The following is a 72,089-nucleotide window of genomic DNA, read 5'->3' on the forward strand; positions in this document are numbered from 1 at the left end:
ACAGGGATAGTTTTGTTCTTTGTTTATTTTTCATGTCTTTGCTATCTTCATGCCTTTACTTCTCATATCTTTCTACTATTGATGAAATTTATAGAATTTTATTTAAAATATAGGGGGGAAAGCTATCATTGTTTTACTTATGTATATATTGATGAAATTTCTTCTCTTATTGTATTTGATGTTTTTATTTACACACACTCTTCGAAAGAAAGAGTGAGAGTGAGAAAGATAAAAAAAGAGAGGGAAAGAAAGAGGGAGGGAAAGAGACAGGGAGACAGAGATACAGAAACAGAAAGATACAGAGACAAAGAGAACTAGAAACCAGAGAAAGATAACTCTTTTTTGTCTATAACTTATGATTTTTAGCATGAGTATTTTTACTCCATCAGTAGCTTTTTAAAAAGCAATTGATCTAAAGATACAGTGTAAAATGTTTTTGTTTTTCAATGATAAATTATGATGGTTTTTTGGTTGCTTTGAAGCATCTTTAATCATTGGTATAAATGAAATTTGATAAAATAATATGGAGTAATCTTATTGTAAAGATTTTATTTTTAAATGTTTGAGTCAATATTTAAATTGGCTGATAATTTTCTTTTTTTTAAATTTTATTTAGAATTTTTTTTCACAGTATATATGCATGAGTAATTTTTTTATAATATTATCCCTTGTATTCATTTTTCCAAATTATCCCCCCCCCTTCTACTCCCTCCCCCCGATGACAGGCAATCCCATACATTTTACATATGTTACAATATAACCCAGATACAATATATGTGTGTAAATACCATTTTCTTGTTGCACATTAAGTATTGGATTCCGACGGTATAAGTAACCTGGGTAGATAGACAGTAGTGCTAACAGTTTACATTCACTTCCCAGTGTTCCTTCTCTGGGCGTAGTTGTTTCTGTCCATCATTGATCAAGTGGAAGTGAGTTGGCTCTTCTTTATGTTGAAGATATCCACTTCCATCAGAATACATCCTCATACAGCATTGAAGTGTACAGCGATCTTCTGGTTCTGCTCATTTCACTCAGCATCAGTTGATATAAGTCTCTCCAAGCCTCTCTGTATCATCCTGCTGGTCATTTCTTATAGAGCAATAATATTCCATAACTTTCATATACCATAATTTACCCAACCATTCTCCAATTGATGGACATCCATTCATCTTCCAGTTTCTAGCTACTACAAAAAGAGCTAAATTGCTGATAATTTTCAATGATCATTTTTGTTATTTGTTTTTCCTTTACTATTACTGGAATTGAGACTATTTTCTAACATGATTTATGAATGGAATTTGATAGATTCCTTTCTTTTGCGCTGATTTGTGCAATAATTTGTATAATAAGAATAATATTATTTAAAAATATGTAAAATTTTCCCAAAAATTCCCAGTTCAACTCCTTCTTCAAACTGTTTCAGCTCTTCAATAGCTTTACTCACCTTATGGTAGTTTAGCATTGTTCCTTATCTCTTGATTGTGAAGTCTCAGACTGGGCTTGCTATTTTTTAAGAAGTAACAGAAATAATTGCTTTATTCCCAGAATCCCAGCTTGCCCCAACCCTTTATCAATCTTGATCTTCTATGGGTTTCCTGTTCTCAATACTTTTGGATTTTCCGTTTTTTTTTTTTTCCTTCTATAAAGTTAAACTCTGAGGGTTGTGATAATTTTGTTTTCTTGTATATATAATCCCCATGATTAGTAAACACTTAATAAAAATGTATTTATATCCATCTGATTAGTTTATATATCTAACCATATAATCATAATAATTTTAATGATATATAATTATTATTATTATATTTATATATTTATAATATATTATATATTTCTTATTATAGTAATATATAATTATATATTAAATATAGTAATAATAATAATTTTAAAAGCATAAATCCAAAATCTAAACCTGATTGTTTTTAAGTGGAAAAATATTAGAAGTTTTCCAAAATCATCCAGGGATAAAGCAGGAATTCACTGTCTCACCATTATTTAATAGTCTTAAAAAAGTTATTGACTCACTGATAGAGCAAGACACTTTGAGTATATGGAATTGGGAGAACAATACATGAAAATAACCTTGTTTGGAAATGATTTGATAATGTACTTATAGAATATTGACAACCATCCAAAGAAACAAGAACTTAATTAAAAAAAAAAGTAGAACAAAATAAACAAAGATTATGATGGCTTATATATAGAAATAATATAATGCTAAAGAATAAAGCAGATGGATAAAACTCATCCACAATAATTGCTAAATTTTAAAATTATATAGGATAATAAATTGAAAATGTAATATTATTTTAAAAAATAAAATAAAAATATTTAACTAATAAAAATGTTAATTAAAAAATTGAACTATTATGTTCCTAATTTACTAGGAAGTGATTTTATAAAAATATTTAGTTAATTTTATTTTAAAAAGAAATAATAAAATTGAATTGTTACAATCAAAAATAAAATGTGTTTTTTCAGCATTAAGAAAGAGGAAATTAAAATAATTTAGAGGCTTTTTCCCCATTTATATATCAATAAATTTGAATATTTAAGCAAAATCAACTAATATTTGTAAATATATATATATATATATATATATATATATATATATATATATATATATATATATATATATATATATAATTTTTTCTATATTGACAAAGAGGAAATAAAATACTTAATTAATCTAATTTTAGCAAAGAAATAGAACAAGGCAACAATGAACTCCATAAAAAAATCCCTAGGGTGAGGTGGGCTCCCAAATGAGTCCTACCAAACATATAAAGAATAATTGTTTCCAATACTAAATAAACTATTTGGGGAAAATAGTTGGAAAAGAAGTCTTAAGAAACTCATTTTGTGACACAAATATGGTCCCAAATAAGGAAGAGCTGAAGTAGAGAAGGAAAATTATAGAGTAATTTCTCAAATAAATATAGATTCAAAAAAATGTACAGTTGTTAAAATTTCTTGGATTTGGTAATATTTTATACCAGGAATGCAGCCCTACTTTGATATTAGGAAAACTATAAGGACAATTGTCCAAATAAATAACAAAAACAACAGAAATCGTGTGATTATCTCCCTAGATTCAGAAAAATTAACAAAATGCAGCATCCATTCCTTTTTAAAAGACTAATAAACATAGAAATAAGTTGTATTTTCCTTTAAATGGTATCTGTAATGGATCATAACCAAAGCCTTCTCAATAAAAGCATGGGTGAAATAAGGATATCCATTGTCAATACTATTATTATTTAACATTTTTACTAGTAATATTAGCTATTGTAATGAGAAGAAAAATAAATTGAAAGCATTAGAATAGGTAATGAGGAAACAAAAGAGTCAACAATTCTATATAGTAGAAATATGCTCAGCAGCAAGAGATTAAAAAAAGAGACTTGTTATAAAACTATAGAAACCTGCCAAGACAAATTGAGGAGCTATATGAAAACAACTATAAAATGTTCAGAGAAATAAAGTGAGATAGAAACTATTTTAATATATATTTAAAATGATCATCAATTATTATGAAAATTAATAAATATTGATTTTTCATTGATAAACTGAAACAATATAACAAAACTGACAATTTAACTTAAATTAATTTATTCATTCATTGCCAATGAATCAAGCTATTAAAATTATTTTATAAAGTAGGAAAAGATAATAAATTTCATATTTTAAAAGATCAAAAATATCAAGGCAAATTAATGCAACAAAATTGAAGAAAGTGACCTAGAAATTCCAAATTTCACACTATGTTATATCGTGAAAATAAACAAAACTCTCTCATACTGACTTAAAAATAGAATTGCAGATCAATGGAAGAGATTAGGTACATGATATAATAAACAGTCATGATAATCTGATATTTGATCAATTCAAAGACCCCAGAATCTGGGAAAATAATTCACTATTAAAAAAAAAAAAACTACTAGGAAAACTGAAAAACAGTATGTCAGAAATCAGGTATAGATGAATATTTCACATCCTATACAAGATAAGATCAAAATGGTGTTTTGATATAAAGAATGATACCATAAATTAGGAAAGTGTGAAATCTTTTACTAGTAAGATTTATAGATAAAGAAAGAATTTATAACTCAATAAAATATATATAAAATATTACAGAATGTCAAATTGGTTATTTAAATTATATTAATTAAAAACTTTTTGCACAAACAAAACTAATCCAACAAAGATTAAATGGAAAACAGAAGGATGGGAAAGAATCTTTACAGCAAGTATCTCTGATAAAGGTCTTAATTTCAAATGTACAGAATACTGAGTCAAATTTAGAAGAATATAAGCCATTATTCAACTGATACATGGTCAAAGTATATGAACAGACAGTTTTCAGAAGAAGAAATTAAAGGTATCTATAGGCATATGAAAAATGTTCAAAATAACTTTTGGTAAGAGAAATGCAAATTAAACATCTCTGAAGTACTACCTCATACCTATCAAAATGGCTAACACAACAGAAAAGAAAAATAATAAATGTTGGAGGGTATATGTGAACAATCAGAAGACTAATGCATTGTTGGTGGAGATGTGAATTGATACAATCATTTGGGAGAGTTATTTGGAATTTTGCCTAAAGAGCAACATTCTTACTTATTGACCTAACAATAGCACTACTAGGTCAATAAAGATTAAAAAAAAGCAAAACAAAACAGAGAAACAGACTTATTTGTATAAAACTATTTATTGAGACCCTTTTTGTGGTAACAAAGAATTGGAAATTGAAGGCATGCCCATTAAAAAATAGCTAAATATGTTGTGTTAAATTAATCCAGATGAACACTATTACGCTATAAGCTATATTATGCTTTAAGAAGTGATAGTCTGATTTTAGAAATATCTGAAAAACATCCATGAATTGATGCAAAATGAACTTAGAAAAATCAGAAAAATATTGCACACATTGACAACAAAATTGAATGATTATCAACTATAGATGATAACTATTCTCCACAATAAATTAATCCAAGACAATTCAAAAGTACTCAAGATGAAAATATTATCCCCATTTAAAGAAAGAATTGTTGGAATCTGAATGCAGTTCAAGTATACCCATTTTTTTCCATTTTTTGTCTTATCTTTTTTCATAACATGAGTAATGTAGAAAATGGCTACAACTATGTAACCTATATCAAATTGTTAGCCATATTAGGGATGATGGAAGTATGAGAGGGAGTGAGGGGAAAAAAGCCCTCAAATTTTAAGTTGTGATAATTAAATTTACATATAATTGAAAAACTGTGTTTAATTTACTGTTAAGGCCCATGCCTAAGTGTGAAGGGGGAGGTTGATTCTCCCATAGATGCCCCAATTGTGAATCATAACACACTTTAAAGAATTGCAAATCAGCCTTTACTGATACAGATGTTGCTTGTGAATTGGGAATGAAATAAATCTGAGGCAAGAGGGAAATGGAAAGAGATCAGAGAATGCAACTACCTCTGAAGTCTTTTATTGTTTTCATCCTCTCATATGTAGGGATCTATTCTGCTAGTCAGAATTAGATCTCTTACAGCCATTAGCAGGTGACTCCCATAACAATTTACAGGTAAATTTGCATGTATCAAAAATAAAATATTAGATACATAAGAATTGAAAGATCAAATGCTGTGAAATTTTACATGGTTATACTGCACCAATATATTTTTTTAATTAAGCATATGAAATAAATGAATGAAATGAAATTGGAGAAATTGTCACATAGCAATAAAACTAGTAAGAGAGTATAGACATTGATCAAATTATAGTAAAATTCATTCAGTAGAATAAATTTTGTAGATTGTCAAGGGGAATATTGGAAAAAAAACATTGCGATGAACAGAAAATAATATCTATAGACTTAAGAACTTTATAAAGCATCAATCTTCAAAACATTTTGTATTAGTTAAAGCAATATAAATTAGATAAATGGAATAGACTGGATAAGAATCAGAAAATCATATTTTTTTTTTAATTTGCTTCCCTACCCTCCCAAAAAAATCATAAATTCAGGTCACCACATCAACATAATTAGTGAAAAAAGGCAAAATAAGCAAACAGACAATCAAATAAAGAAAGAAAACCATGGTAAATCCTCTCAGCTGAACAAATAGACTAACAACAAAGTGTCTCTATCTATAAGACCCAAAAAATTGGTAGAGGAATTGTGGTCAACAGGTAACAAGTAGCAGAACAGAGATTCAAAACCAAGTCTTTGAGACATAAAACAAAAGTCTTTTTTTCAATATTCTATATTGATTTCAAATAAAGTTTAATTTTTCAAAACTAGTATCTTATGGGATTAATAACATGTCATAAATGTATTTGCATGCAATATTTTGAAGGTAAAAGTAGTTATTGAGCATGCCTGAAATAAAAGATGGACCATTCTATTATTCATAAAAATATCCTTTGCATTTAAAACTAAATGTATATTTTTCTATCAACTCTACAATTTCAGATATCAGAGAAACAGGGAAATTTAATCAAACTTCTTGTTGTGTGTATGGATTATAGATTCTGAAATATTATAACCCTTTTTTGTCTGTTCATAATTTTATAACATTTTCCTATTTGGAATTTGTCCCAAAAGGTGAATAGAGATAGCATTTAGATTTCACTTAAATAAATTCAAACATATCTCACTGGTAATATAAAAAAAAATACTCTAAATACTTTTCATTCTATATTCCTGCTCTTCCCATAGGAAGGAAACCCTGGCATGTTGCATCTTTATCTTTAGGAAAAGCTTGCTTTGACTTGAAATGAAATATTTTAATTAGTTCAATTAAAAGCCTTTAGATAGTCTGTTTCTATGCTCATGACCCTCAATTTTATGGTTATATCTCTGCTTAAAAATTGATGCTGTTGCTCCATTTACTTTTCCACAAATAGCTCAATCTGTGCTGACTATGAGATCACAAGGGAGGGCTCAGAGGAGAGTAATATGTAGGATGTCACTTCCTAAATTATTATTACCAAGGCCTGATATTGCATGAAAGCAGTCATGTAAGTGACTCTTCTATTGGATTCAAGGCTCTTACCTTGAAACATTTTTCATTATTTTATGCAAAATTGTAATTTTATACTTTCTTTGTCAGTGACAGTGATGGTATTGCAGCTGGGGTGATGATGATTTGTGCTAGTTCTTTGAATATAATAAAAACACTATAGAATATAACAACTAATGGTATGATTACAACAAAAGGATAAAAAAACACAAGGTTAAATAATGCACAAGAAAAAAATACAAAGGATACCAATGAATTAATGCTATAATATTCTTCACCAATGACATTCTCCAACTTTTCATAACCCATTATTAATATGGATATTGAGGTTCAAAGTAGTTATGCTATTTGTCCATAGGTAGTACCAAAGGAGGATAGGAAAACACAAGTCTTCTTCATTCCAAGTTCAACACTCTACTTACTATGTCACCATGAATAATGTATTATAATCAATGAAATATGATCAGTCCAGAGCCATTGATACCTTTTTGGATTTTCCAACTCCTGAACACTGTTTCTATGATACTAAATTCATTTTCCTTTGTAAAATAGCTATATGATAATATTTCTTTTTCTCTCCTAGCTTTGAAATATTCTTCTTTTATTCACATTCCTAGATGATTGAATAGTCTGTTTAAAGGTATAATTTGCTAATGAGTAGCAGAGTCAAGACTACAATTGTTAGTGAGTTCCATTACTGGGGATGTATTAAATCAAGGGAAAAGAGAAACAGATTAATGAATCTAATTGTTCTCTTCAGGAAACAACATTCAGAGATTAACAAAGTAATGAAGGTATTCCCAGAGAGCATGCTACTTTGAATGCACCCCCAAGTATGTTGTTATGTGACAGAGAACAATCCAAGGGCCACTTCCATATACAAGAACACTCCTTCATTTACTATTTTAATTATCTCATAAAACTGATTCTCAGTTTTCACATCTGCCAGCAGTTGATGCCATACTTTTATCTTTCAAGATCTTTAATAACTGTTGCTCTCATTCATTAGCAACTTTATTAAGATGTTTATGCCCATTCTCAAATGGTCTCTAAAGTGGTTGTCAGTTACTAAGAATGTGCTTAAGAAAGAAATTTTAGAGAGGACATTGAATAAGGAGAATTTCCTGGCTAAGGAGCTTGTGCATTGAAAGGAGATGGAAAGCATAGGATAACCTCTGCCTTTTCCTTGCATCATCATTATACTATTCCAGGAATACTGAGACCAAGTGCATGTCTACAATGCATATTTCAGCACGGAGTAACATTTCACTAATTTGCTTCTTGGAATACACCAGTAATTCTGAATAACTTTTTGGTCTGTGCTGGCTGTAGGATAGAAAAAAAAAAAAAAAAAACTAATCATGGGAAATGAATTCAGGGTATCATTGATGCAATACAAACATAAAACTATGTCTAAGGAAATGAGCAACGGACTTTTAAAAAGCAGGATTTCTTTCTGATAGTATATCACCTTGTCTTCTTCATAGACCATTTTCATAGCCAAAAGATACAATTTTATTTCATTTTTTATGTTTAAAAAGAAGTGTTTCAAATTTAAATGGATTAGTGATGTCACCAATGTGGCTTTTCTCTCCATAACAGAGAACTTTCCTCAATAATAGTTCATCTCATCTAACATTTATTGTTTCACCACAAGAAGTATAGCTACAGTGCTTGGGGCTTACCATGCTTTCTCTCAGCATTGTGAGGATAACAATATATAAGTCATAGAATTTACTGATGTTCTGTCCTCAAAACATGAACATTCCAACTTCTGTTTCACCAGATTATTTATTGGATGCCATCTTTTACTCAAGGTCTCTTTCACGATTCCTCATTTGCATTGTATTTTGTCATATATTCATACCTAACATAAGGATTTCTATTGTCCTCTGGTTTATATTGATTTTCAGTTTTTCAGTGACTAAAATGATATATGACTCCCTAACATGGCAAATGTTTAACAACTGGCTTCTAAAAAGAAGTACTTTTAAATTTAATCTGCATCAACAGCATTGTCTTCATAATTTTCTTAACTCTAGTCAATCAACAAACCATGATTTGTTATATTTTTTTAAATTTCTCAAGTTTAAATGCTCATATTGAAAATTTTTAAATTGGCTCCTGGGAAATGAAAGGAGCTGATTCTAGCACACTAGTCTCATTGGACATTCAAATATGAATGTAAAATTACTAATGAACAAATTTTAGAATTTGTTCCACTTCAAAACAAATGATCTATATTGGCAGTTTGATGTTATAACATCATTTACCTTTACAATTTGGAAATTTTAGTCACATCCTGGAATATAGTATTATTATTATTTAAAGGAGACCAGAAAACTTGATTCCATACCCTACTTCAAACATCAAATAGTTAGCTTATATCACTAGACAAATCATATAAATGGTTTGAGCCTCAGTCTTCTCATCGGTAAAAGAAAGAAGTTGAACTAAATAACCTTTATATTTTTTGCAAGCATTCAAAAGTTATGTAAATGTTTACTAGCATCATAATTACATAATGATTTTTAGACTGTATTTGTATCAATGTGTGTATATGTAGATGTTTTATAGAAAATACACTCACAAATATTTGAGACAAAGTAATTATTTATGTTTGAATTATTTAGATAGTTCCTTATCAAAAAACCCGATAATGATCAAACCTTTTCTATCTCACTCTGGGGAAAAATAATTGCAAATGCAAAACATGTATTTCTTAGAGTGTAGTAGACATTTGGACTATTTCTTGAATTAATTGATATGGCACATATCTTATACAAGTGCAACAGTTAAACAATGAGTTCCAAATTGAATGATTGGAACTCTCAATGAAACAAAGTCTACCTCTACTCTGTTGTTCTTTAAAAAAAAAAACAGATGATAGATAGATAGATGATAAATAGATAAACTGTTCTCAAGCAATATCTCTGATACATACTAGCTATGTGGCCTTGGAGAAATCATATTAACTTATGACTAATTTCTTTTATAGAGAACCATGTATGTATTCAAGAAGAGAGATATGAATTGAAATCTAACCTCTGATATTTATTGTATTAATGATCATAAGAAAGTCATTTAATCTCTGTCTTAGTTTCTTCATTCTAAAATATGGCTAATAATAATATTTACCTCTCAGAATTCTTGTGAGGATCACATGAAATAATATTTTAAAGCACTTAAAATAATATGTAAGTTGTTATTTGCTATTGTTATTAGAGATGGTATTGGTGTTGGTGGTGTATTTATTTCTGTGCTACTCCCAGGAAATGCTTTATGGTTAATTGTTTTAATGATAGATATACCTCTTTCGAAAGATTCTCTACAATACTTCCTTAAAACTAAATCAACTAAAATTTAAAATCAACCTCCATAAAAACAGACAAAGATAGCAGCAATAGAGTGTGGGAAAAAGACTCTTCTGGTAATTGTATGCGTGTGAATAAACAATGTACTTTATTCAAGAGACAATGGAAAGAAATTCTCAGGCATTCAAAGAATTGACAAATGGAATTGTAAACATATTCATTGATTTCTGAGAAATAATCAAGAAAGAGAAAAATCACTATAGGAGATGAGATGCAATAATGGTCTGATTTTAAAATGAATAAAATAAAATAATGGGAAGAGAAAGGACTCTGTAAAGTGGAGGCCAATAAGTTTGACATCAATTACTGGAAATATTTAATAAAATATTATAGGAGCTGTGATTTATCACCATTTAGAAATGGACTCAGTATTGTTTACCAAGAAAATGTCAGGATGGCATAAATTCATTACCTTTTTGACAGGGTTAATAGACTAGAATATCAGGAAAATACTGTAAGTACATTTTATCAATATTTCAGTGAAACTTTGACAAACTTTCTGATTCTTGGTGAAGAAGAAGAAATCCAAGGTTGATAATAACATTGTTTTGTAAATGTATAATTGGTTGAAAAGCTAGACTCAAACTATGGTTATAAATCATGCAGTATCAACTTAGAATGTAAGTCTCTAGTGAAATCTGTCTTTGGCTGTGTCCTATTTGAATAATTTTTAATCAATTACTTGAGTGAATGTCTTGCTTAAAAAGCATTGGTGATACCAAGCTGAAAGTTTTATCAATATGATCAATGATAGATTCAACAAAAAGCTATTGACAGACTATAGTGAAAGAAAATTAAATGTTTGAATTTAATTGAGAAGAAAATTTAAAAACAATGTTCTATTTGAATATAAAAACATCAATATGAGAAGAAGAGGAGGAGGAGGAGGAGGAGGAGGAGGAAGAGGAAGAAGAGGAAAGAGAAGAGAAAGAAGAGGCAGAAGAAAAAGAAGAAGCAGAAGAGGAAAGAGAAGAGGCAGAAGAGGAAAGAGAAGAGGCAGAAGAGGAAGAAGAGGGAAGAGAAGAGGAAGAAGAGGAAAGGAAGAGGAGGAGAAAGGAAAACCTATGTAGAAACAAGAGTTATATGGAATAGACTGGAAATAATCTCAAGGAATAGTAGAAGCATTAAGGAAATAATACTTGTCTAAATTCATATATCAATGTATTGACAAGAGTTTGTGGAAAAATATCTAGAAGTTTGTTCTTTTATATTTAAATTCTATATGAATCAGGAATCAGGAAAAGTTTTTTCAAAATGTTATCTTAAAGTACATTAACACATTATAATAGGAATAATGCTAAGAATATGGGAGGCAATAGTTTTCAGATACTTTGGAGAGGCTAGATCACATGTTTACTTTGAATTCCAGTTCTCCAAACCATTTTGAAGACTCTGGGCTCACAGATAGGATACTGGACATTAACCTATACATCAGTGCTGGAAGATAGAATTTGTTGTTGATTAGAATTAGGTAAGGGGTACCTGAATTAAATTAGAGTTAATTGAGGTCTAGTGGCAGGTTTGGGGTACAGGGAGTCAAATAGAGCTCTCCTGCAAACCCTTTGGTTTCAGCACAATGATACAGAGTTAAATGAGGTCTAGTAGCAGGGCAAGAGTTCTCTGTAAAGGAATTTACAGATCTGAAAACCTAGATTAATAAAAATTTATTTTGGGGTTTGGAAGTAAAGTTAAAGGTAGGAAGACACCAAGGCCAGAGCTGGCAGTGGGCAGACAGGAACCCTTGGTGGTGCCAGCGTATGCTATGTTTGGGGCTCCTGCCAAGAGTGGGCTCCAGTTTCCCTCTTTTTTATAATGGGGGGATTGGTAATCTTGAAAGGGGCCCTTGGGTCGAGTCCCATATTGGCTCCTGGCTGGTTTCAGCCAGGGTTAGAATTGAATAGAATTCAATGGGTTTTTAGATAAGGAGAAAGCTGTTTGTGGGTGTTGAGGAAACATGAGCAGATTGGAGGCTGGGACAGCCCAAGTTAGCTCAGATCCAATGGGGGTTTAGAATTAGAAAGGAATCTTAACCCGCATCATTTTCCCCCCTCAACAGTTAAAATAAAAATTCATTAAAAAAAAAAAATGATTTGGGGCAGTGTCCCTCATTTGAGGCAGGGTTGAAGATTTGAAGATTTTCTCCAAGGATCTTCAGAGTAGCGGGGTCCCCTCTTCTTTTTCCCCCCGCAAATAGTCACATTTAGATGCATGTCGGAAAAGGGGTGATGATCCCCTCTTAACTGCTTCGAGCTGACAAGTGTCGTAGAGATTTGGGGTTTCATGCCAGAAGGTGAGGCATGAGGTGTGGGAGATGGCAGCAGGGCATCTGGGGGTGTTCCGGTCATTCATCCCCAGTCAGTTGTCCAGTCAGTGTTCTCCAGGCTGAAGGGCAGCTGAGAACCCAAAGTTTGAAGCCTAGAGAAAAGAGATCTTGGGAACAGATTAAAAGTGGGGTGTCATCCAGGGTGGAGGATGGTGACATTCAGGAATGGGGAAATGTATCAGGTCCCCTCTGTGGGCTGTTTGTGAAATGCTGATGGCCCATCTAACTATCAAAGAGAATTAGGAGAAAATGCTAAGAGAAAAGATTATTTGTCTATAACAAAAGGTGTTAACTAGCCTGGAGTTTAGTTCTTTTCACTCTTAATTTCCAGGAAAGCTAAGTCAGAAGAGGGAAGAGGCCTTAATATCTACTCAAGATAAGAATGCACTTTAAGGTCTTGGAAATTTCTTAACTGTCTGTGCTGCTTTTTAAAATAATAAAGGGTTGGTTCCTCAATCTTTCCAGAAAAATAAGCAAAGATCCTGAATCTTCCTTCCCACTATCCCCACTCTTTATAGGGAGGGGTGGAAGGGATCAGAGGGAGTGCCAAGTATCAGGGTGCCTACCCAGCTTACCAGCCTCTGAGGTGTTCAGATTGTCCTGGGATAAAAGGGGAAACAGGGGCAGACTCCAAATTCCTACCAAGGAGCAGGACCCTGGGGGGGCCAGGTCAACCCCTGTGGTGTTTCGCTGTGGTGGTGAGAAGGCAAATCTTCCTGCTTGAATTCAGGATAGGCACTAGGGTCTCCTTGAATAGTTTTTGGATACCTAAGGCTTAGGTCTGGGAATGATTTGTATTAAAAAAGACTCTGGGTGACTTTTCAGGAGGCAGAAGTTGCCCTGAGAAGAAAAGAGCTGATAGTCTGAGGTTACAGTTAAAGAAAAAATACCAATAGCTGTTTCAAGGGCTGAGGGAGTAGGTGGGTCCCAGGTCTCATTAGGCTGGGGTGTGTCTCAATAGCTGCTTTTTGTCTGAGGGCAGAAGTGTTAAAATGCAAAGGAAGCTCCTTTCAAGGTGGGTGGAATTCCTTTCAGCTAATCTAACCAGTGTTCAAGTTGTGAAGTCCAGGAATTTTTCAATCCAAGTGTGTCTCTACATTAAGAGACAGTGTAAAGGTAGTGGAATAGTCCCCAAGCATCTCAATTCTATAGTTTTTCATTCTCTTTGGGCATCCCCAAGAGAGAGAGATATGACAAAAACTTTCATTTTTGTCAATTCACAGAAGTATTTAATTGATGTCTCAATATAAATACCCAGCTGAGCATTTTGAGCTCCATACAGGTCAGCCAAGTTCTGGGAAGCTGCCTGTCTCACTTTGCTGATAGAAAGGGTGGGGGTTCATGTTACCTCATGAACAGTAAATCAGAAAAACTGAAATAGACACAGGCAAGAGCAGTCCAGAAGACTGGAGTGAGTCTCCAGAGAGAAATGACATGATCAGGGGAAGATGGTATCTTGATAAGACATTGTGATAACTTGGAATGGGAGAGGCATTCTGATATTCTAAACCTAAGTTCTTTTACACTTATCACATCTTCTGATGAGGAGGCCAGGGAGGTTTGGCAGAAGTGAGAAGCAGGAAAACTGAGGTGGGGGCTGAGTCAGGACATTTAGGGAAACTGAGTTAGGACAATAATAAATAAACCAGACTAAAACTATAAAAATAAAATAATTTATGCCAAGGACCAGTTTCTCCCTGATAACCCCAGAATTATTAGCATCAAGCAGCATTCCTCATTCAGGGAGACCCACAAGCCTCCATGTTCGAATCTCTGCATTTGGGGGGCATCTCAGCCATAGATGGACAGTCTTGAGATCTGTGGTCATTTGTGCATTAAACTCAGCCTCTGTTGAGTAGCAGTGCTCAAGGCAGTCCTGCTGCCCTAAGAGGGGCACCCCACATCTGTCTGAGGCTCCAAAAGAGGGAAAAAGTGGAGCTTGGAGTAGCTCCACCTGACCCCTTTTCCTTTGAAATAGGAGTTGCTAGTAGGAGACAGATTTCTGAGAAAATTATGCAGTTAGACCAAGACAGGCCACCCCAAACTATTAGAGTCCTGCTATCGAAATGCTGAAATAGTAATTAAGGAAATAGAAACAGAGAAATAGAAACAGATCAGAGAGACTGCCAGTCTTTGGATAGGTGTCTGATTTCTGCTTGTTTCTAAAGAATAATCCCAAAGACTGAATAAGGGATTTCAAAGTTAAAACATAACCCAGCAAATCATAATCCAGTAAATTTTAAGCAAAGAGTAAAATAATTTCCAATTCAGTCTGAACTTAATGAAATAGAAAGTAGGGCAGAAATACCTAAGAAAAATACATCAGTTTTTTCCCAATTATCTGACCAGCTTTAATCAGTTTCCTTTCTCCCCCTTTTTACATAAATTATCAGATCATACATAACAGACTAGTAAATTTCCTAAAATTCCTCAAACATACAGCAATAGTTAAACAGCTTTAACAAATCCCAGTTTTAACAAGTCTTAAAAAATAGATCAATTAACTTAAAGGCGGGTCTATCTGGGAATCTTTCAACTAAGCCAAGCCTCTGTGAAGGTGGGTGTATGAATTCCACGTGGCCCTTCCCCACTCCATTTCCAAGAGGCAGGGGGAAGGGGAAGGCAGCTAACCTTCATCCCAGGCTAACTAGGTGCTTGCAGAGAGCAGTGGTCAGTTGAAAGACAAAAGATTCTGCCTCACCCAACCTTTAGTGGGTTGAGGGTGGGGGTGTTGGAGCATTTAGAAAAAGTCAGACCCTAATTGGAGATTTGTGACTCCTGAAAAGAAAGTTGAGGGTTGGGTGAGAGAGAGAGAGATTGGAATTCTATCCAGAGTTCAGGTGTCAAGATTAATCTATTTTACTCAAGCCCAGTGTTTGTCTCAGAGACAGCTTAAAGGAGAATATTCTATAACCCCTGGGCTTCGTGGACTGAAATGCCAGAGAAGCTGAGGCAAGATAAAGATCAGTTTAGGGAAACTGAGGCAGTAAAAGAGAATTGTGGCACAACAGAACAGAGAAAAAGAAGTCTAGAGAGGCGCCAAATTGAAAGTAGTTAAGGAGTTTTCAAATAGTTTCAGTCTCTCTTTTTTAACTCATTTCCCACCTGCAGTCAGGGAATGGAAAAAAAGAAAGAGAGAGAGAGAGAGAGAGAGAGAGAGAGAGAGAGAGAGAGAGAGAGAGAGAGAGAGAGAGAGAGAGAGAGAGAGAGAGAGAGAGAGAAGAGAGAGAGACAGAGAGAGAGACAGAGACAGAGAGAGAGACAGAGACAGAGAGAGAGACAGAGAGAGAGAGAGAGACAGAGAGAGAGAGAGAGAGAGAGAGAGAGAGAGAGAGAGAAGAAGAAGAAGAAGAAGAAGAAGAAGAAGAAGAAGAAGAAGAAGAAGAAGAAGAAGAAGAAGAAGAAGAAGAAGAAGAAGAAGAAGAAGAAGAAGAAACTATCTTCACTCTATTAACAATAAATTTAATTTGCCTTGATTCGGAATTTTATTCCCCAGCCATTATTCCAAAGGTCTTTGTTGAAGCTGCAACCTGGCCAGGGTCTAAGCCTAGGAAAGAAATCTTTAATTGTTGGCAGGGGGTATAGAATGCCAATCCAGAAAACTAGGAAAATGCTAGGACCAAAAGGCTCACTTATAAGGTTAGGTAAGAAAGTGAGACAGAGAGAGGCATTATCTCTCCACAAGCAGGTAAGTGCCCTGTGACTAAGGAAAAAAGTGAGCAGTTTAAGTTCTGTCTTTGTAGACCTTGTTTTCCTGAACATGGAAAAGCGTAATTTTAAGGCTGCTACAGTGAAAAGCTGTGATGGGAGACATTGCTCTAATGCAGGATGACCAAATCAGGGAAACCGAGTCCCATTTTAAAATGTATGGGGCAAGCTTTATAATGTACGAAACGAGCTTGTTCTCTGATAGAGCTGAAAGCCTTGGCTCCTTTAAGAGCTAGGTAAAAGGTCTGGGAGGGGCATGTCCCGCTTCTCCAGTTTGCCAGCAAAGTATCATTTTAAGAGTTTTGAATCCCCAATTTCCCACTGTACAGTACCCCAACAAGGGGACAGGATGGGAGCATTTAAATGGCAGGTTGCCAAGCCACATGGGAGAGATTTGAGAGAAGAGAGAGAATGGGGGAGAAAGAGATGCTATCTTACCCAGTGCTTCCCGGATGGCGATGGCAAGGGCTCACGCTGGAACTTGAGGTGGGGTAGCTTGCACCTTTGTTCAGGGAGCAGCAGCTGAGTAGAAACATATCTCCAAGCTCACCTCAAGCCAGTGACCTTTCTCCTAGTGGCTACCATCTGACCATTACAATGGAGTGGGAGAGGGGCTCAAACACAGATTTCTTCCCCAGAACAGATCAAAGAGAATGCTGGCCTGGGACCCCCAAGAGGGGTGGGGTCCTCAGAATGGCCATGTGGTTGTGGGGGAAGGATGAAGAAGACACACTTCCTCCCATGTGTCTCAGAGTTCTGAGCTGGTTTTCTGTCAAGAGAAAAAGGATTAGAAATGCCTTGGAAAAGATCTCATCTCTGGAAGCATTTTTTCATCCAGAGTTCCAGGTTCCTTGGTCCTGCTATCCCTAAAAATAGAGTGTGAGAAAAGGAGGACTTTTTGCCTGAAATTCAAGTAATCGGCACAGGAGAATTTCTCGTAGCCCAGACTAGGTCTGGGTGCCTGCTATGTTTTAGAGATAGGGTGAGGCAAAAGGAGGAACACAGATATTCTTCCTGGAAGAATACTGCACAAACAGCTGAGAACCCAGATTGGTTCTGAGAGCCCTGAAAAGGTTAAGGTTCCATTTGATAGCCAAATTATGTCTAGTTTTCGGGGTTCCAGTTTTTGGGGTTCCTGGTCAGGGAACCACATGATGAAAATTAGGTAAGGGGTATGTGAATGAAATTAGGGTTAATTGAGGTCTAGTAGCAGGTTTAGTGTACAAGGAGTCAGAGCTCTCCTGCAACCCCTCTTTAGATTCAGCACAATGATACAGAGTTAAATGAGGTCTAGTAGTGGTGCAGGAGTTCTCTGTAAAGGAATTTACAGACCCGAAAACCTAAATTAATAAAAGTTTATTTTGGGGTTTGGAAGTAAGGTTAAAGGTAGAATTCTAGACACCAAGGCCAGGGCTGGCACTGGGCAGACAGGAACCCTTGGCATAGCCAGTGTATGCTATGTTTGGGACTCCTGCAAAGAGTGGGCTCCGGTTTCCCTCTTTTTATAATGAGGAGCTTTTGTTAATCTTGAACTGCCCTTGAGTCCCATATTGGCTCCTGGCTGATTTCAGCCAGGGTTAGAATTTGAATAGAATTCAATGGGTTTTTAGATAAGGAGGAAGCTGTTTGTAAGGGTTGGGGAAGCCTGAGCAGGTGGAAGCTGGGACAGCCCAAGTTAGCTCAGATCCAATGGGAGCTGGGAATTAGAAAGGAATCTTAACCCACATCATTTTTGTTGAGTCATTTTCACTCATGTCTGACTCTTTGTGATCCTGTTTGGAAGGTTTGCCATTTCCTTTTCCATCTCATTTTATGGATAAAGAAACTGAGGCAAACAGGATTAAATTACTTGCCCAGAGTCATATAGCTATTAAGTGTCTGAGGCCTGATTTGAATTGAGATCCTACTGACTCTTAAGATTGGTGCTCTATCTACTGCACCAACCTGGCACCTAGAGGTAAGAATAGGAAAAACAATAGAAAGATACTATCTTCTCAAGTTTATTATCAAAGCATCTAGGAGTTATTACTGGAGTACGCATTAAAAAGTAGAGGATTTCTTGATACATTCGCATCTTTAGAAAAACAAAATCTTCAAGGTTTTTTTTTTTTCTCCCAAAGATAATAGAAGACCTGAGACCTAGGAAAATAACTTAAAGAATCTAATGATCATCAGCCTGGAAAAGAAAAGACTTAGGGGAAACCTCATAACGGTCCTTAACTTTTGAAGGGCTCTTCTACAGATGATGAATTAGGCCTAATTATTTCTGACATTTATATAGTTTTATTTTTAATACCCACAATATCTCTGTAAATTAACACTTGTAGTATTATTATGTTTTCCTGTTATTTCCTTTTATTCTCAATTTTAATAAACAACAAATAAATTAAATCAATGAGCACAGTAGAACAAAAAGAGTATTATACATGAAAATGTGAGCCTTTGTAATATACGTTTCAATTTTCTTTTAAAAATATGTCTATATATATACATATATATGTATATATATATACATATACATGTATATATGTATGTATATGTATATATATATATATGTGTGTGTGTGTGTGTATATATATATATATATATATATATATATATATATATATATATATATATATATATATATATATATATATATATATATATATATATGTAAAATCTTCATCCCAAATTCCACTACCCTAATTGTTGAAAGTGATGGACCTGACAAGAAAGAAGGAGAATAGAGTGTTCTTCAGTTCCTTTTTGAACTCTTCAAACTTAAGGCCATCTTCAAGTTTGGAGTTGCTTCAAGAGCTTTTGGATTTCATCTTCCAAAGAAATGATCGAAAAGATTTATTCCACCTCAAATGGAAATGTCTTTTGAAGACAGGGAGGAAGGTGACAGTCTTCATTTTGTCTCAAATTGCTACAGTAAAGACTGAAGGGTAAGATCAAGATCAGTCTTTCTTGCTTGACCTGAATTATGTCACTTTCAATGAGAGAGATGTCTCATTCCACAGTGTACAATGTATGTCTTCTCTGATTTCTGTTTTGCTCTTATTTAGATAAATTGAGTTTCTATGTCTTCACTATGTATGTTAAATGTAGAACAGATATTAGGTAGCAAAAGGGTCAAGCTTTGTATATAAAATTTGAGGTTCCCTCCAATCATTCTGGACAGCAATCTGGAATTATGCCCCCAAAATTATCAAACTGTGCATACCCTTTGATCCAGCAGTGCTACTACTGACTTATATCCCAAGGAAATGCTAAAGAAGGGAAAGGGACCTGTATGTGCCAAAATATTTGTGGCAGCCCTTTTCATAGTGGCTAGAAACTGGAAAATCAACGGATGCCCGTCAAATGGAGAATGGTTGGGTAAATTATGATATATGAATGTTATGGAATATTATTGACCAGCAGGATGAATACTGAAAGGCTTAGAGAGACTTACATGAACTGATGCTAAGTGAAATGAGTAGAAACCAGGAGATCATTATACACTTCAACAATGATACTGTATGAGGATGCATTCTGATGGAAGTGGATATCTTCAACATAGAGAAGATCCAACTCAGATCCAATTGATCAATGATGGACAGAATCAGCTACACCCATAGGAAGAACACTGGGAAATGAGTATAAACTGTTTGCATTTTTGTTTTTCTTCCCAGGTTATTTTTACCTTCTGAATCCAATTCTTCCTGTGCAACACGAAATTCGATTCTGCATATATATATATATGTATATATATATATATATATATATATATATATATATATATATATATATATATATATATATATATACACACATATATATATACACACACATATATATATGTGTATACATATATATATGTATAAAAATATATATATATATATACATATATATATATAAAAATTGAGGTTCCCCTTCAATCCAAATGACAAAGAGATCCAAAGTTGGATTAAATATGATAATATTCTGTAATATTATTTAAAGGAGCAGATAAAAAAATCTAGTCTGGCACCCTACCTCTCTCTCTCTCTTAGGAAAAAATAGGGTTCTTCAAACCTAATTTCTTGTTCTTCTGCTTTGCAGGAATTAAAGCCTTCCTTGGAGAAGAGTTGAGCAATCTGGATTTATGGCTAGAGATGTCTGAACTACCTCCCTTTAAGCTACATAACAGACTTTGCCAAAGATGGGATTCATTTATACGTGAGGTTCTTTGATCACATATATAATAAATTTAGATTTAATTTTCAGAGATACCATAATAGTTTATGATCTTTTCTGGTTTTGCTTTTATTCTTTTGTGTGCATTTTCTTTAAAAAATATTTTCTTTTCTTTTTCTTCCCTTTTTTGTTCCCTTTAGTCCTAGCCATTGTCTCTTTCTAATTACCCTAAAAGGTAAGGAATAAAATAAAAAAACAAAATTGATTAAATAATAATAATGATAAATAAATATAATTTGTATAACATTTATTATGTTCCAGGTACTGAGATAAATACTTTAAAATTATTATCTTATTTGATCCTCACAACTACTATGGAACTTAGGTGTTATCATTACCTCCATTTTAACAGATAAATAACATACTCAGAGTAACAAAACTAGTAAGTCTCTGAGATCAAATTTGAACTGAGGTATTCCTGTCTCTAGACCCAATGTTCTATCAATTGTGTTACCTAACTGTTCCAATTTGTGCAATCAATCAAAATAATATCTAACATTGGTCAAGTCAGAAAATACATGACCGCTGGTATATTTGTAAGTCATCATCTCTCTATTAGCAAATGAGGACCATTCTTTGTCATTAGTCCTCTTCCTCATATCACTCTCTGCTCTCTCAAGGAGCCTGGTATGTAACCCACAAATTCTTTCTTTCAACCTTAACTCCTTCCCTTATACTTAAGCGTTTCACTGGATATGTTGTTAATGTATCCTCTAACATCGCAGCAATTCAGATCATCAATCTTCTTATGTATTGTAACCTCTGCCACCATTCTAATCTCAGCTACCCCCAAGGGTGGTCATTTCTTTGATTTGTTCAACCTGTACAAGCATTTCATTTCCATTATACATACTTCTTAAATTGCTTTGTGTTGTCATCTCTTCATCTCTTGCCATTTACCCTTCTTCTCCACTTTTCTGAAACCCAAGGCCCCATGCTAAAATTTAGTCACTAATTTCTCTCCAAACTTTGTCAGGTTAACAGCCTTTATTTGCTTTCTTTCCTGACATACCCTCAAAGAATTTATATTTGCCCTAAAAAAGCAGACAAAAATAGATCGATTTAGATGCACATGTATGTTATATACATATGTATATATACATATATATATATATATATATGTATATATATACATAAATGCACACATTTAAATATAAAGAAAATATATTTAAAATAAATGCATGTAACATTATGGCTGAAATCACTAGCAACTAAGGGAATCAAGAAAGGCCTTGAACAGGAGATGAGATTTAAGCAGAACTATAAATGAAGTTAGGTATTGTAAGAGCTAAAATTGAAGACACAACATGGTATAAAATAATTTTCCTCATCTCCCCGGCTATCAATGCCCCTTCTCAAAGAAATGAGAATGGAACACATGCAAATAAGAAAGTCTACATCGTTCATAGTAATGCTGATAGGGCACTTTGTATTCCAAATCTGTCTCTTCCTAAAATTTTTCAACATTGGCTCGTTATAAGAAGCATCTCTGTTTTTTGTCATCTTTTGAATTCTTTTTATTATGCTGTTGACAATCTTTGCTACATCTAAGATCTAGATTCTTTTCCTTCTGATGTCATTCAGTTGTTCTGAGAGTCAAGGTACATCTACTTGGTATAATGCATTCAGATCAGTTACAAATTTTCTGCAGTACTTATCTATCTGCACTGTCTTGTCACTAGACATTATTAGGTCAAGATAACCAAAATCACACATATCAGCACAATGAAACTTGGACCAAAGTGTAAGTATATTGTTCAATTCCTATAAATACAATTAATGATTATATTCTCAGATAATAGATGAAAGATTTTAATAGATTTCATTGAAGTAAAAATAATAGCGACTATGAGTACAGAATGTTTATTTATTTTCAGTTTCAACTGTTTTGCAGGCTGACTTATTCTTAAGCATTGATTTATTTTACTAAAAGAAAAGGTTCTGTGAAGTGGAGTAGTATTATCAAAACAATTGTTGTATAAAAATAATAAAATAATAATTAAAATACTAGGTACATCCAAATATTATTACCAAATCAGTATAACAATTCAACTACAATCTTTCACTTTGCATGCTGAAGACAGTTTTTTTTTTTTTAATTTACATTGTCTGTGTGGACATGCTTTTAATATGAAAGTCCTGGAACAACAGATGTGTTTCTAATTGCTTCCTTAAAATGAAATGTTTTTATTCTGCTTTTACAGCAGAGAAATACAAGAAATATCCTTCAGCAAAGGGCACCAGCTGCAAAACAATAAAAAGAGCTTTAAACGTTTATCCTGTGATTGGCGGTTCCCTTGCCCCCTTAGACTTCATAAAGTTCACATTTATTAGTGCAAAATGTAAAAAGGAAGTTTCATCATTTTATGTCCACTTAAAAATAATTTGAACAAACACTTAGGAATTCTACCTTGTTTTCCTGGAAACACTTTTATTTTATTTTTGGTTAATCTTTTCAACCTTGCATTAAAAAGATGAATATATATTCCTTTTCTGAATCCCTAGAATAAGAAGGGCAGATTTTGTCTGCTGTAGAGGAAGGCCCCATCTACTAAAAGAAAATTGAGGCGACAACTTTGAACTCTGGTTTCTTCCAATATCTGTACAACTATCCTTGCAACTCCCATTAGACTTTTGAACATTTATAGTTGTTTCTAGAAGGTTACACACACACATATGCATAAATATGTATATATAAAATTACACACACACATATATATATACATATATATAAATTATATATATACATATATATACATAATATATATACACATATATACATATATATGTATATACATATATACAGTAAATGATTTTGGAATAATGGAAAACAATGTTCAGGTGCTACTGCAACTCAGTCTCATTTCCTTCCTATTACCATCTATTACCCAGCTCATTTTCCCTTTATAATTCCCATACAAACTAGATGTACTGAGATATGAATTCAAGGAGCTGTCCATCTAACTGTATATATGATCAGGTGCTAAGAACATTTCAGCCATTTACATATTGCACTGCAGATGATTTAGTTAATATCTTTTGGGAGATTGTATATCTCACTGATCTAGCTCTGCATAGCTTTGGGAAAGTTGTATTGTCTTTTATGTGAAAAGAAGCATTCAGCCAATATATGTTAAAACAACCGAAAGGGAAAAATGTTAAAGTGGGCAGTTAAGTGGTGTAGTGAATAGAGTGCTGGACTTGGAGTTAGGAAGACCAATTTTCCTGAAACCCAATCTGACCTCAGACATTTATTAGCTGAGCAAGTTACTTAACCTTGACAGCCTCAGTTGCCTCATCCATAAAATGCCAAGATAAAAGAAGTGGAAAACCATTCTGGTATCTTTGCCAAAAAAACACCAAATAGGGTCATGAAAATTTGGACACGACTAAACGACAAGAATTTTCTGAAGTATAGACGAGTGATTTTAATTAACTATATCAATAATTTTTAGAAGTATGGGAGCTAAGTGGGGTGGAGTCAAATCTATTAAAAATGTTCCTTCAGTCTGCTTTCACACACTTACTAGGCAACTCAATTAGCCCTGTTAACCTGTTTCCTTATTTGTAAAATGAAAATAACAATAGCATCTACTTCCCAAGGTTTTTGTGAGGATCAAATTAGATAATAAATATAAAGCTCTTAGCAAAGTATCTGGCAAATAGTAAGTGCTATCATCAACATTTGCTAATTGTTCACCTTAGACAACTACTTAAGGTCTCTCTCAATGCTTGTTTCCCTGTCTTTAAGTGGGAGTGTTAGATTATAGAAACTCATAGATCACTTATATATTCAAATCTGCAACCCTGTTCATCAAAGTGGGTATGGCAAATAGCTGAACAACAGCAACATATATATATATAGACATGTGTAAATATCTATCTATCTATCTATCTATCTATCTATCTATATATATATATATATATATATATCTTTAGAGATATGAATACATAGACCAGTTATATTGGATTTGAGGAAATAAAAGGAAAGGAAAGAGATGAAAATGGGTTCTGTTTTGAGTTTGAGTTTGAAATGTCCTCACTACATCTAGTTCCATCCAATTTATTAAGAAACACTCTCAACAAAAGGGAAATTATCTCCAGTCTCTAGGGAGACAAGCTATTAATGCATATTGTGAAATGATATATTTAATATAGCAACAATAAATTTAATATGCTATTATTATCATCATTATAATTATCACGGGTTTAATAAATATTTAATGAATGAATAAGGCCACGAATCAGGACAATTCAGTTCCTGCACTGGAGGTTCAAACTAATGACTAGCAGGCACTTGGGTAAGCAAAGCATTTCACTCCAGTGCCATGGCTTGTTCCCATTTTGAGGGAACAGGTGTTTTGTTGAACACCTTGTCATCACATCTAATTGCTTTCCAATGAGTCTCTATTGGTACAGAGCAGGTTGTGATTAAAGGAGCTTTCACTGCTCCCATGGAAGCAGGTCACTTCCCTTTATTGCACCATAAACCCGCCTGTTGTAGGATCATTGCCACAAGGTTCATTTTAAAACCCTCTCCTGCTGCGCCCCCCAATAATGGAGAAGGATATTCTTATACTTCAAGTCTCATGGCACTAATTATATACCTTGACTGCTGGAATGATCTATAATCATAATCATAGCTACAGTCTCTGTAATGCTATAGGGTTTCCAACGTGCTTACCTCCCAAAAGCTCCATATAGTAGGTCATCCAAATATTATTAATCTTTCCCTCCAATTTTACACATGAATACTTTAGGTTCAAGAGTAAATGTGAGGACCCTTTGTGTCAGAACCAAAATTTCAGTAAGGTTCTCCTAATTCTGATTCAATTCTCTCTGTCTCCATCTCTTTCTATATATCTCTCATTCTTTGTCTCTCTGAATGTCATTCTTTGTTTCTTTTTCTTTTTCTAGCCCTGTCTCTCTCTTTCTCTCCTACTCTGTATCTGTCAGTCATTCTCTATTCTTCTGTTTCCCTCTATGTGTCTCTATCTCTGTCACTGTCTCCCTGATTCTCTGTCCCCTCTCCTCCTTTTCCCTTTCTCCCCTCCTCTCCCCTCTTTTTCCTCCTCTTCTCTTTCTCAAACACTTGCAATTCGGAGTATTTGGAATCAACACAAAATTGTTGTCAGCATCAGGCTTTCTATGATTACATAAAGACTTAGTTTCATATCTGTTTATTTTATTTTATTTATTTTTATTAGTTGCAGAAACTCATCTGTATTTTTCTTAATTCGACACTTACAAGCAAAATTACCTGAAAGAAAATTATCCTGGATAGAAAGTGGTCTGCCTACTTACACTCCTAAAATTAAAGTGTGTATCCCCTATCTATGTTCTCTCTTTTCATAGCTTGAGGACAAAATTAACTCAAAGTAAAGTCCTTTATTAAAATGACATAATAAGAATAAAATGGTTTCTTTTTGTTTGACCTGTGTTGATATTTTTTTCTATGAAGTAGTTTTTTTCAAAGTACGTGCATAGATAGCTTTCAACATTTACCCTTGTAAAATGTTGTGTTCCCAAATTTCTCTCCCTCTATAGCTACTTTTCCCCTCCCTTAGACACCACTGAATTCAATATAGGTTAAACGTGTAATTCTAAAAAGAAAATCCACATTTATCATGCTGTACAAGAAAAAATCAGATCAAAAGGGAAAATGAGAAAGAAAAAAACAAACATGCAAACAAAAACAATAAAAGTGAAAATACTATGTTGTGGTCTATATTAGGTTCCCATAAATCCTATATCTGAATGCAATGTCACTATCACAAGACTATTGGTATTGGCCTGAATCACCTCATTATTAAAAAGAGACAAGTCCATCACAATTGACCATCACATAATCTTGTTATTGCCGTGTCACAAATGTACCTTTCTTCTTATGAACTGTTTGTGAGTATTCTTTTTCTTTTATTGCTAGGTATATTTATTGGAAAGTGAATGCTAGTTTTACAGAGAAAATATTTTGTTCTTGATGGTAAGTGAAGTGAGTAGAATCAAGAGAACACTGTAGACACAGTATTTTTTCTCTAAGTCCTAATATGTGAACAATATTTAAACCCTAGAGAGACAAAAGTTAGGATATTGAATATTTCCTTTGTGTTCTTTAATCTGTTCAAAAGCTTTGTAAACCTTCTTTTCAACATGGGTTTACTCTACTCTTGTATTTTTCTTACCTAGGACCATTCCCCTTTTATAATCTCTAAGGGACTATAGAATATTCCAAATTACAAAGACTTTTATATTGAATGTGCCTTGAAAAATTAAACTTACCTAAAAGTTTACTATTTTACATAGAAATTGATTATCTCATGACTACTTTTGTCAAAATAACTGAGTCTGGGCTGGCCTAAACCAGTCAATACTCTGAATTAAGTCTTTGACCTTCTGAGGGTAGCGATTGTGTCAGTAGTACTATTTATCTGAGCTAGATACTTACAAATACTGTCCCTAATATGTAAACTAGGAAGCAGCATTTTAAAATAAAACAATACTGATTTTATGCACTAAGTCTGAATTTTAAATTTTCATTTTGTTTGCAGTGTCAAGAAATTATAAGGGTTTGAATGTTTTTTAATATTAAGTATTTTATATATATATATATATATATATATATATATATATACATATATGTACAATTTAAAGACAGATGTGATCTAAATAATGTGATTATATCACAAAACAAATAATTATTTTTCATAAATATTAGATTTTAAAGTCAGAAATAATATCAGAAATATTTTATTTTTTAATTAAAGAGTTTCACAAATTATGAAAAACATTAGATTTTGAGTGAGTTGGATAGCAAAAGAGATAAAATCATCTTGTATAAATTGCATGGATTTCAGAGTCTCTAGGTGGTATGTTATATTAATCATTTTTTTAAACTCTCAATCTCAAAAGAAATCTCTAAGATTTCTAAAATATGGTTGGACAAGATGATCTTCCATTCTCTTCCTATTCTAAAATGATCACTTCTATGTAACATGGTCTTTCATTTCCACCTATTGCATTGAGTGCTTTTATAATTCTGTAATTATAATCTCTCTCTGTCTCTCTATCTCTGTTTCTTTGTCTCTTTCTCTCTGTCTCTCTCTATCATCTTCTGGTATATAATAATGTTATTTTTAGTTATGCCATCCTATATTCTTTGCTCAAAAGTCCATTTTGCTCTGATATTCTATGTTCTAGGGTCCCTTACTATTTTTGTTTTGTTTTGTTCTATGAATCATGCTCTAAGTTTCCTTCCAATTCTGATGTTATATATTGTCTGTTCACTTTGTGCTCTGATATTCTGTATTCTACATTGCAAAGTTGCCTGTAGGTCTGACATTCCACATTCTATATCATCATCTAGCTCTGGCATTCTGTGATTTTATATTCAACATTTTCTTTTACAACTAAAGTTAATATCATTCTCCACTCGCTTTTAGGAACTATGATATATGTATTTCAAAAAATGGATCATACACCTCCACCAGCACTTTTGTTGATTCAAAAAGAGAATAAAAATTAGCACTTAACTAACTTCATTCCTCTGTCTTTATCTCTCTGTCTCTGTCTCTCTCTCTCCCTTTGTTAATCTATCTCGGTTGCTTTTTCAGTTTTAGCACTACTTTGGGATGAAATCTTTCCATTACCAAAAAAGGAATGTAGTAAGGGAAAATCCTATAATTAGAGTAGGATGGAAAACAACAACATCTACAAATCATGTGGATTTGAAATTAGCCAAAAGCTAAATGAATCAACCTTGTGTCCTGTTCCTTATGATTGCTGCATGGGTGCTTTTGTGCCTTTGTACAAATCTGTGCACTCAGGGTACCCCCTAGTGGTCATATTTAGAAATCATAACACTATAGGTGACATTAGAACCCACAGTTTTTTTATTCTTTTCTTTTTAGTGAAAAACCCTGAACTTTTCACAATGGATAACGGATGTGTCAATGAGAAATTAATGATTCAGCAAATCTACAAGTTTAGTTATAGCATTTAACTGAACAATTGAGGCTGTCTGTTCATTTCTTGACTCCAAAGTTCAGTAGAAGCAAGTTTTTTCTTGTTTGCACACTAGTTTCAATATCATGAAAAATGAAATGAAATTCAAGAACTATCAAATGTCTTGTCCTTTGACATATCCATTTACTCTGTCTCCCTGTCTCTCTCTCTCTCTCTCTCTCTCTCTCTCTCTCTCTCTCTCTCTCTCTCTCTCTCTCTCTCTCTCTCTCTCTCTCTCTTTGCCTCCTTCTCTCTCTCTGTCTCTCTCTCTCTCTCTCTCTCTTTGCCTCCTTCTCTCTCTCTGTCTCTCTCTCTCTTCATATCATGATTAGAAAAGTGTGTCTGTGTGTGTCTGTGAATGTGAGAGAGAGAAAGAGACAGAGATACGGAGAAACAGTGACAGAAACACAGAGATTTTCATGCCTTATTGTTAAAGAAGGGAAACAAGAAACAAAATCCTACAATGATTCATCCCACTTGGACCTAGTGAGATGACTTTAAAGATCTTCTAAAAAGGATAAACACTACATTCTTTCTGTCCCTAACCCATTTATCATCAACTTTCTCCTTTTTTTCCCTGGCAATCCAATATACCTTTTTTTCCACTCAAAATGCTTTACTATATCTCCCCAAACACACAGCAATTGCTATGTAAAATCCTAGGGATGCAAAACTAAAATGAAATACTGCCCCTCCCCTCAAGGACCTTATATTACACTTAGATAATACATAGTTTATCAGATACATGGTTATTTGAGAGAAGACTTCTAACCCTCAGGGGAACAAGAGGAGAAAAAAAGTACCCATGTTAAAAGACATACAAAAAGCAAAGGTGCCCACATAAGACATTCCAGATATGAGAGACCACTAATGAAAAAAGCATGAAGGTGAGAAAGTTTTGTCAAGATTGAAGAAAAGCAGATAGGCTAGTCTGATCAAAAGTAGAGTATCTGAAAAGGAATAATGTGTAGTGCATCTGGAAATATATTATGGACCCTGGTTATAAAAAGCTTTGGATGTCACATAAGGAGTTTGTTATATCTTTGAAGCAACTGGAAGCGACTGGAGCTTTTTTAAGACGGGATGTGACATCATTGGACTTATTTTTTGAGAAGCTTCTTGAGAAGCTACGTGGGAAATCAACTGGAGTGAGTGAAGACTGGAAGACATTGTCCAAAGTGAAAGTTATTGCAAAAGAAATCAAGGCCTGAACTAGAGAAATGACTTGAGAATGGAGGAAAGGACAAAAGTTGCCATAATTGTTACTAAATCTTAAGATCAAAATCTAGAGTAATGCATTAGGAACATTCCTTTTAAAGTGTTAAACAATTTGGCAGAAGGACTAGTAAGCCGTATTTTATACAAATTATACAAACTTAGCTTAGCCAATGATTTCTTTTTTTAAATTTTTATTAATTTTATAATTATAACATTTTTTGACAGTACATATGCAAAGGTAATTTTTTTACAACATTATCCCTTGTACTCCCTTCTGTTCCAAATTTTTCCCCTCCTTCCCTCCACCCCCTCCCCTAGATTTTGCCAATGATTTCAAAGATCACCCAATCCTATATTCTCACCCAAGTTTTGCTATCATTCTTTTGATTTCAAATATGCAAATGTTATGGATGTTTGAGAGGAATGTCTTAAAGTCAAGTATCTCATAAAGTATACAGCAATTTTGTATAAAGAAATAAGTATAAAGCATTCATTTTCAAAGCTCCTTTGTCCTCAACCTATATTTGGTGATCACATAAAATTGACTTGACCCCCAGTGCTTAATTTATGGCTATGAATAATCTTCTCTTTTGTGTGTTTATGAAAGAGAAAGCAATATATCAATGTAAGTAATAGAATCAACACTGAGTTTGCTCATGGAACTGATCAGTCTAATTTATGAAATAATAAAGAATGAGATTTACATTTCTATTCTTTTCTTTAGTTTGGTTTTAGCAATGCTGGTAGTCCCATCATTCCTTCTTCCTGACATATTCTAGTAGATCCACCTGCTGAAGTCCTATACATCTTTTTAAATGGTATTCAAATATATTGTAATTTATTTGTATTGGATCACCCTTTTAGACACTATCTCTGTAACCAGGGTTCAATCATGTAAACTTTCTGAGACTTAGTTTCATCATTTTTGAAACAAAGGCAATAGTATTTGTACTTTGTGACCCTGAAAGGGATATATGAATATAGTTTGTCATTAGAAGTAGATAGAGAAATGAATGAATTAATGGGACTTAAAAGTAGTAAATACTTGAGTTCAAATTCTATATCGCATCTTTAATAGCTGTATGAAACCAATCAAACCATTCAATATCTTTAAAAACTCTGTTTCTTCATCAGTAAAATAAATAATACTGATGATGATGATGATGATGATGATGATGATGATGATGATAATGATGATGATGATGATGATGATGATGATGATGATGATAAAAACCTTGAGGTAGGTCAATGGTGTTGTAGATGGAGTGTTTGCCCAGGTAGCAGGAAGTTTTGAATTTAAAGCCAGTCATAACATTTGCTGTATCATTGGAGACAAGTCTCTAATAAGTCTCTTGTAACCTCAGTTTCCTCAACTATAAAATGGAAATAAGAACAAAAGGTAGAAATAACTATGTAGTGCAATGGATAAAGCACTGGGTAAGGAGTCAAGAAAAGAAGATAGAAGTTTAAATCTAGATTCAAACACTTAGCATGTGAACTTGAATAAGTCACTTCACTTCAGTCTGTTTCCTCAAGTGCAAATTTAAGGTAATAATGGGAACTTCTTGGAGTTGTGAGGATCAAACAAGATAGGTGAAAGTGCACATTTGTATATGCATAATGCCTTGCATATAGTTGGCACTTAATAAATGTTTGTTTCTTTCTCTCTTCCCTTATATCACACCCTTATAAGGATGGCATGAGATTTTACATATGGCACTTTGTACATTTTGAAACTCAATATTGATTCTATTAATATTTAGAAGAATATTAAGAGGCACTGACACAAGTGTTACAGAAGGAACAGAGAACATAGATTTTATAGAAGTAGGGATATAAGTAGTATGTTCATTTTGACTACACAATTTTGTATATTTAAGAGATTAGTAGAAGATAATGGAAAGCAGTACGGACATTTATCATGGTAACTATGAAAGAGATACAACATTTGGTGCTAGAAAGAGAGCATGGGGATACATTATTGAACTCCTTGTTGCATGCTGGGTCCAGCAAGAACCTGCTTAAGATATTTGAGTGTAGAAGTGCCAAAATCAGAAGATTAATGTGGCAATGGTAAATGACTGAAAAGAAGAGAACTTTGATGCTTTACATTATATATAATATAGGATCTGATATTATATAGCTTGTTCTAAAAGATTTAGTGCATTCTCAAGCTACTAAAAAGTATCTTAAAACTACACTCTGACTTTTGGGACATCCATCATTAATTCTTTAGTATATATCTAAAATGAATTCTCCAAGTATGTATGTCCTGTAATCAAATTATATATTAATAGATATATCTTCTGCAATACCTTAAAAGGCACCGTGGGTATCTAGGCAGTCTCTAATGACTCCAGCACGTGATAGTACTCCTCCAGTTATAGAGGGATTCTCTGAACCCTAGTTTAATTTGACAGTTGCATTATCTTTTCACCAAGGATTATGTATTTCAAATACAAATATGCAATTTACTCCTCAAACAGTTTAAACTTACTTGTGTCTCTCAATCCAACTCAATCTTTTAAGATTTGGACAGAGATTAGTTTCACAGTTTAGCTCAGTTTTTATAGAGCACAGTCCCAAATTCCGAGTCCAAACCTTCCTTGGGCTCCAGTCCCAGGATACTCTGGCTTCTTCAGGTTTCACTACTAGTCTGACTGTCTTCAATATCTTGCTAAATTCCTGGCTTCAATTTAGTTAGTGTTCAAACTCCTGAGTCCAGTGTTTTATCACTGCTGCCAGAATTTAAAAGAAATAGAAACAAACACTCCAGCTTACTTTTTGGAACGGGCTTAAGAGGATATTGCTGTGAATGGGAAGAAGTGTTCTCTCTCCTGATTCAATTCCTGTCACCTCTGTTATAGGTGAACTATAATCTTTATCCTCTGGACACAGCATGAAAAGTATAATAGAGCCTGTTTGAACTATGAAGTCAATGAAAGTGTTCCTTCTCCCACATGCGAGAAAGAAATAGAGAAGTATACTATCTCCATGTTAGGCTATCTGGGAATGTTCGGACATTTTAAATTTATTATGTGCCAAACACTATTCTAAGTGTTGAGATTACAAAACCAAAATGATTCCTGCCCTCCTAAAAGTCAGGGAAGATAGAAGATAAAGAGAAGTTTGAAAGGGGAAAAAGAAATGAGAAGGGAAAGGCTCTCATTAGTAAGCTAGAAAAGCAATGTAGATGTGAAGAAGACCAAAGTATAGCTGGAGTGGAGAGTGTGTGGGGTTCACCATCAATGGTACAGTCTCAGTTTAGATCAATGCCCAAGGGCCAGTGAATTGGGATGGAGATGGAACCCAAGAGAGCTAAAAGTAGAGCACTGTTTTTTCCTCAATGAAATTGTTTGTGGGGAAAAAAACACACAGAAATCTTATATACAAAAATGAAATGTGTTTCTTGCTTCTAAATGTGACATACTAATTTCAAAATAATCGTTCTGATTGTATCATTCTAATACTCAATAACTTTGGACAGTTCCCAATTAATTGCCAAATGGAATTTAAGTTCTTTCTTTCTTTCTTTCTTTCTTTCTTTCTTTCTTTCTTTCTTTCTTTCTTTCTTTCTTTCTTTCTTTCTTTCTTTCTTTCTTTCTTTCTTTCTTTCTTTCTTTCTTTCTTCCTTTCTTTCTTTCTTCTTTTTCTTTCTTTCTTCCTTTCTCTTTCTTTCTTTCTTTCTTTCTTTCTTTCTTTCTTTCTTTCTTTCTTTCTTTCTTTCTTTCTTTCTTTCTTTCTTTCTTTCTTTCTTTCTTCTTCCTTTCTTTCTTTCTTCCTTTTTCTTTCTTTCTTCCTTTCTCTTTCTTTCTTTCTTTCTTTCTTTCTTTCTTTCTTTCTTTCTTTCTTTCTTTCTTTCTTTCTTTCTTTCTTTCTTTCTTTCTTTCTTTCTTTCTTTCTTCTTTCTTTCTTTCTTTCTTTCTTTCTTTCTTTCTTTCTTTCTTTCTTTTCTTTCTTTCTTCCTTTCTTCCTTTCTTCCTTCCTTCCTCCCTCCCTCCCTCCCTCCCTTCCTTCCTTCTTCCTTCCTTCCTTCCTTCCTTCCTTGCTTCCTCCCTTCCTCCCTCCCTCCCTCCCTTCCCCTCCCTTCCTTCCTTCCTTCCTCCCTCCCTCCCTCCCTCCCTCCCTCCCTCCCTCCCTTCCTTCCTTCCTTCCTTCCTTCCTTCCTTCCTTCCTTCCTTTCCTTTCTTAATCAAGTAGTTTTTTTTTTTTTTTTTCCCAGTATATAATGACCACATTAGTACCCTGGACACCTTAGAATCAGCCAGAGTCAGGATAAGCCAAAGTCTTTATTCCTGGTGGGTCACTGTCAGGGGAATAGATATAGGAATCTCCATACCTCCTTTCTCTCTCTCTCCATCTTCAAAGAATGATCCCACTTGTCTTACTCCACCCTTTCAATTCTCACACTTGTCTGTCTACACCCATAGATCCAGCCAGCACAGAATAGTTGGGCAGGGTCATTCTCCAAGCATATGTTAACAGAGTTTTGACCAACTGGTAATTAGCTTTAAGTGCTCAGTTATATAAGTGCATCTGCTTAGTTCTAGCCCTTTACACCAGTATACTCCCAATTCTTCTTTTCCTCTCAATCACAGTATCTTGCATATGGTAGGTGCCTAATAAATGTTGATTTTGCTTTTCTCTTTTGCTTATTGAGTCCAATATTTTATTTTCTCAGATAAGAAGTTTCACATTGTCTTATCATTAATCCCTTTGAAGACAGAGAAATTGTCCAATATATTGTTCCTCAGTCCAACATGCCATTCATCTTCTGTGATGTCCCATTAATGTCCAATCATATATATATATATATATATATATATATATATATATATATATATATATATATATATATATATATATATATATATATATATATATGTATATATATAATTTAGTCCCTTAATGTATCAGAATATTAGGGTTTAGAATAAAATTTCTCACAAAAAGTAGACAGATTCTAATATTTATTCTCACAGAAAACAATTTTTGCTTCCAAAAATATATTTATTATAGGTACATTTCTTTCATATGCAGGACTAGAACTAAGATATTCTTGATTCTCAGTCTATAGCCACTATACTGTATCTAATGTCTCTACTTTATAAAGGGTTATCTGTTACTTCACTTATCTCTGCTATTCCTTTAAAAACATTTTGAGAGTGAAAATATTGATCTTATATTGAGTATTTTAATCTTACATTCTAGAATGAATGCTCATTACATTTTCCTTTGGTCTTTGGTACTTCTAAGAAATTATAAGTATCTCTTTTCTTATACTATTGGCTCTAGCTCCCAATTGTGTATCTTTAATCTTGTATCTGCCATGCTATGAGTTCCATTTAACCTATTAACATAGATAGAAAAATAGATAGACAAACAGATAAGATAGATAGATGGATAGACAAATAAGTAGATAGATAGATAGATATATAGATAGATAGATAGATAGATAGATAGATAGATAGATAGATAGACAGACAGATAGGCAAATATACAGGATAATAAATAGGCATCTATACAAATACGTATATATAGAATAGGCACACATATGTATTTATTATACTATCTAGGTATATAGACATACACATAATATTTAAATGAATATTTAAAATATTAATGGTCTCTATATCACGTAAGCCCAGAAATGAACAAAATAATTGAAGCTTTGATTTGTAGCATTTGTTGATTTCTGAGGTATAAACACCCACTGTGAAAATATGAAAGGTTCTATACCAAGCCAGTTCAATCCTGTTTTCTAACAAGATTGTCTCTTTTGTCTCACTATATTACCTACACAGGAGGAAGTCAGATGAAGAGATAGATAAAATTATGTTAGTCTAGTGCCTGTAGAATGCATCCCCTGTTAGGAGTCCAAAACCAATCAAATACATTAATTGGCAGACAGGGTTAAGTGTTGGGCAGTGTCTGTGCATTCTCTGATTATCTAAAGCACTTCTATTATATATCTTCATGCCTCTTTTAGAATCTGCTTAGCTTTTTTCAAGAGAGCAGCTGCATCAGCTAAGCCTATGGATACCTATCTGCAAGTGCCCATTGCATACTTTCCATTTCTTCGTATCCTTTTCACTTCAGTATTCCAATTTGTCTGTACATAGATCTCAATGAATTTTTGCTAAATAAATTGGGTAATTGAATAAATAAACCCGATTGGATAGTCAGAAGATCTTGATTCTAGTTTTTGTTGTTGTTTGTTTTTGTACTTTCTTTGTTATTTGTTTTTTGTTTTTTTGTTTGTTTGTTTGTTTGTTTGTTTTATCTCTAAATTAGATGGGCGGCTTTGGATAAATCATTTCTCCTTTCTGAGATTCAGATTCCTCATCAGTCAATGAAAGTTTTGGACTGAATCTTGTCTACTGTCCCTCTAATTCTATGACACTTAGATTAAATCAGTTGGTCTTTTTACTTCCCTATTCAGTTGGCACAGTTGAACAACTTACACTTCCTCTCTGTCTTCTTACACAAGGGGATTATTTGCTTTCTGCTCCATGCAGCTCAGTCCGGAAGAGAAAAGAGATCACAAGCACCTTAGGTGTGGATGGCCCCAGAATGAATCCTTTGCAATGCTACTTTTCCAATCAGAAGGGAATAATTTCCTACACTTGAATACTTCTCCTTAGAGCCCCCTGCCTTTATAAACCTAGACTCAAAATTGATATATAATTGGTTTCTTCCTTAAACTTGTTATTTTTTCCTCCTCATGTCTACAACAATTTTGCTTACCCAGACTGCTTCTTTCTTAAAAGGTCCATGTCCCTTATCTCTAGGATGTCTGAAGCCTCATTTGAATCAAATATATGAATATGTTATTTATTTTAATTATTAATTTTATTGATACCTTATATTTTTAACTTTAGTTTCATTTCCAAATACTTCCCTCAGTCTCCCCTATGCCATTTGAGGAAATATATATTTGTATAAAGAGGAAAAATGTTTACAAAACCAAACAAAATGTCAATTATACTTAATAATACATGCAATTTTCCATTTTCATAATTCTCTATATTTCCATTGTTTCACATTTCTTCTTTAGGTTCCTATTCAGCTATTGTTGTTAGCCATTATTCAGTTCCTTTTTTGTTAATCTTTTCTTGAACTTGCATTCTTGTTAAGATGTCTTCATTTCTCTCCAGATTGATTTCCTCTGAACTTTTCTTTCTGTCACAGAAACATCTTCATCCTTTAGATTACTTCCTTTCTGTGATGCACACCTAGGAAGTGGGCTCTGTCTCCAGGACCTTTTCTTCTTGGACAACATCTTCCAGAAGGGAAATTCATCTCTGTTTCTGTTTGTCTCTTGTGTCTCTGTGTCTATTTCTCTAACTCTGTGTTTCTGTCTCTGTCTCTATTTCTGTCTGACTGTCTGTTTCTGTATATCTTTCTGTCTTTGTCTCTGAATCTCTAATTATCTCTCTGCCTCTGTTGGTACATGTTTCTTTCCCTCTCTCTATCACTTTGTCTCTCTTCCTCTATGTCCCCCTGTCTCTGTCTGTCTCTCTAAATCCTTCTGTCTGAATCTGTCATTGTCTGACAGTATCTTTGTCTTTCTGCCTGTCTATATCTGTCTGTCTGTCTGCCTGTTTCTGAATTTGTCTGTCTGTCTCTCTCTCTTATTTGTCTATTTGTCTATCTGTTTCTGTCTGTTTACCACCAGGTTGCATTCCTCCAGATTTTGTCCTTATCTTCCAGACCTGAGTAGCTGTCTTCTTCCCTTTTGTATTTATTTTTATGTATTGTCTTTCCAATTATACTTTGAGAGCAGGGAGTATCTTTTTTTCCCCATTTGTATCTTTATCTCTAACACTTAACACAGTGCCTGGAATATAATATGTGCTTACTAAATCCTAGTTGACTAATGTAAATTGATTCCAAAAAAAGAACAACCACCCAAACATATTAGAGTACAGTGACTTCTTCAAACAGCAAATAGTATAAGCCAACAAAATTAAAACACACCTTTTTAATGGGTTTTCAAATGAATATTATACTTTCCTGTGTATTATTACATTATGACAGATTAACTACCCTACCCTTCCCTCCAAATAGTTCCTACATCCATCACCAATTCCTCAAAACAGAAAGAATGAGTTCATTTTTAAGCCAACTATCTTTTTTCCTTCCATATATCTAATCTGTCACAAAAAACTTGTCATTTTTATATTCACATCATTTCCTAAATCTTCCCCTTCTTCACCCCATAGTGATATAAACTTCCTGCAACTGTATAAGTGGGCATAGAAAGCTGTCCTTCACTCTGGAAAATGATGCCAGTGACAAGCAATTATATATATATATATATATATATATATATATATATATATATATATATTTATATATATATTTATATATATATATGTGTGTGTGTGTGTGTGTGTGTGTATATGTGTGTGTGTGTGTGTGTGTGTGTGTGTGAGAGAGAGAGAGAGAGAGAGAGAGAGAGAGAGAGAGAGAGAGAGAGAGAGAGAGAGAATTTGACAAGAAAGTATGCCCCTAAAGAAAGACTTGCTAAAGAGAGGACAGATTTCTCTCTGTTCCTCAGGAGCTGGAGCATATTTTAAAAATAATAACTTTGATATTCCTAGGAGCTAAATGTCAAATTGATCAGTCTGAAACAGTTCATATAGGATTGCATTTTTGCTGCATTAAAAAAATTAATGTCTCTTGTATTTTGGATGAAATACTTTTGATGTCATTCTCTTGGGACCATTCTTTTTCTCCTCAGTCCTATTTTTAAGTATCTTCTATATGGCAAGCACTGAACTAGAGAATGGAGATTCAAAGACAAATTTGAGAGGGTCAGCTCTGGACTGAATATTAGGGAAACTTTCTAAGGAAGGGTCTTGTCATCTACCCACTGAGAGCAGACCAGGATAAATCAGTGTACCATTTTCAAAGAAAATATGGCATTTCTGTTTGCCAGAAATTCTCTACCCTCTTCCCTGCATAGGTTTTTATTTATATATGTGTATGTGTATGCATGCATGAATGCATATATATATATATATACATATATATGTATGTATTTGTGTGATCTGTGTTTATAGATATTAATATTAGAAGCCTCTTTTTAAATAAATAAAATTAGTCAAGGAAAATGGTTGATAAAGTAATTGTGGCTGACCTGTTTCATGTAATTGATATCTCCCTTCTTTTCATCTTTTCTATAGATCTAAAATACAGATGTTTTTCCATTTTTTGCTCTGGAATAAATATTGCTCATTGGCTTTCATCTCAGTTCAGCTGTCTTTTTAGAATTGTTTTCATTTCTATTGTTGTAATCAAGTCAAGTTCACACTTAATACAGTGGCTGCCACATATAAGGTACTTAATAAATGTTTGTTGAATCAAATTGAAGTCAAGAAGCATTATCAAGAAGCATTACTACTTGCAAAGCTCTGGGAATTCAAAGGCAAGTTGAATAGTAAGATCTCTAATCCCAGAGGGTTTGTATTCTATTAATGGAAGACAGCAAACTGAAAAGTCTCGGTAAGGGGTAAGATATTCATGTAGAGCATGATTGAGAAAGAATTTCAGAGAGTTAGTAACAAAGCCCAGACAAAAATAAAGAAGTGAACACAGCTTAAAATGGAATTTCCAAGGCAAAAAAAATATGACAAATCAAAAGGAGATTTGATAGCAGAGTAAAGTTCTAGAGTGAGAAGGCTACATGGATGTAGTAAAGTTCCATAGGAGAAAGCTTCTGTAACATGGTGGTGAAAGAAATCCAGTGAGTGTGGGTTCAAGCACAGAGAAAAATAAAGGAGGGAATTGCCATAATTTATAGTATTTATATATTTTTCCTCTCTGCATATATTTGAAACTTGAGCAATAGAAACTATTTCCAGGAATGTTAACAAGATCCACACTGGGAGAATGTTCAGCTAGTTGAACAACCTATCAAATCAGTCCATCAGTGTATGTATCCTGGATAAGCATTGGATCATCCAATAAGTTTGATTCAGAATCAAGTAGAAGGAGAGAGATTAGCACAGATCGAATATGGGGAGTTTTGTGTATTTTCAATGACTCTAAGGACTTTTCTGTATAAAATTCATCTTTTTTTTTAAACACTAAAATTTTGAGAGCATTCTGAGCAGCCAGGAATTATGGAATGTCATATTTTCATAAGAAATGAAAATGGCAATAGCCAAAATGGCAGTGGAAAGAAACAGGGTGGATGTCAGCAGGCTTCAAAATGTAATTGATCATGTTTAGAGCATATAAAACTCTCTGTATCAACAAAGAAAAGAGCAAAGATAAATATTTATATAGTCATAAACATAATACTTAATTTTATAAATATCTCATTTGATTCTCAAAACAACTCTGCAATGCAGATGTTATTAGTATCCTCCATTTTCAGTTAAGGAAATTAAACAGACAGAGCTTAAATGACTTTTACATGCTACATAGCCAGTAACTATCTGAGGCTGGACTTGAACTCAGATCTTTTAGACCCCAGACCCAGCATTTTGTCCTCTGTACCACCTTGCTGTTTGAGGTTATCCAAAGACCCATCAAACTAATCCATAGATATTTGGATCCTATGGGCTGTGTATGAAAAAATAACTCAAAAAGACATCAAAGCGGTTATGGGAGTGAAGGATGTAGACTGAGCATATTCAACAAAAGATATAGGAGACACATGATTTGGGGGGAATCATACTAATATGCATAAAATCCTAAAGAAGAAAGAAATATATCAGGTCATGGGCTTTCCAATGAACTCTTACTCCTGACTCAAGACTATACATTAGATACCACCCACCTCAGGCCAATGGTGTCTTCAACAACTTGCCTTTTTGTTCCTTCCAAGAATATATTCATGTCCAAAAAGAGGGGGGAATCACCCAGTACTTAAGACATGGGAAAGAGAAAAGGCAGCTATTGAAAGAGATTACAGGAGATGAGATTCTTATTATTTATCATGATATGTCCAGAAATTCTGAAAAGAGGAATCTTACTCAAGTAGGTCATGATAGATATTTTCAAATTTTTCAAATATTTTCAAAGAATAATATATTGTACTTTTTTTGTCTTTGTTTCCCCTTCTTCTCTGTTTTCCTCTTACCATTAAGGGAAAAATTGGTAGCAAAGAATGAAAGGAAATTATAGCAAGGCAGATTTTGTTTAGCCATTAGAAGAAAATTCCTAATGATTGAGGCAATCCAAAAGAGTTACAGGCTGCATTTGAGATCAATGAGTTGTCCATCACTAGAGGTCTTCGATAAGGGGCTAAATTGACTATTTTGGTAATGGGGGAAGGTATCATAAATCAAACTCTTGTTCAAATATGTGGCAGGCTAAATGACCCATAAAGTCCTTTCTCAATTTGATGTTTTTTGTTTCTCTCAGAGGGGAGGATCAGACTTCTGACTGTCTACAGCACAACACAAATAAGTCAAACATGCTTATATCGAAACCACAAAGAAGGGAGAATAGGTCATAAGGAAAGAAAATAACCTATTCCAAAGGAGGAGTGAAAAAAGCCAGTGTCTTTACATTTACTTTTGGAGGCTTTTACTTATGGGTGGTAAAATGTGTCTGATTTTTTTTTTGATAAATATATATTAACTTTGGTACACATAGCAAATAAAAAATGCAGTGAATTGTGAACACAGATACAGTATAGGAGAGCTGCAAAGTGACTAGTAATACTTTAAGTTCTCATTTTTGAAAATAAATTAATCTGTAGCTATATTAAGTTTCTCACTAAGGAAAAAAAGTTTCAGAGTATCCTCAAACCAAATGAAAGAGAAATGGAGGCAGAAAATCTCAGTTCAAATCTTGTCTCTGGTGATTACTACCCATATGACAAGGTATATGTCACTTCGTTCCACTGGGCCTCCATTTCTCCACCTATAAAATGGAACTCCTGAAATAAATGATTTCTGAGACCACTTTGAAATCTAGATCACATAATTCTAAAAAGATGGAGGATAAAATGGTGAGAAGTACAACCTTCCAACTTGAGAAGCAGCTTGCTATGTTTTAGATCTATTTATTTGATTTTAACATGGTTGTAGCTACTGCTGTTTTTTTTTCTCTTCCTTCCTTCCTTCCTTCCTTCCTTCCTTCCTTCCTTCCTTCCTTCCTTCCTTCCTTCCTTCCTTCCTTCCTTCCTTCCTTCCTTTCTTCCTTCCTTCCTTCCTTCCTTCCTTCTTTCCTTCCTTCCTTCCTTTTTTCCTTCTTTCCTTCCTTCCTTCCTTCTTTCCTTCCTTCCTTCCTTTTTTCCTTCTTTCCTTCCTTCCTTCCTTGCTTCCTTCCTTCCTTCCTTCTTTCCTTCCTACTTTCTTTCCTTCCTCCCTTCCTCTTTTCCTCTTTTCATTCCTTCCTTTATTTCTTCCTTCCTTTCTTGCTTCCTTCCTTTCATTTTTTCTTTCATTCTTCCTTTCTTTTCTTTTCTTTCTTTTATTCCTTTCTCCCTTTTGTCCCTTCCAAATCTGTGACTTCCTTCCTATATAACATGCTTCAGTTACAGAAAAGTTAAGTGATTTGGTAGAATTACCCAGTGAGTATTTCAATATTATGTCTTAAATTCAATTCTTGATTCTAGAGCTAGCTCCCTATATACTATTCCAGAGAAGTTTCTCTAATTTTAGTTTCTCAATTGGACCTTAAGAAAATTATTTCACAATTTTAGTTACATCGATTGGATCATATATATAACTGAATTGATTTTAATAATCATTCTAATGCTCTCCATAAGGTTCCAATCACAGGACAGTCTTAGAGGGAAGGTCAAAGTAGTCTTCCCCTATAATATAACCATCACAACATAGAGGATAGGTAAGAATGGGTCTCCTTTTTCAATCTAGCACTGTATAATTTGGAACACTAACTAGCAAGTGATAAACAAAATTTTGCCCAGCATATATTTAATTATTATTTCCAGAACAAGAGCAGGAGATAAAAAAGGGTTGATGGCAGTGGTAGGATGAGAGACATACCCCAAATAAGTCCACATTTCTAACTGGATTGCTGTGTGGAATAATGATTTATAATTTCTCCTTCATACGTTTTATTTATACATAGTTATTTGTGATATTGTCTCTACCATTAGAATATAAAGTTATTTAGACCTGTGTTTTACCTTTCTTTGTATCTCCAGAGCTTAGCACAGTGCCTGTAACAGCTGCCTAAAAAAATCTTGATTGACTATTGACTAACTTCTATATAAAACTTTAAAGATATCTTGTGGGTAACTAGGTGGTACAATGGATAGAGTGCTGGTCCTCAGAGAAGCTCAAACACTTGTTCACTGGACAAATCACTTAACCTTGTTTGCCTCAGTTTCTTCATATGTATAATTAGCTGAAATTAGAAGAAAATGGTAAATCATTATAGTATCTTTGGAAAACTCCAAATAGGCTCATGAAGCCTGAAAGGACTGAACAGCAGCAAGAAATGCCTTATAACAAATCTGAAAAGTCAATGGGATCATAGGCAGGACTGTAGGGGTCAGCAAATCCAAACTTCTCATTTTACCCCTGAGAACACTAAGGTCTAGCACTGGGAAACAATTTGCCCCAAGAACATAGTAAGTAGAAGAGGTGAGAATTGAACCTTGGTCTTCTGACTTCATTCTTTTTGCTCTTTTCACTATTTGATTATTTTTGTTCTCATTCACGTTCAACTTTTCATGTCCCTTTTTGGGGTTTTCTTGGCAGAGATGTTGAAGTGGTTTGCCATTTCTTTCTCCAACTCATTTTAAGATGAGGAAACTGAGGCAAAGAGGGTAAAGTAACTTGGCTAAGGCCACATAGCTAATAACAGTTTGAAGCCTGATTTGAACTCAGGAAGATAAATTTTCCTGATTCCAGACCTAGCACTCTATCAACTGTGCTACTTAGCTGACCCACTTTCCACTACATCATGCTGCTTCTCAGATAGTGAAAGTGTTATTATCTCTATTTTATAGACAAAGAAACCGAGGGATAGAGTAAGGTAAACTGGGAAAACTCTGATCCTGAAATCAAAGTATCTTGTTTCAAAGCCCACTACACTTCTATGGGACCCTGGAAATAGTTAACCTCTTAACAACCATGAAGTTCAGTTGAGAAGATTAGACTAGATGGCCTATAAGGTTCCCTGAATCTCCATTTCTATGATACTAAGCATTGGAGGCAGAATTATAAGTCTAACTCTATTCTTTCTCTACCAGTTACAAACATCTCACCATAGCTCATCTTGGACCTCAAAATGTAACCAAGCAAACCTATTAGGTGAGAAGCAATGGTTCCACAGAATGAGCCTACTGATTTCAGGGAATGATCCCTATGTTGAAGGATATAGATTTCAATGCTCTCTCTGCCTTTAGTGCCTTAATGATCCTAGATAATAAATAATTATTCTTCAGATTCCTCATCTTAAAGAAGAGAGGATTATGTGATTCCAGAGTACTGATGATCATTGCTAACAAAGGGGTGCAGAAAGAGCCATCAGTTTTAGAAATGACCAATGTGAAACATTATTTTGCTTACCTATGTATGTTTTATATGTTATATTTTTTTCTGTTTTCTGTTGGGGGGAAGTGTATGTGTTTAGGTGGAGATGGGTTGAAATTTGATAAGGAATGATATTTCTTTCCAGAATAAACTCTGAATTCAATAATTATAATAAAAGTAATGCAAGAAGGAATCATGTGGGGCAGTTTTGAAAGTTACATGTTGAAGATATATAGATGTCTGTGTTTGTAGATGTATATATGTATATATGCATGTGTGTATATATGCATGTGTTCTTATATATATGTATATATATATGATATATATATGTGTGTGTGTGTATTTAAAGCAGGCTTTATATCATAGATTCAGTTTCATGTAGAATTCTGTCCTTCTATTATAACATGTCTTAGAATCCATTAGTATTTGAAAAGCAGAGAAATTCTAAAAAGGAAAAACAATGGGTTGGTTGGACAAGTTGAGCTCAACGGACCCTTTGTCCTTTATCTATGATAGACTAGATTTAAGAGACTCTAAAAGAAAATCTTGTCCATTTTCTCACCTGCCCCCCCTATAAAAAAAACCTCCTTTATTTCAAGGGAAACTAAATCTTGTCAAAATCTTGGAGACTGTATGTTATAGGATAATATATATATATATATATATATACAGAGAGAGAGAGAGAGAGAGAGAGAGAGAGAGAGAGAGAGAGAGAGAGAGAGAGAGAGAGAGAGAGAGAGAGAGAGGGAGGGAGGGAGGGAGGGAGGGGGGGAAGTCAAGAAGTGGGTAAGCACATGGAGATGAGCTATACAAACTTTTTTTTTTTCCTTTAGGGTCCAGAACTTAATCTTATGCCACTAAAAATTAACATCTCTAATAGCACAGTGCTTGCTAATGACACTCAAGGGAGATCTAGAAAAGTACCTTCAAACTAAGAAGTCCAGCATCTCAGGGACTGCAGAGGGAACATGCTAATGAGTCTTTCCTCCTGTGCATCTCTTTTATTGTTTACTATACACTTTTAATTAAATGTGCCAGGTAATGGAGCTTCTATCAATGTCCTTGACAGTGAACTCAGTTAGTTGAAGCTTGGTGCTAATGAAACCAGTGTCACAAGTTTTAGCCCCAAAGGAGTCCAGTAACTTCAGTCAGTTCCATGGCCATAAGCTACTTGCCTGAGCTGGACCACTGGCACATGTCAATGAGCATAAGACCCTATTCACCTCTGAGAAAATAATCAACCATGAGCCCCATTAAATGTGGAAAAAGGATGTTTTCTTCAGATACCAAGGGCAGAACTGCCTTTCTGATTCCCAGAAACTTGCATGGTTTGAAAACACTCTGTTGGTATTCTATAAACATAACCCTCTGATTTGTTTTATCCCATTAGTCCTAATTGCATCATTTTTTGAAGGTTAAATGATCTTCCCTCTCCTTGGTGTTTACTTTCCCATGTTAAGCAATTAAAACAATATTTCATTCTTTATGATATGAATACATTTTTGCCTCCATGAATTTATTCAGCATTAAATTCATGTACTTCTTTATTTATCAGTGAAAATTTAGTAGACTTTTACTGTTATGAAAAATGATCATTCAGTAATCTTATCCTTCTCATAGGTTTTATTCTTATAATATTTAGGACTTCTTTCTCTGAAATAAGTTTTAGTTTGGTTTCAAAATTCTTTGCTTAATGGTCAACATTATCTAGCAAAGTACCTGACACACAGTAGGAGTTTAGTTTTGTATATTAGTCTTTTCTGATTTAACCACTAATATTTCATTGATTCTCCAAGATATAGTTCTAATACAGCCTTCTCAAGGAAGCTGCCCATATTTCCCATACCGGGAAGTGTTTTGGCTTTTCACTTGTATTATAGATCTATGAATACATTTTTGTGCATCTAAAATAGTCTAAATTATATTGTTTTTATTTGTGTACATTCTCCTTCTCCTAATTGTCCTTCCCTCAAAAAATATTTCTTATTTTTCTTTGTACCAGTCTTTCTCACAGAGTGGAGGTGTCAAACACATATTCCATAGGATGCATGTGACTCATAGATTGTGGTCTGAAACACCCAACTTCAGCCACACATAGAAATATTATTATCAAACAACATCAATATTATCATTACTCCATCTCTACTTTTCCCCAAAACTTAGGTTTTATTGTTCAGTTTATTCAGTCCTGTCCAATTCTTTTTACTAGATTTGAGGTTTTCTTGGGAAAGATCCTGGATATGCTATATTATGCTACCTATTTCTTCCCAAAGCAAAGCAAAATATGCAACAAAACAAATTATACTTAAGCTTTCAATATTGTAATAAACTTTTAGCTAGTATCTTTGTCTCAAGTCCATTCCCACTTCAGTCCATCATCAAATCATGTCAAAATGATCTATCAAAGGTGAAAGTATAACCTTGCAATTCCTATTCAATCAATTTCAGTGCCTCCTTTTTGTCTCCAGAATAAAGTAGAACATATTTCTTTGAATGATAAAGTTCACATATTCTGGCTTTTTCTTTCATTCCCTACTTTTTTTCATTTTAGTCCTATCTTAGTCCTGATATGTAATCTGTATTTCAGTGACACTGGTCTTATTGCTCCGCATTGTACATGACACTCTATCTACTCATTTGGGGCATTAAAACCATCATTCAAGACATCTGAAACTCTCTTCTTCATCTCTGGCACTTAACTTCCCTGGGTTTCTTTCAGATAAATTCTTACTTTCTATCAGAATTTTTTTCAAATTCTCTTTAATGTTAGGCCCTTCCCTCTGAAATATTCTCCTACTTAGTTCACATATGTCCCTTTTGTCTATGGTTGTTTGCCCGTGATCTTCCATCATTAGACTTTGAGCTTCTTAAGAACAGGGACTTTTTTCATTACTTTGCCTGGTATATAGTGGGTAGATATTTAATAAATGTTTTTGACTGACTGACTGATTATATGAGATACAAAGTCATTGAATAATCCAGAAGCTCTTGAAAGGATTGTATGAAATTGAATCACTTTGAAAAGGAATTGTAGAGGCAGAAATGAGATGGGAGAATAGATGTAGCAACCCATAGGAACTCTCAGTACATTCCCGCCCAAAAAAACCTTTAAAATAAAATCTCAAATCAGGTTCTGAAGTGGCAGAGCCAACAAAGCAGCAGAGCTAGACATTTTTTTAAGTCTATGATAATTTAGAAGGTCAGCAAAAGAGTTTTGTGACACTAAGATGGGATGGTCCCAGGTACACGTGGGTGCAATACCAGCAGTGGATCTTGGAAGTGGATGTGACAATGACAGTAAGCTTCAGGAGCTTTCAGCCCAGAGATGGTGAAAAAGGTTAAACAATTGGTCAGAAAGTCATTATAGGAACCCTTTGCTGGCACTGGAAGCAGGGTCTAATGCTGTTTGGTAACTCTATTGATAACATACAGTTTTGGGTTAAAGTTTCAGGGCAGAGAGGAGTACTGAGGGGAGCAGGCTCCCTAATCATAGTTTTAGTGCTAAAAGGAGGGCTAGTACTTCAGCTATCACCTGTTATTTAGAAATGACTAATACTGGAGGAAATGGGTTTAAATAGGTATATTAATGCATTGCTAATGAAATTGCAAATTGGTATAACCATCCTGGGGAATAATTTGGAAGCATGCCAAAGGTCTATGATACTGTTTATGTCTTTTGAACCAGCAATATTAGTACTATGTTTGTATCCCAAAGAGATAAAAAAGGCCACAAATCTAGATAAATATTTATAGTAGCTATTTTTGTGGTGGCAATGAGTTGGAATCTGAGGGGATAGTCATCACATATGGAATTGCTGAACAAAGTACAATTGTATGGTTGAGTATTGGGCTAAACGAAAGGAATAGCATAATGCTTTCAGATAAACTGGGGAAGATATATGAACTGAAGCAAATGGAAGTAAACAGAACCAAAGATTGTATAGAGTAATAGTAACAGCAATGCTGAACAACTTTGAAAGATTTAGGCATTCTCAAAAAAACAGTTCAGAAGAATTTATCATGAAAAATTGCTCTCCAATTCCAGAGAAAGAACTGATGAACTGTGAGTACAAATGAAAGCATAATTTTCAGATTTTTTTTTTCTTAAAAAGGCAAATCTCATGAAGAGAAAGTCATTTAATGTCCACTTCATATGTCATATCGACAATGATGGAATATTAACTATATTACCTGAGGAAAATTGAAAATTATCAAGTTGAGAATATGACCAAAAGACTTAGGTTGATGTAAATATATCAACCTTTACAATAATACTTAAAATCAATTGAAAATGTCTTAGGAAAATATGGCAATATAATAGCATTTAATATCTATCATGGACAAATTGAATTTTTCTTCATACTAGAATTAAGTGGACTTCTTAAAAGAAGAAAAACATATAATGTACAATGATAAATTGATATGTATATATACATAGACTTATCTACACATGTATAACTATGTCTATGTTAATATAGATATAGATTTATATACATACGTATAGTATATGATATGACTGGCTGGCAAATCAACCCATAAAGAAATCAAGGATGCCATATTTTCTATGCTACAATGGAAAGAATACTAGACAAAAGAATCTCCAATTCCTCTTATATTGATTTAATGGCCATCTGGTTAGGGGAGACAGCAAGGTAAAGAAAAATTCTCTTTAACAAGATCCTCTGTTTTGCAGTCTTATCTAATTCTGCTGTTTAAATCGTGGTGTTTGTTTGTTTCTATGATTCAAGGCTTCACCTGAGTTCATCTTTTGAGGGTATTATCATCCAACAAATACATTCTAAGGTCTCTTAAATTTGAAGGTAAATGTTTCTCTCTTAAAATAAAACAAGGGAGATTAAAGTGAAAATCACAACAGTATACACACACACACACACACACACACACATATATATATATATATATATATATATATATATATATATATAATCACCTTTTGTTGAATAATCAATGACCTTTTGTGGTTCATTTTTTGCATTCACAAGATCCAAATTTAGAAGAGATGGGTTATTCTTTATTCCCCTTATCAAATTTCTTACAAGTTAAGCCAAGTTATCAAACATTTATTAAACACTTATTATGTGCCAGGATCTAGGATAAGCACTGGTTGATATAAGCAAAGGGAAAAAAATATTTTATCTGTCATCAAAAACTTCACAGTCTAATGGGTGAGAAAACATGCAAATATCTACATATGTTCAAGATATTTAGTCTATAAATGGGAGATAATTATTAAGTATTATATTTCTAAGAATGACTGAACTGAGAAATTCCCTCCAATAAGTTCCTCTCACTTCCAAATCAGACATATTCATATTCTCATAATCTATAAGGGCTATGAACATGAAGAGAACATATAGTTCACTTCGGCACCATATTTTTCATGTATTTTCTGGTCCTGCAGCTGATAATTTTCTTTTTACAAAAGGCCCTGTTTTGTTCAGAATAGGAATTATTTACTTTCCTATGATTCTCTGGGGATGCATTTATAGTCTGCCTGATTACTGGTATTAATACCAATCGCTTCTTTATGGTAGTCATCCCTTTTGTGTCCCTTTATCTATCATATTATTCAACAGTTTAGCCAATTATGCACAGAAATTTCACTTAAAGATGTTTCAGGTTCCATAGATATTCCAAATTGTCCAGGTCTTGAATTGTTGAACTTAACCATCCACTGCCAACACTCGAACACTCTGCATATGCCGCTTGCTCATATGTGTCAACTTTTACTGAGTTTGCCATCTGCATCTCAACTTTCTAAATGATATCTTACTTACTTTAGGGAGGATTTGATGCAAGCCCAAGTTTCTGGGCCTTCTGGCACTGAATGCAATTCACATTGTCAAGTGCTGGCCAGTTTCCACCAACTATTTCACGAAGGTTTTGAAAGGAGGAACTCATAAATTTCACTTGGCCCATATTCCATCACTTTCTTTTATTATGTTGTGTCACTGCATAATTCAGTAAGTGATGAATCTCAGAAAAGTTCAAGATTTGGGATTGAGGTACATAAAATTGTTTCCTCTGGTCTACTATAGGCTTCTCTCAGACACTTATCTCCTAAAATTCTGTTTTAAGATTACCAACAGCAACAATAGCCAACGTGGAGACACCTTGCTATCTTGGGACTTATGTTTCCATTTGATTTTTAAAACTCCCAGTTAACATTCCAAGTTAAACCATCAGTACTAAAAACAAAATAACAGTAACAGCAACAACAACCAAGCAAATCCAATCTTATCCAGCCAAATACTTCTGCTTTTAAGAAAATAATTTTATCTGAATCCACACTGAAGATGATTAAAATTTCATGTAATAAGAAGGTTTTTGATTTTTTTTCCTTGAATATTTCATCCTCTCCCTCCCTAATCAACATTTTCTGAAGATCCAATGTAGTGAATAATATTTATAACATTTTCCAGTCTTTTAAACAGCACATACTGAAAAAAAAAATGTATCGGATTAACATAGCCTTATGCTTCCTTTGTTTGTACTTTTAAAAAATGAGCTACTGTTTGGATGTGATGAAAACAGCTATACCCAGATGGTGTGACTAAATGTGCCCAGTATTTTTTTAACCAGAAAAATGGAAATGTCCTAGAACACTTTTATTATTCTCTTCCTTTCTCTCACTTTAACTGGGTTTTATAAACCTTTGCTTATATAAAGGAATTTCTATGCAATAATAGTACGTCAGGCAACTAGATGAAACTGTAACTGGAATACTGCACTAGAGTCAGGAAGACCTGAGGTCAAATGTGACCTCAGATACTCATTAGTCATGTATGCTTGGAAAAGTCACAACATTTTGTTTTTATCTTCTTCAGTTTCTTCAACTGTAACATGAGGATAACAATAGTACACCCCTCCCCTTAAAGATTAGTGTAGAAAGCATCTAATAAATTATAGCTTTATTTCCCCTTTCTCCTTTTGTGAAAAGGAATCTATATCAATAGCTATCTATATCTATATATGTGTATATATACATTATATATCTATATCTATAGAGAGATATGTATATATATGTATATATATATGTATATATCTATATCTATATCTATATTTATATATATATATATATGTATATATATGGATCAGTAATCCCAGGTTTTTAATATTCTCAGTGAGGTCACTCCATGTATCAGAGTAGAAAGTAATTCTTCCATAACTCACTTAATCTTTTTTGACATGTGTTTTGTGGAACAACAACAAAAACAAAATACCTCTCAGCACTCTGCAGTTAACACCATGATGAGCCACTCTGCACTTACCTAGAATAGTCCTTAAATAACAAAAATACTATATCACTATCAAGCTTTTCAAACTCTGTGGAATTTCCCAGAACTCATGTAATAACTCATGTTATATCATAAGCTTGATACCATCATCTCTGATTTCCTTCCTGATTCAGCTCAGATGCTATATTCGACATGAGGATGACTTGATCTTTTATTTTTCTTTCACTCATTCATTAATTTATATATTCATTAATGTATTTATTTTAATTATTTTAATTAATTAATTAAATCATTTTAAACATTAATATTTAATTATTTATTTTATTTTTCAACATTCATTTACAAACAATAGTTTTTTTTTAATTTTTCCAAATAAAAAGATAATTTTCAACATTCATCTTTGCAAAATTTTTGTTTTTTATTTTTCTTCCTCTTTTACTCCCTCGCCAAGACAATAAGCAATACAAGTTAAATATCAGCATTTGCTTTTATAAGATTTTGTTTTCTTTTCATTTTCTCCCTCTCCTCTCCCCTTCTGAAGATGGTAAACATTCTTATATAGGTTATACACATATAAACATATATATATATATATGTATATATATATATACATATATATATATATATATATCTCCACATTAGTCATGTGAAAGAAGAATCAGGGGAAAAAGAGAAGAAAGAAAAACAAATGAAAATACTATACTTCAGTCTGCATTCGGACTCCATAGTTCTTTCTCTGGAAATGGATAGCATTTTCCATCAAGTTTTTTTGATTTATTTTAGATCATTAACACTGAGCAGAAAAATTATGTCTATCAAAATTGACAACTGAATAACGTTATTACTGTTTAGAATGTTTTCCTGGTTCTGCTCAGTCCACTATCAGGTCACATAAGTCTTCCAGGTTGTTTTAAAGTCTGTCTGCTACATCATTTCTTATGGAATAGGATTGCATTACATTCATATACCATAACTTGTTTAGCCATTCCCCAATTGATGGGCATTTCTTCAATTTCCAATTCCTTTTTACCATAAAGAGAGCTGCTATAAACATTTTTTGCATGTTGATTTTCCCCTTTTTTATGATTTCTTTAAGATATATCTACTCCCCTTGATCTGAATGCCCTCCCCTACAAAGTTATCTTTGACAGGCACAGTATAAATATCCCTCCAAACATCAAGTCAATGACTGGATCAGAGATTACAGCACCTGGGCCACAAAGTAAAAAGAAGAAGAAATAGGACAGATTTAGCATTATCCAACAAAGAATAGAATGACAGGGACTGGATGTTGTGTATTAGGGCAGAGTGTATTATATTGTGTATTAGGGCATATATATATATATATATATATATATATATATATATATATATATATATATATATATATATATATATATATATATATATATATATATATATATATATATATATATATATATATATATATATATATATATATATATATATATATATATATATATATATATACATATATATATATATATGAAGATATTGGAGATGATAGAGTAATTGCTCCAGCTGGGCCTATATTTGGCTTTATTTTTCTGTCATTTTCAGCTGTGTCTGATTATTTGTGACTGTCCCCCCCATTTTTGTATGTCAAAGATACAGATGTTTGCCTTTTCCTTCTCCAGCTCATTTTACAGTTGAGGGAACTGCGTCAAATAGGCTTAAGTGACTTGTTCAGGACCACACAAGTAATAAGTGTTTTAAGCCATATTTGAATTCAAGACTCCAGGTCTGTCACTCTATCTGTCCACTATACTGTCTAGCTAGTTCTGATTCTTGATAGTAGGTGCTTTATAAATGACAAAGGGATTTACTTCCTATAGAAAATTAGAAATGCGGAAGCAAAATGAGCTTAGGGCAACGAATTAAAAACAAAAATACTAATAATAATATCCTTTCATCCTTACTTTATGCCTAATAATTAAGTACTAAGCTGTCATTATGCCCATTTCACATACAAGAAAATTGAAGTTCAGAAAAGATAAGCAAAATATCCACAGTTGCACAATTAGCATCAAATGTGGAATTCCTGATTTTTTTCACATATCAATGTACCTTATCAAGTTATCTTCTCAAAATATGAATAAAACACGATTAATAATGATAATTTCCTAGAAGACGAAAAAATCCATACAATACAGAAATCAGGGTGAAAGGGAACTAATCATGATTTTCTCTTTTTTGGGGGGGAACCCATTTATGGAAGAATTATAGATCAAGGACATGTTATAGATATTTGTGTGGGGTAGAGAAAAAAAAAAAACTCATCCAATCTTCATTGGTTGTGATATTTAGTCTCTAGTGGCTTCTATTCAAAATTATTTGATTTCTAAGTGTGTTTTTAAGCAAAGGCGAGAAGGAGGTTGATAACAACTATTGTTGGAGGAAAGTTAGGTAATTTCTTAATTTCTACCTGAAGGTGGAAAATGAAATCAGTAAAGTGAAAGAAAACCAATCTGTAACTAGGAATGAAACGAGAGTTAGACTTACAATTCTTATCAGATAGCTTTTGGTCCATCTCATTCACAGAGAAAATGAAGACATTTAAAGATCAAAACATTCCATCATAGTGATTAAGTATTAATTAATACCCATAGACCACATTCCATTTACATGTATTTTCTTTTACTTGATCTTACCTTAATGAGACCTAAGTTAGAGAAATATTATAGTATCAGAACCAAAGTACTAAAAGGTATTTATGTGGGAATAAATTTTTCATTAACTTAATTAAAATGCTGATTCCTAACTGTCAAGATCCTCCTTTCCTCTTACCTGTCTAGAAAAAGAGAACCTAGAACAGTGCAGAGATAGTTTCTAATTCACTGTAAATGCTTAGTTCATACAAAATGACTTAAGGACTTAGAACTTTTAGAAGATTAATAATATGTTTGGTACAACATTGTTGATTTCTGGACAGAGACATTGACACTAACCATATATCCAGCCAAGGAGGGTAACAATATGCTTTGTTATAATTAATCTTGCTTTGTGTAATTAATCTGATATGCTTTGTGTAATTAATCTTGGAGACATACAGTTGGAGAAGCAAATAGGATTCTGAATGGTTACTACATGATATGACCTATTTATTTCCAAAACAAAAATCAGAATTTCATTTTTAGAATATATAATCACAGGAAATTATGTAAAGCAGAATAATTATAGTTATCCTAATATAATTAAAAGAATTAATCATAATTCAAGTTTATCTTTAACTTCCATAATCCTAACATCAGTATGATCTTACTAAAAAATTAAAACTGTTGAAAATAAGATAATCATGACAATAATAAAATAATAATAAAACATATTTGATATGCAGGTTTCATAGAGAAAATAGATTTTCTCTAGATTGGACTCAATAAGTCCAATGACTTGGCTCTAATAGTTCAGTGAATGGGAGATTTCACAAAAATGGATATTCTCTTCAACGATGCAGCTCAACATACATGCATATATGCCTTGTCACACCAGTCCCTATCTCAATAATTACTTAATTGATTGCTTAGGGTGCATTAGAATTGAAAGTATGAAATTTTTAAAAAGCAAAATCATATCATAATTTTGCTTACTTTAGCTCAAATTTCCATAATTTTATATAAGATATTTAAAAAAAATTTTCCTCTCCAGATATTGGGGCTTCTATCTTCTCAAAAATAGTTATCTCATATTTGTTCATTTTTCTATATCTATTTATACATGTACATGTATATAACTACATATATGTATATGTTTGCATAAATTCAATCAACATTTTCGATATGCCCATAATTTGCCAGGCAATGTGTTAAATGCTGAAAATATAGTTAACAAAAAAGAAAGATATGAGCTTACAATCTAACATGGGGAGAACATAAAACAGGAGACAAGAAAAGTTGGGGGAAGGCACAGGGGGAATCTAGAGAGGGACATCTTGTTCCACAGAATTGAAAGCAAAAAGAGCAGCAGATGAATTGGGCATCAGGCCAAAGAAAAGTTTAGTTTCTTTCTTTCTTTCTTTTTTTCTTTCTTTCTTTCTTTCTTTCTTTCTTTCTTTCTTTCTTTCTTTCTTTCTTTCTTTCTTTCTTTCTTTCTTTCTTTCTTTCTTTCTTTCTTTCTTTCTTTCTTTCTTTCTTTCTTTCTTTCTTTCTTTCTTTCTTTCTTTCTTTCTTTCTTTCTTCCTTCCTTCCTTCCTTCCTTCCTTCCTTCCTTCCTTCCTTCCTTCCTTCCTTCCTTCCTTCCTTCCTTCCTTCCTTCCTTCCTTCCTTCCTTCCTTTCTTTCTTTCTTTCTTTCTTTCTTTCTTTCTTTCTCTCTTTCTTTCTTTCTTTCTTTAATTTTTTATAAAGGAAGGCATTAGTATATATGTGAGTATATACAGGTATTTATGTTGTAATGATTTTATATGTGTGCATGCAATATACATAAATGCAACATTCATGTGGGTGTCTGGCAATGCAAGATAAGTTTCTGTTCATGTTACACAAGAGGTGTTAATAGACAAACATTAATTAATAGACAGTTTTCTAATTCCAAGGAAGTTTGTGATACCTGCTTTTAAAGGAGCAAGAAAATAGGATTCAAATATGACTCTTGCTATTTTGTACTCGTCATTGAGAAAAAGTCCTTGGGATAGAATCGAATCAATCTACCCCACTACTTATAGCTGAAGAAAAGTACATATTCCAGTAATTAAACCTGGAATCAGGAGGTTAAATCTAACTTCAGACACTCACTAGCTGTTTGATCTTAGATGCATTACCTTATATCTGGTTTACTCAACTGCAAATTTGATGTAATTTTAGCTCATATTTTCCAGGGTTGTTGTGGAGATAAAAGAAAAAATATTTCTAAAATAATTATCATAATGCCTGTCACATGATAGGTACTATATAATATTTATGATTTATTATTTAATAATCACACATTATTTGTTACATAAATATATGAATTATCTATACTAATATATCTAGAATTACATATTATTGTTGTTGCTATTGTTGTTTTTAACAAAGGCTTAAAACCAAGATGCTTTCCTCTCTGCCCTCTATTAAAAAAAAGGGAAGTTGTTTCAAGCAAACCCTTGCCGACTTCTTCCTTTTCTACTAACATATAGTATACAAAATGTCATCAAAATAATGAAGAATGAGTATTTATTCAATCAGGTAACAAATAGAAATTGGAAAAGTTTCAAAGTTTAGAAGATATCACAAAAATTTAAATGAACAATCATGTTTTTTTGTTTGTTTTGTTTTGGTTTTATATAAGGGAGTGACATGAGAAATGAGTTCAGTTGAGAGAGTACCTCTAAATTCACCCAAAAATAAATTTCCCAATGTCTGTAGGTCACCAAGGTGGAAATTAAGCCTATCTTGAAGAGATGTTTTTCTACATGTTAGCAATTTTTAAAGTCTGTCTCTTTCCATGGATTTTGAAAATTTATTCTCTTTCCAAAGCTCATATATCAGTTCTGGTTCTCTCATAAATAAGGTTAAATTCTTTAAATAATTAGAGAAATATCATGGGAAATGGTCTAAGCCTAATAGGAAAACGGGTATACATGTAAATGTGGGTTATTTCCCCAGACAAAATATAAGCTCCTTTAAGGCAGCCTTTTCCATGTTTAATTTTCCATACTCAGATTAAACTACCAAGACAAACATCCCATTGTAGTCAATGTTGTGTCACACATTCCAAAGTCTAGAAATTCAGGGGTTCTCAAACTATGGCCCTCGGGCCAGATGCAGTCCACTGAGGACGTTTATGCGGCCTGCTGAGGACGTTTATGGACCCGCCAGGTTATGGCAAATGGGCTAAGGGATGGAGACAGAGTGTGAGTTTTTGTTTTTATTATAGTCCGGCCCTCCAACAGTCTGAGGGACAGTGAACTGGCCCCTATTTTAAAAAGTTTGCATGTTGCCACTTTGTCTCTTTTCCTTAGTCTTTGAAAATTAATAAAAAAATATAAAAATGACTGCCTAGGTCATGGTGGCAAATGATTCCATAATTTTATCTACAAAATTAGTGCCCCAGTTCCTTTTGCATCTCCCCAAACCTTTCATCAGATTGCAATTATTCCACTTCAGAGTGGAAACATATATCTCTAGTTTGGGGATCCATAATTTTGTAGGGATGAGTATTCCCCCTCTCCAAAAAGAGAGATTTCAAATAACTCTATAATGTGGTAGCTGGACTTAAACATTTACTGTGGCCACAAATTAATTACTGTAGGTTATATAGAGATAAGCCTCTACAACTATAGCTAGACTGCAACAAAAAGGGAGACTATAGTTATGATCAAATTAGAATACTTTCATTCATCAAATATTAAATAAAATTTTGTTGTGTCAAAAGTCATGTCTGAGACACCTGGGAAGGAACCCCAATTTCTCTATTCCCAAGTACTAAAGTGATAATTAATCATGTGTGAATGAAAGTTGGATCAAACCTGAAAATATTAACTCAAACTCAGTGCCCCCAGCATTTTTAAGAATTCTAGCGTATGTTAGAAATGCATTATTTGTTTGTTTATTCATTTATTTGTTTGTTGTTTGTTTATTATTCCTTGAAATTTATAACCTGAAAGAAGTTATATAGTATCATCAGTAAATGGGTCATATTTAATGCAATAAGACATTCAACATCAATCAATCAACTCACATTATTGAATCAAACTTCCCTGCAGTCAGATAAAATAACTAAACCCAATTAAGTGTCTCTGTAATTTTTCATTATAAAACTGCTTCCTTTGTTTTATAAACTCTACTGTCATCTCCAGGGAACCAGTTATAAACTTATCTAGTAACAAGGAAGACAGGATTGTTGTCAGTATACCATAATATCAAATGCTATTTATGTAACACATAGATGCTTCCAAAGCATTTTATATAGTATTATATCTAATTTTCAAGACGACTCTTATTTTACAGGTATTTTCCACATTGATTGGAAGAAAATTTGTGGCAGATATTGCCATCCTTGTTGTAGAGAAGGAATATGAGGTTCAGATCAATTAATCGTTTCTCTAGGGTTACATAGACTAATATGAGTCATTACTAGGATTGAATTCAGGTCTTCACTATTTTAGTTCCTTTGATATATAAGGATTTTTTACATAGAAATGGAAGAGATCATCTAGTTCATATTCCAATTATTTTGTTTAACAATTGAATATAGTAAGTTGAGAGAAGAAATGGTCAGATCTATGCTTTGGGAAAGATAAGTAGGATCCCATGAACCCCACTTTGGAGGGGAAGGCCACACCAGATGTAGCCTAGTGCAGAGCTATGAATCAGATCATTTCTAGTCTATACATCTAGTTTTTAATCTTGCTCATCACATTATTACCTTCTACTAGTTCCTTGTGAATGGGCAGAAAAGGTGAATAGGAAACCTGTTTAGGAGATAGAATTAGCAAGAGTCCAATCAAAGATCTGTACCATCCATTAGCACTTCCCTGGGTGTTTTCAGTGATGAAAATAATATAAGGAACCAAATTGTACTGTTATTAATCTTACTTCATTGTCACATAAGTGACTTCCTTTGAAATTTAAACTGTGCTTTGAATGAATATGGTTTTAACAGGGAAGAAGGTTTTAAATGTTTCTTAGCTATATCCTACAAACACGTCAGAAATTTCAACATGGAGAAAGATGGAGGAATAGTTCAGAAAATCACAAGCTGTTCAGATTTCTTCAGAAATGATAGAGCCTCCAAAAATTGAGGTTTGGCTTGAATGGAGTGTACCTTCAGGCCAAATCTGTTGAGTCAATAAACAGGAGATCTTGGGTGTAACTCAGTCAAGAAGCAGATTAGGCCCCAAGAATTTTCACCTTACTTTCATGAACTTTAACCTCATCTAACAAACACTGCAAACAATATGTGGATAGGTGGAGGAAGATGGAAGATATCCTTCCTAATTTGTGACCAAAGAAGTACTAGAGATCATTATTGATCATAAAATAGATAATTTTTATTATATTAAGTTTAAAAGTTTTTGTACAAACAAATGCAGACAAGATTAGAAGGGAAGCAATAAACTGAGAAAACATGTTTTATAGCTAAAGGATTTAATAAAGGCCTCACTTCTAAAATATATAGAGAATTGACTGAAATTTATAATAGTTCAAGCTATTCTCCAATTGATAAATGGTCAAAGGATATGAACAGACAATTTTCAGATAAAGAAATTGAAAATATTTGTAGCTATATGAAAAGATGCTCCAAATCACTATTGCTCAGAGAAATGTGAATTAAGACAACTCTGAGATACCACTACACATCTGTGAGATTGGCCAAAATGACAGGAAAAGATAATGATGAATGTTGGAGGAGATGTTGGAAAACAGGCACTGATACATTGTTGGTGGAAGTGTGAACAGACCAAACATTCTAGAGCATAGCTGGAATTAGGCTCAAAAAGTTATCAAACTGTGCATACCCTTTGATCCAGCAGTGCTACTACTGGGATCATATTCCAAAGAGATCTTAAAATAAGGAAAGAGACCCACATGTGCAAAAATGTTTGTGGTAGCCCTTTTTGTAGTGGCCAGAAACTGGAAACTGAGTGGCTGCCCATCAATTGGAGAATGGCTGAATAAATTATGGTATATAACTGCTATGGAATATTATTGTTCTCTAAGAAATGACTGGATGATTTTTAGAGAGGTCTGGAGAGATTTATGTGAATTGATATTAAGTGAAATGAGCAGAATCCGCAGATCATTATACACAGCAACAATAAGACTATCCAATGATCAATTCTGATGGACATGGCTCTCTTCAATAATGAGATGATTCAAACCAGTTCCACTTTCTAGTGATGAAGAGAGCCATCTACACCCAGAGAAAGAGCCATGGGAACAGAGTGTGGACCACAACATAGCATTCTCACTCTCTCTGTCATTTGCTTGCATTTTATTTTCTTTCTCAGTTTTTCTTTTTTTTTTTCCTTCTTTATCTGATTTTTCTTGTGCAACAAGATAACTGTATAAATATGTATATACATGTTGGAGCTAACATATATTTCAAAATATTTAACATGTATTGGACTACCTGCCAGCTATGGGAGGAGGTGGGGCGAAGGAGGGGAAAATTTGAAAAAAAAAAGTTATGCAAAGATCAGTGTTGGAAAAATTACCCATATATATGCTTTGTAAATAAATAGCTTTAATAAAAAATAATTTAATTTTTAAAAAAGCTATCCTTCCTCCTCTCTTTCCAGAAATCTGGCTTAGTGATGCTGACCAGACAGTGATTCTATCCTGGACTGCAGCTGTGAATGAGGAGGAGCTAGCTCATGTCTGTGAGTACAGTACTGCAAGGATTAAGAACATTTTCTGGACTATGTATCTGGAAACCCTAACTGTGGCTTTGGAAAGAAGATGAGTGCCTGAGGTTGGGATCCTAGACAGAATTCAGAAAATAGCAACAGGAAGGACCTGAGGCCCAAGATGCCATTAACCATAATTCAGGGTTTAAATCTTATTAAAGATAAATCTGCTAAAATAAAATAATATATAAATAAAAATGAGCAATCAAAGAAAATAGAACCAAACCACCTATAACTACTGTAGTGTAAAAGATGATCTGAAATCCTATCCAGAACAATATAGTGAGATTTAAAAAAAAAGAAAAAAAAAAAAAACACTTCTATCCCAAAGAGAAATGTCAAATGGGTCACAAGCCCAAAAAGTTCTACAAGAACTCTCTTTTTTTTTCAAGTAGATTCCCCCTTCTTCTCCTCCCCTCTAGCTCGTCCTGTTTCTTAGTTTTAGAACTGCATTTCTTGTGCTCCTTTCCAAAAGGATTACTCTCACATTTTTCATCATCCACCTTCTCTTTTTGTTTACATACATCCTCCTCTGGACACCTATTGTCCCCAGGGAGTCTAACTCCTCTGCATTCTTCAGAACAAGTAGAATTTTCAAGCATCATATCTTTAAGGCTGTATCCAGTGTAAGATCCTTCTCTACTTTCATCTACCATCTGCCTTCATTCATGGAAGCATTTACTAGTGAAATCCAATACCATCTTCAAAATAAAGTCTCTTTACTTTCAATTCTTCATGCCGTTTGCTGATTTATCCACTCTAATTTTTTTTTCTTATTTTACGACCGTAGGTGTCACTGCCCTCTTTTTATTAACCCCAATTTATCTTTAGTCCCAATCTATCACTCAAACCTTTCTATCTTCCCTGATATCCCCCTCCTTTATGTATCATCCACATTGTAGTGCAGTCCTACACCCCAAAAATGTTGACTTACCTGTTACCACATTCTGTCTCTTCATCTGAGTTCCTCTTTACCCCAACTTCTACATGATTCCCTCCTTCACATCTGTGTTCTATACTTTTAGAAAAAAAAGTATGTTACTAGTCATTCTTTTACTGTTGTTGTTCTTGCCTGCTGCATTCAAGAACTCCCACTGCATTTTTGTTTCTGGGGTTTTCAAGATGCAGATCATTTCTTCAATTATTTTTTTTTCTTTCTAAAGTGGTTCAAACTCTTCTTTACTATTGAAGGTCCATCTTTTGTGCTGGATGATTAAGCAAGCTCATATTTGCAGGGTAGGTCACCGTGGGCTGCATCCTGGGCTTCAATGCTCTTTGGAACACATTATTCCATTTCATCTTCCTTTTTTTTAATGGCTGCTGAATAGACTGGTGTACTTGAATGTCCTTTCTTTTGTATTTGAAGGTCTTTCTCCTGATGGTTTGCAGAACCTGTTGTTTCTGAATTGAATTGTTAAATTTAACCACTCTGCATTTTGGAGTATGTAGCCTTGTTTTTATTCATTTGCTTTTTCTAGAGAAGTTTTTAAGTATGTTCAGCTGGAATTTTATTTTCTTTATTAGAAGTTCTGGGCAGTTATCTTCTGTTACTTCATTTATTATAATGCTAAGAAATTTTGATATGTAATGTTCTTCTAAAAGTCTTATGCTCTTTAAGTTGTCTCTGGACATTCTGACCAAATTCAAATTACTTCTATAATGAACATATTTACTTTTAATATTATTTTGCTTCCCTTATTCTTCTGTGTTTTTGTATTTCCAACTATTTCCAAACTACTGTTTTCTCTTTTGTTCCTTTGACCATGTTTGCCACTGCAGATTCAAGTTGTTTTTCTATTCTGCCTATTATTTTTGCTATCCTGGCCATAAATTCTGTTTTCATAATTCTCATTTTAAAAACCAATCAAGAATAGAATATTATGGTTCATCTCACATTCTGCAGGGTTCTCAGGCTCAAATATTGAATTATTTCCCTTTAAATTGCAGTATTTACTTTATAGCAGCCCTTTTTGTGGTGGCAAGGACTTAGAAGCTGAATAGATACTTATCAGTTGGAGAGTGACTGAATAAATTAAGATATTTGAGTGTTATGGAATATTATTGGCTTATAAGAAATGATCAGCAGTGAGATTTCAGAGAAGCCTAGAGAGAATTATTTGAACTGATACAAAGTGAAGTGAGTGGAACCAGGAGAACATTGTACACAGCTACAGCAAGATTATACAATGATCAATTCTGATGGATGTGGTTCTTTTCACTATGAGATGAAATAAGCCAGTTCCTATGGTCTTGTGATGAAGAAAAGTATCTGCATCCAGAGAGAGGACTGTGGAAATTGAGTGTGGATCACAAAATATTGTTTTCACCTTTTTTATTGTTTCCTTGCTTTTTGTTTTCTTTCTCATTTTCTTTTCTTTTTGATTTGATTTTTCTTGTGTAGCATGATAATTGTGGAAATATGTATAGAAGAATTGTACATGTTTAACATATATAGGATTACTTGCCATCTAGGACAAGGGGTATGGGGAAGGAAGGGAATATTTTGGAAAACAAGGTTTTGAAAGTGTAAATGTTGAAAATTTCCTAGGCATACATTTTGAAAAGAAAATGTTGCAGTATTTATTCATAAATTGTTATATTTCTTTACTAGATCCAGAGGCCATATATTTCCTTATTGTTTTTTTCCTGTTGATTTAACTGTTTATAATCAAAGTCTCTGAGATATTTTGATTTTGTAACGCTTTCAATTTTTCTCTCTTCCCCCCATACTATACTTATCATTTAGTTCTAGACTACCTTCCTTTTGATTAAAGTTTTTCTTCAGGCCTGTACTGCAGAGCTTTTCAGCCTCATCTTTTAATGATCAATTCATGGTTCATTACCTTAAATCTCTATGTAGGTGACTTTTGGTTGTTCAGAATTGATCTTGCATGGATGCTGTGTTCTTTCCCTCAGAATCAGTGGTGTCCTGAACAGTACCTACTGTCCTGATCCAGTGACCTGTTCTACTTCCTCTGTTTTTCAGTTCCCTACCCTCACATCCATAATTTAGCCTGTTTTCCCCAGCACTGGGGCAATTCAGGCCTGGGTATCACTGGTGCTTATGGGTTATCTTCCCATAAGCACTCTGCATACATACAAACACATATGCAATCTATATACATAGAAACATACACGTAAACATGCAGCTATACAGATATTTACACACAGATATACACATACATACATGTATATAAACACACATTTACATTATATATTCACATATAAATAAATTATGCAGTTAGAGAAGAGACTAAGTAACCTCTCTTAGGGGTTCCCTTCCGGAACTAAATGCTCAGATGTTTTTGTCTGATATCCACTATTTCCATTTTTCTGAATCCTGCCTAAAGTAGAGAGAACATGTGAACATGGGTAGAAGTACATGATTGGATAAATGTGGGTGTATGTTTATAGACATATACAAAAGCAGGTTTGCTGATAAATATTTAACAATTAGCTTTCCACAAATTTTAGGATAACATACTTCTAAATTTAATTGATATTATGACTTTTTTTCTCCCTAGCTTTCTTAAATTGAAACAATCAATAAAGCAATAAATCAGGCAGTGATTTGTAGCATTTTAAATTTTCAAGATGTAACTGCTCACACTAAAATTTTAATAATCTTCCCTAACCAGTATGTTCAAAGTATATCTAACATTCCCTTAAACAAAGACACAGACTCCCCCCACACAAACACACAGGCATACATACCTTATTTCACAATGATAGGCAGGTCAATAGCATGCCAATCCTGACATGGTTAACTTTTTCAAAGATGGCAATTCTTAAAATAGAAGACTAAATTTCTAATGATATAATTATCAGAGTTAAGACAATAGTAGATTTTTTTCTTGGGGATTGGGGCTGAACAGAACGTTTTCTCCCATATTAACTTAATTTATTCCAAGCAGAATGTAAAGGCCTTCATAACCTAGTTTCAATCTACTTCTTCAGCTTTATTTTATATTAGACTCATTTGCATACTCAGTGATCTAAAGAACCTAGCCTTCTCACTCTTTATACACTTTGAGCATATATTGTGTTCATTCTTGTAATTTGTTTTTTGTTTTTTCTCCTCTTCATCTGATAGCCCTTCAAAACTGAACTAAAAGTTTACCTTTTTCATGAAATCTTTTATCAAATCTCTAATCATTAGTGACTTCTCCAAACACATATCCTAATATTTGTCTCTATATATTTACATGTGAGTATTGCACCTTTTCACAGGATGGAATCTCTATGAGGGCAGGGGCCATTTCATTTTTGTATCTGTAGTCACAATTTGTAGCTCAATGATTGTACTTTGGGGAAAAAAGTAAAAAACAAACAACAAATCCTTTGTGTTATAGACAACTTGCTTTTCCTATAAATTGTAAATAAAGTAGAATAGCCAATTCTTTTAAAATTACATTATCTTTTTAAATTTTGAATTTAACAATTGATAAAATTCTTAAGGCCTTTACCTTCCTGCGGCTTCCCAGAGTCAAATAATTCTGGTTTTAGTACTTGGAGAGTACATCCCACCAGGCATTGACCTCCAGAAGGTAGTTCTGTCCTCTTCTGCTATCCTTTTTCAGCCATATTGCCATGAAGCAGCCAGCAGGAAAGTAAGAATTTGATTAAAAATTGGAAATAAAAGTCCGCAGTACTTCAAGCTCCAAACACTTAACTTGATATCAGATGCTCTGTGGCTGTGATTCTAGGAGGCAGGCTGATAAAACATTTGCAAAGGCAGTAAAAATGTTTTCAGGCTGATAGATTCCAAAATGTATCTGCAAGGCCAAAGAGAGATATACAATATCAAGACCACTGAGAAAAGAGCTCCCAAGATAGCACGTCAAGGTTTCTTGTTCCTGTACACCTTAAGCCTGCTAACAGTTTTCATTCCTCTTTCTCCAGATAATATATTTCTGAAACACTGCAATTATCACACATGGGTAGAGCAGGAAAGATATCCTCCGCTTTCCTGTAGCTTTTCTTGGGTTATCCTTGATAATAATAATAGTGATGGACAAGGGTTTTATTTCTGGAAGCCTATTCACCATGTAAAACCAAATTATCAGATTCCAGGGCCAAGAAGAACACTTTGTTGAATGTAATAGTTATAAATCATGCCTTTATAGGAGGTTTGAAGTTGTGGCTTTTAGCAAAGAAATATATCAAATGGACTTTAATATTGATTTTTTGAGAATGCATTTTGCCCAATAGTTCCTAAAGCGTATGGAAATCTGCATGCAATTCTTGAGCAGTTTTTGGCCACATTTTTAAAAACATGTTTATGACATATGTTTGTGAATGGTAATTCTGTTTACTTACTCTTAGTCAGAGATATTAGTGGTAGAAGTGAACAGAGAATAGCACTTTAGGTTGGACTTATTTCATAAAATGAGTATATTATAGCTCTTTATTTTTCTTCACTCCCAACTGACATTTATAAGGCTTTAGAAGGAAAGTTAACTATTCTTTAGTTATAACTAGGACTTAATCTCAGGAGGTTAGCAGGACTGAGCTAAATGTTTAGGCAATGCAAAGCGATATGTGTAGGCAAGATTGTAAATAGCATTTCTAGCTGTTGTGTCAAGTAAGAGAAACCATGACAAAGAGACAAAGGCAAGCTGTAGGAAAGAGTCTCTGGAATTACATCTTTTTAAAGACAAATTCAGTTCCTAGGAGGAGAAAAAAGTTCGGGAATATGTGTGTATATGTGTGTGTGTGTATATATATATATATATATATATATATATATATATATATATATATATATATATATATATATATATATACATATTTATTTAAAATATTTAAATATTTTAAATTATATATGTGTATAACTTTTAAATATTTCCCTTTGTTCTATATCATCAACTTATATCAATTATTTTTGATAGCTAAGCTCAGTTATTTCTCTTTGCTAATACAGTGCATGTCTTTCTAGTTGCCCCCACATATCAGTAAACTTGAGCATTGCAGCATTACCTCATTTTCCCTTCCTGTTCATAACTATGTTTGCAATTAATGTTATTGAACTTGGAAAGCCAAGGATTGAGTATGTATGGCCCTTCAACAGCCCAGTGTGGCTTTCTGCAGAGGACATTTTATTTTACCTTTTGGGGGGGATTGTTTGTTTAATTTAAATGGGGCTAGCTTAATTAGGATGAAAGCACTGTATGCATTGATGTGTTTTTGAACAAAAAGGATATGCGAAAAATTAAAGGTATTCAAGGCAAAAGTTATTTAATCAGATGAGAACACCTTTCTACTAGAATCAATTAATCCACTGGCTGTAATTTCAGTGTAAAAAGTTCTCATTTTCTAAAGAGTGAAAGTTATTGGATGAAATTAAATGATGCTGCTGAGGAAGTGTATTGAGACTAATTTAGAAGACTTAATTATATCCCATGAAACTTTTATACAATAACATATTATTCAGACTCAGGATCTGAATAGTGAGTCAGACTGGGGGAAATAGACGTTTTGGCCAAATCCTGAAAGAGGATCATTGGTCTTGCCTAGAAAAATTATCCTATGAATGTCAAAGACTATGAGGATTTGGGCTTCCCAAGGTTGTCCTACTGCTCTTCTAAAACAATAGTGCTACTACAGTGTGTCCTGTAACCAAAATAAAATTTTAAAAAAGAAATAAAAACTCTAAGGTATAATGTTTAACTCAAATAGAATTAGAGGCCACTAAACAATACATAAAAATCTCTTCTGGTCACATATTAATTGAGAATACCATAGGTTAATATTATCTATATTTTATTTATTTTGTTACATATTCCCCAATTAGGTTCAGACTAGACTTGGCAGTGTTGTGAGTCATAGATGGTCCTTGGGCCTTGCATTTGACATTGCTACTATAAGGGAATACAACATCAGGTTTCTATAAGAAATAAGCTAAAACACCAGCATTTCTCAGGGGAAAATCATGAGGACTGTCCAAAAGAGTGAGAGAGATATTTTTGGAGCTAAGAGTTACCAAGTGGCCATTTTCTATTAGACTTTATATTTGCCAATTGCTGCCTCTGTATGGAATGGAAGAGAAAGGGAAGGTAACAAATATGTATTTTTTAAGAATCTAAAAGTAATAATTTTGCAAGTATTACCACATTATTTTTTTACAACATTGTGTGGTAGATATTCCCATTATATAGTCAAGGAAACTGAGGCAGATATAGGTTGCCCAGGGTCACATAGCTACTAAGTATTGTGTCCTTCTGGATGCCCCAGGTTGGGCGCCATATGTTGTGATACGGGAACCAGCTGCCAGTGGCTGCTGGAGGTCTAACTCAGACCTGTAGATTAGATCTCTTCATGTGAGTGGATGATGACAATGGTACAAGGAGACTTAGAGGCAATGGCATTCTCTGACCTCTCTCCTCTTCCCTCTTGCCTTCAATTTAGTTCATTCCCAATCCACAAGGAACATCTGTGAAGGCTGCTTTGCAACTCCTTCAAGTTTATGATTCACAGCTGTGGAGGCTGTCAGAGAATTGACCTGCCCCTTCACCTAGGCATGGTCCTTAACAAGTAAGTACCTAAAACTAGATTTTAACTTATATCTTACTGACTCTAAGCCAGAGCTCCATCTGCTACAGGTGTGGTCTGAGCAACACAAACGACAATGCACAGGTGCAAAACATTTTAAAATATACTATGAATTTGTGATTGACCCCAAACTGTTGATCCAGTCAGTATAAAGTTTATCAGGAATATCATGAGATTCAAATGTAATAATGAAGAAAAAAATTTGCTAATCTTAAAATATTATATAAATGTTAATTATAATCATCTTCATCACCATTATTATTAAACATGCTTTTTAACATGTCTTTAGTATGGTGATTTCTTATTTGATCCTTCTACTGAATACCTAATCATATAAAGCATTTTTTAGAGAACAATATATAATGGTATGCTGGTAAATATTTAAAAACTGAGTTTTCTGGAGAGAAAATGCACACTAACAAATCATTTTAGTTATAATATTTATTATGAACAGTTCCTTAGGTATAGACAATCAACAACTTAATAAATCAAGATGTCATTTTTAAGAATTGCTGATGTCTGAGTTATAAATACATTGGGAATTTAACAATTGAGTTTCATGGGTTAAAGCTAGTTCTAGCAGTTTCCCCTGAAAATGGTAAACGGACAACCTAAGTAATAATGTAGATGTTCTTGAAAACAGAAACCCAGTAGAAAAATCACCACCGCATTGAGGGGGTGACTATGAAGGATTTATAAAAGAGGCAGATGAGAATAAGGAAGGATAAAAGAATGTGGGAATTTTGGCACTTGCACAAATACACAGGCCTCACATCAATGACAGCCCTGAAGTCAGGGGAACCTGATTTCAAATTTGGCCTCAGACACTTAAAACTTCCTAGCTGTGTGACCTTGGGCAAGTCACTTAACCTCAATTGTCTAAGGAAAAAAAATGATATTATGAACTTCCTAAAGTATCTAATAATGATGGCCATTGCATAGTATTCTAGGTTAGTGGTTTGCTTCAGCCACATTCATTCTTGTTGGAACTGATTGTTCTCCTGCTCCCATTTTCCACAGAAAGTCTTCACATGTTTGGGGTACACATTCCCCAAACTCACTGATGAGTTTGAGATGCCTTGGTGACCCTCAAACTAATTAAGCCTGTGTGACAAAATGGTTTATTGGTTATGGTTACCTGCTACAATTTCTTGGAGTCATACCTGAAAAATGGGTGAATCAAATGGATCCCAGTGGTGAAAAGCAGCCTTTAAAAGGACTTGGAAGCCTCAAACCAGAGGTACTAGTTTTCCCAGAACACACATCCCTGGTCACTGATCAAAAATAAATGGGGACATTAAAAATATGTAATGATCCCTATGTCCTAGTTTACATATTTCTTTATTTAAAAAATAATAAATCAACATATTAAAACAGGAACTTTCTGGGAAAGTAGGTCATTGTAAAAGAATAAATTGGGGTACTGGAAGTTTATGGATTCTAAGGAAACAGCAATGTGTATGAAGTTCCCTAGAATGAGGGTAAGAACTAGGGAGGTAACATCTTGTGAACCCAAGCAAACTCATGGAGCGAGCATTCTAAAAATTGGTGATCAGTAGCCAACAGAATGTTGATTAGGTGATAAATATGGGATGAATGATTATGGTAATCATTGAGACATGACTTCAGGTTATTATCATTAGCCATAGATCTTCAGCTAGTAATAGCTTTATATTAAAACATTAGAAATGAATGTGTAGATGGGAAAGAATAATCAGAAAGAGTAGCCAGTATGGGCAAGGCAATGGTTAGGAGTTGTAGGTGGCTGAAGAGAGTATCTGGAGCATGATGGCATGGTTGCTGAGGGAAACAGGAAGGCTTCCTTGGAAGATGCTGGTAAGTTTACTGTTGTGGAGTTCAAGTGGGCACAGAGAGTTCCTGTAATGTGAATGGTTTTGGGTTGATTAATTGGTTCAATAGTGATATCTAGACTTTATTTCTAACCAGTTTACACATAGATTTGTTGATACATTTGAAATATATTCTCTGTGTATAAAACATAAATAAAACTAAATAGGCTGAGATAATTACAGATTGACTCAACTGACCATTCTAATACAATTTTATATCTAATGATGTTATTATGAGTTAGTAATAACTTCATAGTATTGTCTTCCCAATAAAATACAACAAATAAATTTACTTTGTGGATATAAATCTTAAAAGTTAAAGATAAAATGTCAAATATAAATATCCATATGATAGTATAAAATATTTTAGAAGACTTGTGTCAAATTCAAATAGAATCCCTACTAGTTGCCTATGGACTTCAAAAACCATAAGTTAACATTATCTATATTGTATTGTATTTTCATTTATTTTGCTAAATATTTCATTTTAATCTGCTTTATGCAGCATTCAGAATTTTGTGGCCAAATCCTACCCCAGAGTCTGAGTTTGACATCTAGTATCGATATTTTATTGAAAGGGATATTGGAAGCTTCTTGCAGAGAATCTAGATTTGAACACTAGTGCTAATCCTTACTAAAATTTGACTTTTCTTTTTAGAAATCTTTTAGTCATATGAAAACCAGGGTATAAGGGCAACACTTACTATATTTATGTGGGTTTAGATTTATATTTTAAAGAAATGTTAGAATTTTCAAAAGAAGTTGAAATTTATCTTGTTTCAGTTCTCTCATTTTACAGGTAAATGAGACTCATGACTTGATAAAATTTACATATCTAGTTGTAAAATGCACGATTAAGGCCAAGTTTTTAGACTTCTCATATATTTTCTTTTCTATCATTCTGTCCATTCTGCCAGAAACAGACACCTGTTTAGAATTAGAAAAATGATAGAGAGCTGAAGGGGACATCTAGGAACATTATTGTCATCTTATTTATCACTCTTGTTTTCTAAATAAGGAATTTGAAATTCTAAAAGACCACCCAAATTGAACAGGTAGCAGATGAGAAAGTCAGGGATCCAAATCCAAATCTTGTGACTTCAAGGTCAATGTTCTTTATTCTTCTCCATGCTAACTGCACATAAATCAAATATGGCATATAAGCTGTGATTTGATACATAGCATATTCACATTTTTAGTGTAGCTCAAGTTTTATTTCTGATGAGTTTTGCCTGTACTCTAGGAATGTTGCTTCTGATATTAAGCGCTAGTTCCCAGAAATATAAAGTCGAGATTATTCATGTGTGGGTCAGGGGATAATGATCTGGAAAATATTCATTCATTGATTCAGTAAGCTGTTATAAGCTCTTACTAAATGCATGTTGACTGTCTGGCATGTCTACTATAAAATATTCAGTATGCTAGGCAGTGGCAATATAAAGATAAATATAAAAAAGTCCCTGCCTTCAAAAGAGCCTAAAATCTAGGTGGAAATTTTCAGATTTGATTATTAATGAGTCAGACCTCATTTCAACATAGTCAACTACCTGCAAAATAATTAGGAAATCAGCACCCTTCAGCATGGGAACCTTGCAGACTGTCTTTCCATGAAGGAAAAAAAAAAAGAAAGAAAGAAAAGAAAAGAAAAACATTTCACCTCCTACCCCATTCCACCAGTAACTCATGGAAAAATAATCAAGTAAACATTAACCTTGCTGTTGGAAAGGACACAACAATCTATTGACCTTAGTCTATCCCCAAATAT

The sequence above is a fragment of the Sminthopsis crassicaudata genome, chromosome 6 (genome assembly GCF_048593235.1).
Source record: "Sminthopsis crassicaudata isolate SCR6 chromosome 6, ASM4859323v1, whole genome shotgun sequence".
NCBI lineage: Eukaryota > Metazoa > Chordata > Mammalia > Dasyuromorphia > Dasyuridae > Sminthopsis > Sminthopsis crassicaudata.